At 37.0% G+C, this 72,089-nt stretch overlaps 6 protein-coding genes across 10 annotated transcripts; 3 read left to right on the top strand and 3 right to left on the bottom strand.

Moving 5' to 3' along the window:
* Positions 1 to 21,839: 21,839 nt before the first annotated feature.
* On the bottom strand, positions 21,840 to 29,201 carry LOC135679106 (cullin-3B-like). The gene is made up of 2 exons (XM_065192526.1): positions 28,771 to 29,201; positions 21,840 to 24,033 (listed from the first exon to the last, which is right to left on the bottom strand). Exons 1-2 carry the CDS (start codon positions 28,929 to 28,931, stop codon positions 21,993 to 21,995), a joined length of 2,202 nt encoding a protein of 733 aa, XP_065048598.1. The 5' UTR covers positions 28,932 to 29,201; the 3' UTR covers positions 21,840 to 21,992.
* Positions 29,202 to 31,343: 2,142 nt separating this feature from the next.
* Positions 31,344 to 33,190, top strand: LOC103992127 (transcription factor TCP15). Its single transcript, XM_065193962.1, has one exon. It carries the CDS (start codon positions 31,572 to 31,574, stop codon positions 32,580 to 32,582), a length of 1,011 nt encoding a protein of 336 aa, XP_065050034.1. The 5' UTR covers positions 31,344 to 31,571; the 3' UTR covers positions 32,583 to 33,190.
* A 436-nt stretch (positions 33,191 to 33,626) lies between these two features.
* On the top strand, positions 33,627 to 37,432 carry LOC135679104 (HVA22-like protein a). Its single transcript, XM_065192524.1, has 5 exons — positions 33,627 to 33,755; positions 35,099 to 35,125; positions 35,219 to 35,341; positions 36,101 to 36,344; positions 37,068 to 37,432. The coding sequence occupies exons 1-5, from the start codon at positions 33,700 to 33,702 to the stop codon at positions 37,203 to 37,205; spliced, it is 588 nt and encodes a 195-aa protein (XP_065048596.1). The 5' UTR covers positions 33,627 to 33,699; the 3' UTR covers positions 37,206 to 37,432.
* Positions 37,433 to 39,396: 1,964 nt separating this feature from the next.
* On the bottom strand, positions 39,397 to 40,171 carry LOC135679105 (transcription factor ILI5-like). The gene is made up of 2 exons (XM_065192525.1): positions 39,844 to 40,171; positions 39,397 to 39,762 (listed from the first exon to the last, which is right to left on the bottom strand). Exons 1-2 carry the CDS (start codon positions 39,943 to 39,945, stop codon positions 39,607 to 39,609), a joined length of 258 nt encoding a protein of 85 aa, XP_065048597.1. The 5' UTR covers positions 39,946 to 40,171; the 3' UTR covers positions 39,397 to 39,606.
* Positions 40,172 to 63,050: 22,879 nt separating this feature from the next.
* Positions 63,051 to 64,889, bottom strand: LOC135679103 (tubulin alpha chain-like). Its single transcript, XM_065192523.1, has 4 exons — positions 64,698 to 64,889; positions 64,373 to 64,607; positions 63,916 to 64,286; positions 63,051 to 63,829 (listed from the first exon to the last, which is right to left on the bottom strand). Exons 1-4 carry the CDS (start codon positions 64,788 to 64,790, stop codon positions 63,173 to 63,175), a joined length of 1,356 nt encoding a protein of 451 aa, XP_065048595.1. The 5' UTR covers positions 64,791 to 64,889; the 3' UTR covers positions 63,051 to 63,172.
* Positions 64,890 to 66,426: 1,537 nt separating this feature from the next.
* LOC135679101 (pentatricopeptide repeat-containing protein At4g32450, mitochondrial-like) lies at positions 66,427 to 71,533 on the top strand. Of its 5 annotated transcripts, none has more exons than XM_065192520.1 (2): positions 66,427 to 66,585; positions 66,676 to 69,364. In XM_065192520.1, exons 1-2 carry the CDS (start codon positions 66,529 to 66,531, stop codon positions 69,130 to 69,132), a joined length of 2,514 nt encoding a protein of 837 aa, XP_065048592.1. In that variant the 5' UTR covers positions 66,427 to 66,528; the 3' UTR covers positions 69,133 to 69,364. The 5 variants fall into 5 exon arrangements, with proteins under 5 accessions (XP_065048592.1, XP_065048593.1, XP_065048589.1 ...); XM_065192521.1 differs by having other exon boundaries at positions 66,432 to 66,585; positions 66,697 to 69,364; XM_065192517.1 differs by adding an exon at positions 70,795 to 71,533 and having other exon boundaries at positions 66,436 to 69,141.
* The last annotated feature ends 556 nt before the right edge of the window (positions 71,534 to 72,089 follow it).

Here is a 72,089-nt window from a genome sequence, read left to right as displayed (position 1 = left end):
GAGGAGAATAGGAGGGGCGACCAATAGAAGTTCTAACCTGTGAACTATGAGGTTCCTCATATTTATAGAGATGTAAGTAGCTTAACCCTTAATAGATCATATCCTCATTAGATCTCTATCCAATTATCCAATTAGATCTCTATCTAATTATTCAATTGGATATTATCCAATTATCCAATTGGATCTTATTCATATGATCCAAACTAAGGGCTCCGTGGATATCTCATATTCGCACATCTACTCATCGTAACATTCACCATATATGTATAACCCTCTAGGCCCGATACTGACTTAGAACTCCTTCTACCTCAAAACTCTTTCTGATATAGTGAATTATTATCTCTATAATAATTTACTCGGCTCATCGACTATGGACGTATTAGGCCACTGTGTCATAGTTCCTAGATGGTACAGGTGATCTAATCCATCAAATCTGTTTATCCTCAATTACTGTATATCTATAGTCCTTCATTTATCTAATATCCCAAAGATCATATATTGGGCATGGTTACATCAGGCCCATATGAAATCTTATCCGAGTCTTGCTCTAATCAGATTTTCCCAAAGAATTTCTCTCTTAATCCGAATGACCCTGGTCGGGTATTTTATTCGAGCAAGCACACAAGGAATATTTCTCTCATGATACTACGAGTAGATGATCCTTTGTTGATACTCAATTATCTTTGTAAGATTGGCTACCATTCCCAAGAACTGGTTGTACTAAATCTATAACTTCTAAACTTGTAAGTTTGATATCAAAGAATAGAATACTTATAAAAAATATCTTTGGTATCTTAAGTCTAAGGACCAGACATATAATTGGGACTATAGAATTATTATCTGACATAAGTATCATTAACCATCCAGTATTCCATAAGCGACCAATCAGTGAATCCATTCTCCAATGAGCACCTACACTATATCTTTAGTGTCCCTACATGAGCAACTATGAGACCAGCCACCTCCATCATATGAACGAGTATACAATAACCTATGATTGGGATAATTTAAGATCTATGTTTAAAGGTGAATCGATCTTATTATCGTGATCTCATCATGATCTGATTCTCGTTGCATAGATCTAAGAATATCACAATATATATCCAGATAAAATGTAATAAAATACTAGTGATAATAAGCAAAGACATGGTCGTAGTATGTCACAGGTACCATTACTCACGTGATTGGCTTGTAGGGCACCTATAACTAACAATCTCCTACTTGACCTAAAGTCAATCAGTTATATGTGTGATCCCCATCAGGCCTCTGTGATGCTTAAATACATTTTTAGTTAATAGCTTCGTTAGTGGATCTATAATGTTATCTTCAAATGAAACTATTTCCACTACTACATCTCCATAGGCCATGATCTCTTTAAAAAGCTAGAACCTCCTCAGAATACTTCTGATGAGACCTGAGTTCCTTTGTTTGAGTGACCGCCCTATTTTTGTCGCAATATATGAGAATTGATTCTGTGCTACTCGATACAGACTCCTAAATTCATAGTTAACTTTTTCATCCAAACCTCTTCTTATGCTCCTTCTGTCACAGCAATATATTTTGTTTCTATGGTCGAGTCGGTAGTAGTATTCTGCTTAAAACTCTTCTAGCTCACTGCTGCCCTAATCAGGGTGAACATATACCTTGAATTCGACTTGTAATCATCGATATTGGATAGAAGACTCAAGTCTGTGTAACTCTTAACCTGGAGACTACTTCCTCTGTATATCAGTAAAAGATCCTTAGTCCTTCTCAAGTACTTAAGGACATACTTTACTATTTTCCAATGCTCTAAGCTTGGATCTATTTGACACTTGCTCATGACACTCAGAGCATACGCTATATTAGGCCTAGTACATAGCATAACATACATAATAGACCCTATTATAGAGGTATAGGGTATCTTATTAATGTTTGTCCTTTCTTCAGGAGTTTTTGGGGACATACTTCGATAAAGTAAAATTTCATGTCTCATCGGTATAAGATCTCTCTTGAAATTTCTTATGCCAAACCTTTTGATAATGGTATCTATGTACCTAGACTAGAACAAGCTAAGCATCTTCTTAAATCTATCTCTATAGATCCGAATCCCCAAAATATAGGATGTTTCCCCTAAATCTTTCATGGAGAAGTGTCCAGATAGTCAAGCCTTTACTGTGGAGAGCATTCCTATATCATTCCTTATGATTAGGATGTCATCGACATATAATACCAAGAAGGTGATAGTGCTCCCACTTACCTTCTTGTATACAGAAGGCTCATCTTCATTCTTAACGAAGTCATAAGATATGATCGCCTCATCAAATCTTATGTTCTAACTTTGGAAAGTCTGCATTAGTCTATAAATGGACTTAAGCAACATGCACACCTTATCTGAACTTTGCTTTGACATGAATCCCTCAAGACATATCATATACACCACCGCGAGATTGCCATTGAGGAAAACAGTTTTCATATCCATCTACTAAATCTCATAATCATAATGTGCTACAATAGCCAATAGAATTTGGATAGATTTTAGCATAGCTATTGGTGTGAAGATTTCGTCATAGTCAATACCTTGTCTTTGACGATACCCCTTAGCCACTAGCCTTGCCTTGTAAGTCTCCATCTTTTCATCTACTCCGATCTTCTTCTTGAAGATCTATTTACAGCCGATGGGTGACAAACCTTGTAGTACATGTAGGGAAATCTAGGGGTAACATCACATGCGCAGCGAAAAAATAAAAAATAAAATTCTTAGATTTCCTAAAAAGGTGTTCGTCATCATGCGAAGATTAGTGTGCAAAATCTACAAAATCAAAAACTGTGTATATGGAAGATTATATTACCTAGAGAGATCGTATATCTCTGAATCCCTACAGACCTGTAGGAGAGGATGAAGGAGGTCAAGCGTCCTCCTCTCTAATGATGATCTACATAGTAGGACTATGACGATGCTCCTCTAATCGTTGCTCAAAACTCTACACCTGTTATCTGAGTAGAAGAAGGGGAGACAAGAATAGGAGGTGGCAACCAAAAACCTCTAGCTTATAGGTTTCTAGTTCCCTCCTATTTATAGAGGTCCCCTGTCAACTTAAACCTAATGGATCATGCCTTATTGGGTATTGGATCTCCATCCAACTACCCAAGTCTCTTAGATTAGTGGATCTGTATCCAATAATCTCTCATTGACTCTTATTGGATCTCATCCATATGATCAAATAATTTAAGGGCTTATTGGATATCTAATAAGATAGGGGCTTCGTCGGATATCTCATATCTGAACCTCCACTCGTCGTAATGCCTACCATATGTGTGTGACCCTCTAGGCCCAATATCGAGCTAGCCGTGAGTCATACCTATCAGAACTCCTTCTAGCTCAATGAATTATAATAATTCACTTGACTATTGACTATAGACGTAATAGGCCACTACACCATAGTCCCTAGACGATACAGGGGAATCCAATCTTTCGGACCTGTTTGTCCTAAGTTATCGTGTATCTATAGTCCCTCATCCATCTAATATCCCATGACTGACTATATACCGGAAATGGTGCTATCAGATCCATATGGTTTCTACTCGAGTCTTACCCTTTTTCTCTCAATCTAAATGACCATGGCCAGGGATTTATTTGAGCAAAAACACATGAGATATTTCTCTCCTGACACCGAGAGTAGATAATCCTCTATTGATACTCAATAGTCCTCATAAGATTGGTTGTCACTCCCGATGACCAATTGTGCTAGATTTGGAACTTTCAGGCCTATACACTAGTATCAAAGAGTGGAGTACTCATACGGGATATCCTTGGTGTCTCAAGTTTAAGGACCAAGTGCACTACTGGGATAATAAAATCATTGTCTGATAATGAGATATTATTAACCATCCAGCATTCCATAATCGAATCAATCAATGAACTCATTCTCCAATGAGCACCTATATTGTATCCCTAGTGTCCACACACAAGCAGCTATAATACCAGTTGCCTGTTAGGATCGAGTCAAAACTAAGCAAGGGGGGTGAATTAGTGCTTTCGTTAAAATCATCATTTTAAAACACTTTCATTTGATAAAAAATCATATCGGAAAGATGTTAACTTAAAAGCGTACGGAAGCATAGTGAATAAGCAAGTAAAGCAGTTTGCAATGAAAGTAAAGAGATTAAAGTAAATGTGAATTAGATTTTTATAGTGGTTCGATCGTTGTGGCCTACATCCACTCCCGATTCCTCTTTACTTGAGACCACTAGCTTCCACTATCGATCTTCCTTCAATAGCCGAAGATCAACTACCCTTTTATACTCTTTCTCTTTTAGATAGGCTTAGGAGAGAACCTTTAGAACCTCTCTTTCTTAGACCTCACTTCTCCCGTTAGACGAACTTCTAAATACTAGGAAGAAGTGATCCTAAATCGTGCTCAATTCTTACTACTTCATGCAGGAATAGCTAGGGTACTTATAGACCCTAAATGCTTCAAAATTAGATCCAAAAAAGGTCTCATCCCGGGTTTCCCAAGTCCTGACGGTACCATCACTTGTGCTGGGTGGTACCATCGCCTACAGCATTGACATTGGGCAGTACCACTATCCAATTTGGTGCTACCACCGCTTGACACAGTTTGGGAGATTGTCTAGGCGGTACCACCGTCTAGTCTAGTGGTACTACCACCTGACATAGTCTTGGAGACTGAGCCACTAATGATGCCACCGCTTGGACCAGCGGTGCTACCGCTTGACACAACTTTTGGGCCATTGAATGAGCCTTTCTCTTGGCCCAAAACAGCCTAAATTCGGGTCTAGTTGTCTCCTAATTGAGTTGGCCTAATTATGTTCTAAACTAACCCAATTATAACTAAAACTACTTTGACCTAGACAAATTATTATAAACAACCATAATAAATTGTCCGGCATGTCATTGGTTCATTCGGAACTTCGTCCGACCCTTCGACGCATCGTCCGACCCTTCGACGTATTGCCTAATCAATATGTTGCCTTCTCACGACATCCGATCTCCTTGACGCAATGTCCGATCTTTTTGGCCCGATGCCCGAACTCATGGCACGAATCCTTCTGCCGATACGTCGACCATTCCTCCGGTCTGACATCCAATCTTCTGACATGTTCAATTCCGACCCAACTGTTAGGAAAAGAGTCAGCACTAAGAGGGGGGGGTGAATTAGTGTAGCGGTAAAAATTACGTCGGTTCAAAACTTTGTTACGATTAAATCTGTTTCCGATGAAAAACCATTTCATAAAGGCATTAACTTTGAAAGCGTACGGAAGAGCATAGTGGATATAAAGCAAGTAAAGTAGTTTGCAGTAAAGTAAATTGCACAAGAGAAACACAAACCAGATTTTTATAGTGGTTCGGTCGTCGTGACCTACATCCACTTCGCCGATTCCTCTTCCGTCGAGGACATCGGCATCTACTATCGGTCTTCTTTCAATGGGTGAAAACCAACTACCCTTTTACACCCCTCTTCTCCTTTTCACAGGTTTAGGAGACAAACTTTTACAATCCTCTTTTACAAGGCATCCCTCTCACACCTCCCTTAGAACTCTCTCTAAGCTTTGGGAGGAGGAAACTCAATTTTCTAAGGTTTACAACTTTAGAATCATAGGGTTTTGCTTAATATTTCTTGTTTTTCCATGCAGAAATAGCTGGGGTATTTATAGGCCCCAAATGGATTCAAATTTGTAGCCTAAAATTCAAACCCCCGAAATTTTATGGTACGGGCGGTACCACCTCCTACATTGGGCGATTCTACCACCTGCACTAGGCGGTGCTACTGCCTGCAGCCTGACATTGGGTGGTACCACCACCTAGACTGACGGTACCACTGCCCAGACAATCTTGGAGACTGAGTCTAGGCGGTACCACTGCCCAGACTGGCGGTACCATCGCTTGACATAATCTTGGAGATTGTGACACGACGATTTCACTTATTTGGTCACTGTTTAGGCCTTTCTCTTGGCCCAACACAGCCCAAACTTGGCCCAATTGTCTCCTAATTGGGTTGGCCTAATTCTAATCCCTATTATGTGCTAACTACAAATTTTAAGACATTTACTAAGCTAAACAAAGTCCGTAAGTCTAGGTTTCTTCCAGCGATCTTCCGACGAACTTCCGACGATCTCTCGGTAATGTTCCAACAGACTCCCAGCAAGCTCCTAGACTTCATGATGATCTTCTTAGTGAGTTTCGATGAGCTTCTTTGGCAAGATCTGGGACTTCTCGGTCAATTCCAATAGAACTTCCAACGAACGTCTAGACTTCCGACGAACTCTCGAACTCCCAACGAAATCATGTTCTTGACTCCAAGACTTCATTTTGCTCTATGCCTTGCAATCATAGTTAATCCTACACATGTAAAAAAACACTTTGATCTAGACAATTATTATTAAGCATGAATCATGTTGTCTGGCATGTCATTGGTCCATCGACGCTTCGTCCAATTCTTCAACGTATCATCCTCTCTTTCGGCCTATTACCCAATTGGCCAGTTGACCTCCGCAACTCCAATATCCTTGGTGTAATTTCCGCTCTTCTTAGCCTGATGCTTGAATCCATGGCCCGAAGCCTTCTGTCAATACGTCATCCGATCCTCCGACTAGACGCCCAATCTGTTAGGATCAAGAGCACTAAGGGGGGGGGGGGGGGGGGGGGGGGGGGGGGTGAATTAGTGCAGCGGAAAACCTTCTACGATAAAAACTACGTTCGTTCGTTAAAAGTGATTTCGGTAAGAAAGTCGATTCTAAGATTACTTTAACTTAAGATCAAGCGAGAAGACGTTAAAGTAAATCTATGAAGGCAGTTTACAGTTATGATGGAAATCAGAATATAAGCGCAAACTGAAATACGACGTTTGTACGATAAAAGCGATTTGCGTCTAAATGCCGATTCGGAAAGCACTGAACTTTGAAACACGTTCGTAAAAGCACAGAAGGCAATAAGCTATTGAGGAGGTTTATAGTAAAGATAAGATGCTCAAAGTAAATGCAAACCGAGATTTAGAGTGGTTCAATCAATCTTGACCTACTCCACTTTTGGCTTCCTCCACCGACGAGGTCACCGACGTCAACTAGAGGCCTTCCTTCAATAGGCGAAGGCCAACCACCCTTTTACAGTTTCACTCCTTTTGACGGGCTTAGGAGACAACCCTTACAGAATTTTATCTCCTCTCTTTAAAGCTCAGAACTTGGAAGAAAAGAGGGAGAAGTACTTTTGGCCTTTACAATAATTTTGAGCTCTAAAAATCACAGAACAAGATCAAGATTTCGGTGTTTGTTGAGTGCTCTTTCAGTGATGAATGGGTGGGGTATCTATAGGCCCCAACCCAATTCAAATTTGGAGCTCAAAACTGTCAATTCCCGGAATTCCGGGATCAGGCGGTTGCACCTCCTGACTGGAGCGGTTGCACCGCCTGGCAGAGCTCGAAGACTGAGCCTCTAGGCGGTGCCACCTCCTGTCAGGGGCGGTTGCACCTCCTGCCAAAGCTCGAAGACCGAGCTCAGGCAGTGCAACCTCCTGACTGAGGCGGTTGCACCGCTCAGCAAGTGCTCGGAGACCGAGCCCAAGCGGTGCCACCTCCTGTCAGGGGAGGTTGCACCGCCCAGTCTCGCTCGGAGACTTAGCTCAGGCGGTGCTACCTCCTGGCTTGGGCGGTTGCACCTCCCGCCAGAAATCAGGGTCCGAATGGGTTAATCCATTCGGCCCAATTTGGGTTTTTCAGGGGCCCAATTGCCCCAAGATTAAGTTAATGGGATCACCTCCCATTTCCAACTTAATCAGTGTGCTAACTATGATTTTTCCTAAGATATTTACTGCAACTTGCTCCGGTGCGTCAATCGCTTCTTCCAGCGAGCTTCCGGCGAACTTCCGTCGATCATCCGATGAACCCTCGGTGATGCTCCTGCGGACTTCCGGCAAACTCCTGGACTTGCAACAATCCACTTGGCGAGTTCCGACGAGCTTCTTTGGCAAGCTCATGGACTTCTCGGATTTGTTCCCGTAGAACCTCCGACGACTGTCCGAACTTCCGTCGAACTCTCGAACTCCCAACGTGATCATTGTCTTGACTTCGGCGCAACTCTTGCTGCATATCTTATTTTCATCGTAGTTAATCCTGCACATGTAAAACAAAACTTCGATCGAGATAATTAATCCTAAGCAATTAACCAAGTTGTCCGGCATGTCATTGGTCCCTCAATGCTTCGTCTGATTCTTCGGCGCATCGTCCTCTCATGCGGCCTATTGCCCAATCGGTCAGTTGACTCCGTAACTCCGATATCCTTGGCAGAATACCCGCTCTTATTGGCCCGATGCCCAAGTCCATGGCCCGAAGTCTTCTGTCGATACGTTGATCGATCCACCGGCCCAACGTCCAATCTTCTGACATGTTCCTCCGGCACAACATGATTTTCCTGCTTTAATTGTCTCATCCTGATCGAAGCATCCTGCGTCACTCAAAACGTAGATTAAATCATAAACATATATCAAGTGGTTTCATCATCAAAATACGAGATTCAACAATCTTCTCCTTTTTTATGATGACAATTACTTGATGACGAAGTTAACCTTAACTCCCGGAGTTTAAACAAACTCCCCTATCAATATGCCATATTGATATAAACTCTTGGATTCAAAAGTCCAAGCAACATGTCATCATAAACTTATGCATAAACTTATGCATAACATGTCATGTCATCAACATACTTCTCCCCCTTTGTCATCAACAAAAAGGAGAAGTACCACAATCAAGTGTTTGTGATATTGGTTCAACTCATTGCATGAAAAACATAATATCAAGTTTTATCATCATGCAAGTTTGCTATTATCAAATATCAACATGTAAAATTGCGATGTAAGCTTTTGATATCATAACGCAAACATTTCAAGTGTTCATCAATTGTAGCATTTCATCACATGGTAAGATATCAACGCGTAAAATTACGATACAAGTTCTTGATATCTTAACGCATGATGCAAACATGGCATAACGTAGGTTTGGCAATCATAGCATCAATTCATATATCTCTTGATGATGCAAGCATTGCAAATATGGCAATCATATCAATTCATATATCTCTTGATGATGCAAGCATAGCATTAGTGTTCATAGCATCAATTCATATATTTCTCCCCCTTTGTCATCAACAAAACGGAGAACGATATAAGCAAATTTTAAGCATAAGTGGTTGTAATTATTCATGTCATAACTAGGTTCATGTCATTTTCCAATAGTGAGTTATAGGATATCAATTATACAAACATCTCAAGGAAAACATGACATGGAGATAGCTTTGAAAACTTCTTCCTTTTTTATCTGTTATTATCTTTTTGCATGAAGGAGGAAGACTATTTGTGATACATGCTATTTATGAGTTTACTTCGAGTGAAGTTAGAATCGATGAGAGATTAAATCATGCTCCATTTTTACAAGGATCAAGATATGTATGTGAAACAAATCCTTGCAAGTAAAAACACTTTCATCCATATTCATCAAATCCATTTCTCAAAAAAATATTTTTCACATGATATGTGTATGAGAGATGTATTTGTTAGTTGATTACATATGTCAAAAATCAATAATATGAACTAAACTTGATATGACATATGCTTGTTAAGTTCGGAAGAGAGTAAACTTGATATGTTAGGATCAAGAGAATCCGAAAATGAAATTTGACTCTTTCTTGCATTCGGACAAGGTTTTGCTATAGATATTCAATTACAATCATGAAGGTAAAGCATGCTTGTTATCATGGAAGTTTTGTATTCAAGCACATAATTTCCGATATGTAATTGTGTAAAATCATTATGCCAATCAAGTGATTTGATCATTCAATCAAGAAAGTTCAAAAAATAATTTTAACACGTTCAATCATTAGGACATATTTTTGCCATAGTTTTTCAAATACAATCATGAAGATAAGGCATGCTCATCATCATGGTAGTACGATGGCAAGTTTACAATTTTAAGACACGCAAGCTAGTAATTTTGAGATGTTCAAGAAAGCAACTCTTGCTTCTTGAAATATAAGTTTTGCTACATGTGCAAGTTAACTTTTTGCTTTTGTAAGATATCATTCCTTGGTGATGTTCAATATAGCAAGTTCTACATCATGCAAGCTAGTAAATCTTATAACATTTTAGAACATGCATAATCACCAAAGCATCATAAATTTTAATGATGTGCAAAATTATAAATTTTGCATGTTTGCATTTGTGCGTCTTGAGATTTGTAAGATAGCACTTCTTGGTGATGTTGAAGATAGCAATTCCTTTTCTTTTGAGAAGTGTAATTATTTTCTTTCTCCTTTTTTATTGAATTATATGAGCTAGCAAATTAGCTTTCAAGCATGTTTTGCTCCCCCTTTGTCATTATCAAAAAGAAGGGAAGACCCTTTACGTTAATTTCTAAATTATGACAAAGGTAAATAGCATTAATGAAAATTCAAGTCTTGAATGTCAAAACAATTATTTTATCATGAATATTTCATCATTGCATGCATCATTATCATCATATATATATTTTTAAAACATATAAACTCATTATTATATGATTCCACATCATCATTCCTATTATTTCAATCATTGTTTCAATCATCTTCATAGCTTATCATGCACAATATGTCAAACCATCTAACATGATACAAACATTTATTTTCAAAGTATTTATCACTATTTTCATGTATGATAATAAAGTGTTCATGATACCGAACATTAAATCAATATTTTTTTAAGTATTTATCACTTCATTTTGATCATGATACCAAATATTCATCATTTAGAGCATTCATGACATCAAATCAACATTTATAATACTTCATTTTAGCAACAACTCATAGCATTTTAAATCATGATTCACATCATATGTAATACATCACATCATAATTAAAAAGCTCAAGTATTGCGTGCATCATTGCAAATCATAAATGTTTCATATCATGATGGTATCAATTTTGTTAAATTATATCCTACCATGCATGATTATAACTTTTCATTTGTATATATCAAAATAAATTAATGAATATTTCATGTATTCATATCATCACATAAGGAATATCAAGAAGAAAATAATTGGGTGATGAGATAAACCTTTCATGAATATAAAGAATTGTATAAAAATCATATCATGAATACAAGGAATACAGGTCACAAACATTCAAGAGAAAAATCATCATTCATTTTCAATTCATTCAATTTGACAAATCATGATCATGATTTTGATAAAACTCATTTCAAATTTAAATCATCAAAATCATTTTTATGGCTCACAAAATTTATAATATAAATAGATTCATGATTTCATTAATAATATATTTTTCCCCTTTTTTAAGTGTTTCATCTTAAGTGATCGATTTCATGTTAGCATGCCTTTTCATTTATGTCAAATGAAAACATGCATCAACGTTTAGGATCGTAAAATGAATTTCATCATAAAACCATCAAGACCAATAAGTCACAAAAATCATCATGTATAACTTTAAAATCTCATGCATAAAATCATAAATCATGGTATCCAAACATTTAGTGTTTTTATTACATCATTATGCATCATTGAGTATACAATCGTCAAGCATGACACTTACACTATTTCATATAATCATGCCTATTTCATTTATGTCAAACATGCATCAGTTTTTAAAGCCATTGTTATTATCATGAAAATCGATAATCCATAATTATCAAGATTCATCATACATAATTTCAAAAATATATACTCATTAATCATAACTTCAATTTAAACATGATTTAATATACTCAAAATCGAGAAATAACAATGGACATCACCATGATACACATTATTACTTCTTAACCATGATTTCATATTTTCAATCAAAATCATTTTGTTTGTTTATCATAAAATATGCAATATTATCATTTTCAAAATTAATAGCATGATCATAATTTTTTTTTAAAACATTAATTCTAAACTAAAAAAGAAAATACATCATGAGAGCATCAAGTAATTTCAAAATAATTCAAGAGAGTTGAGTTACTTACCTTGTAGTCGAAGCCCGTCAAAGCCCAATTCGCCGTTTCACCTTTGGAAGTTCTTGATTCATCCTTGGTTGCCTTCCTCTTCTTTGGCCTCTTCCTTCGTTCAAGTTCATTATCTATTTTAGATTTTTGTTTAATAAACTTATTAAGATTTAGTGTTCGAAGTTCAAGTTCATCATTGTCCTCATCACTTGAGTCATCGCTCAAGTGGTATTCATTTGTCCGGAGTTCCAAATCCTTCCTGTTCTTTGGAAGGTGACTTTGTTCATCATGTTCATCATGTGCATTGTGCACTATTTCATATGTCATCAACGAACCAATTAGTTCTTCAAGTGGTAAGTTGTTTAGGTTTTTAGCTTCTTGTATTGCAGTTACTTTTGAATCCCACTTCTTAGAAAGAGAACGCAAAATCTTGTTTACGAGTTCAAAATCTGAAAAACACTTTCCAAGAGCTCTTAAACTATTGACGACATCCGTGAAACGGGTGTACATGTTGCCTATAGTCTCGCTTGGTTGCATTCGAAAAATCTCAAAATCATGCAATAAAATGTTAACTTTCGAGTCTTTAACTCTACTAGTTCCCTCGTGCGTGATTTCAAGTGTTCGCCAAATGTCAAAAGCCGTTTTGCACGTAGAAATCCGATTGAACTCATTTTTGTCCAAAGCGCAAAATAAGGCATTCATAGCCTTTTCGTTTAAAGAAAAATACTTCTTCTCCAAATCCGACCATTCGTTCATCGGTTTAGAGGGAAGTTGAAAATCATTTTCAACGATATTCCATAAATCCAAATTCATAGAAATCAAGAAAACTCTCATTCGAGTTTTCCAATAAGTGTAGTCCAATCCGTTAAACAACGGTGGACGAAAAACCGATAAGGCCTCTTGAAAGCCATGAAGAGCCATTTCTCTCGGGTGTAAATCCGAAATGAGAAATACCGGGCTCTGATACCAATTGTTAGGATCAAGAGCACTAAGAGGGGGGGGTGAATTAGTGCAGCGGAAAACCTTCTACGATAAAAACTGCGTTCGTTCGTTAAAAGTGATTTCGGTAAGAAAGTCGATTCTAATATTACTTTAACTTAAGATCAAGCGAGAAGACGTTAAAGTAAATCTATGAAGGTAGTTTGCAGTTATGATGGAAATCAGAATATAAGTGCAAACTGAAATACGACGTTCGTACGATAAAAGCGATTTGCGTCTAAACGCCGATTCGGAAAGCACTGAACTTTGAAACACGTTCGTAAAAGCACAGAAGATAGTAAGCTATTGAGGAGGTTTGCAGTAAAGATAAGATCCTCAAAGTAAATGCAAACCGAGATTTAGAGTGATTCGGTCAATCTTGACCTACTCCACTTTTGGCTTCCTCTACTGATGAAGTCACCGACGTCAACTAAAGGCCTTCCTTCAATAGGCGAAGGCCGACCACCCTTTTACAGTTTCACTCATTTTGACGGGCTTAGGAGACAACCCTTACAGAATTTTCTCTCCTCTCTTTAAAGCTCAAAACTTGGAAGAAAAGATGGAGAAGAACTTTTGGCCTTTACAACAATTTTGAGCTCTAAAAATCACAGAACAAGATCAAGATTTCGGTGTTTGTTGAGTGCTCTTTCAGTGCTGAATGGGTAGGGTATTTATAGGCCCCAACCCAGTTCAAATTTGGAGCTCAAAACTGTCAATTCCTGGAATTCCGGGATCAGGCGGTTGCACCTCCTGATTGGAGCGGTTGCACCGCCTAGCAGAGCTCGAAGACTGAGCCTCTAGGCGGTGCCACCTCCTGTCAGGGGCGGTTGCACCTCCTGCCAGAGCTCGAAGACCGAGCTCAGGCGGTGCAACCTCCTGACTGAGGCGGTGCCACCTCCTGTTAGGGGAGGTTGCACCGCCCAATCTCGCTCGGAGACTGAGCCCAAGCGGTGCCACCTCCTGGCTGGGGCAGTTGCACCACCCAGTCTCGCTCGGAGACTTAGCCTAGGCGGTGCTACCTCCTGGCTTGGGCGGTTGCACCTCCCGCTAGAAATCAGGGTCCGAATGGGTTGATCCATTCGGCCCAATTTGGGTTTTTCAGGAGTCCAATTACCCCAAGATTAATTTAATGGGATCACCTCCCATTTCCAACTTAATCATTGTGCTAACTATGATTTTTCCTAAGATATTTACTACAACTTGCTCCGGTGCGTCAATCGCTTCTTCCAGCGAGCTTCCGGGGAACTTCCGTTGATCATCCGATGAACCCTCGGTGATGCTCCTGCGGACTTCCGGCAAACTCCTAGACTTGCAATAATCCACTTGGCGAGTTTCTACGAGCTTCTTTGGCAAGCTCATGGACTTCTCGGATTTGTTCCCGTAGAACCTCCGACGACTGTCCGAACTTCCGTCGAACTCTCGAACTCCCAACGTGATCATTGTCTTGACTTCGGCGCAACTCCTACTGCATATCTTATTTTCATCGTAGTTAATCCTGCAATGTAAAACAAAACTTTGATCGAGATAATTAATCCTAAGTAATTAACCAAGTTGTCCGGCATGTCGTTGGTCCCTCAACGCTTCGTCCGATTCTTCAGCGCATCGTCCTCTCCTACGGCCTATTGCCCAATCGGCCAGTTGACTCTACAACTCCGATATCCTTGGCACAATACTCGCTCTTATTGGCCCGATGCTTGAGTCCACGGCCCGAAGTCTTCTGTCGATACGTCGACCGATCCACCGGCCCGACGTCCAATCTTCTGACATGTTCCTCCGGCACAACATGATTTTCCTGCTTTAATTGTCTCATCCTGATCGAAGCATCCTGCGTCACTCAAAACACAAATTAAATCATAAACATATATCAAGTGGTTTCATCATCAAAATACGAGATTCAACATAATCTTCTGACATGTTCCACTGGCCCAACATGATTCTTCCTACTTTAATTGTCTCATCCTGATCGAAGCATCCTTCATCACTCAAAATGCAGATCAATTCATAAACACTTATCAATTGGTTTCATCATCAAAATCTGTGATTCAATAATCTCCTCATTTTTTATAATGACAACTAATTGATGACGGAGTTTAAACAAACTCCCCCTATCAATATGTCATATTGATAGAGACTCTTGGATTCAAAAATCCAAGCAACATGTTATCATAAACTTATATATAACATCATACTTCTCCCCCTTTATCATCAATAAAAAGAAGAAGTGCAACTAGTAAGTGTTTTTATACATCCAAGTTCAAATTATTACATAAAAAATCTCAAGTTTTATCATCATTGCAAGCTAGCAAAAATTTTTAGTTTTACATCATGTAAGCTAGCAATATTTAAGATGTTCAAGAAGGCAACTTTTGCTTCTTAAAATATGCAAGTTAGCAATCTTTGCTTCTCTTTTCAGATGAGCAAGCTAACATGTTTTTGCATCTTCTTGACTTGTGCAAGCTAACAAGTTTGTCTCTTTTCATGATGTGTACGTTAGAAATTCTTTCTCCCCCTTTGTCATTGGCAAAAAGAGAGGAATAACAAAATAATGGTGCAATTCATCAATTTTCAAATTATGATAAAAATAAAGTGTCAATCTTATTTCAATATGTCATAATTAAGATAAATCTTGAATTTAAATTTAATTCAAGTCAATGCAATTTTCATCATGATTCTCATACATGATATTCAATACATCAAATACATCATCATAATAAAATCATAAGTTTTACATGTATCATTTTTTAATAAGCTAGCAACTTTGCTTCCTAGAAAGTTTTTCTCCTTGCAATTTGCGAGTTAGCAAATTTTACATATGAAAGTTGGCAAAAATTTTTACATCTTTTGGGATGAGCAAGCTTTTTACTTCTTCTTGAAGTATGCAAGCTAGCAAAATTTCTCCCTCTTTATCATTGTCCAAAAAGAAGAGAAGAAAATAATATTATAATTCTTTTTCCCTTTACAATAATTTTTAAATTATGACAAAAGTAAATAACAAAGATGAAAAATCAAGTCATGAATATCAAAACAATTTTTTTATCATGAATATTTCATCATTGCATGCATCAATATCATAAGTTGAAGTATTGCATGCATAATATCAAATCACCATTCATAATTACATCAATATTCTAGCCATTATTTCAATCATCAAAAAATCAAATCATGAATGTCAAAATCATAGTATTGTATACATTCATATCATCACATGAAGAATATCAAGAAGAACTTGGTGATAAGATATACTTCATGAATACAAGGAATTTTACATAATAACATTCAAGTCATAAACCTTAAAAGATGTCAAGTAGCATATCATGGTTTATTAGAATAAGTCTTCTTTTTGGTGAATAGCAAAAAGAATAGTAGAAGAACAAGATCTCAATTCATGCATATCAATAGATATGATTCACTTTGACAAATCTCATTTTTAGTAAATAACAAAAAAGAAACATGAGAGTTCAAAAATAAGATCTTGATTCATAGAAAATTTCAAGTATCAATATCGAGAATTCAAGATCATGATATAGATGAAGACATTCTTATTGCAAAAAGATGTCACGAGAGAACACATAAACAATCTCGATTCATATATAATATCTCTCAATTCATTATGAATAATAAAAATTATAATTCAGAAAAATCATAATTCATTTAAAAAATCTCCTCTTAAGAAAATACCAAGTAGCTTGATTCATAATAAATCTTAATTTATAAATATCAAGAAATCGAGATCATGATTTGGATAAAAAAAATTTATTCAAATTTAAATCATCAAATCATCAAAATCACTTTCATAGTTCAATAGATTCAAAATAATATAAATATATATTTCAATCTCTTATTCAAAACTTGATAAGATAGAGATGTTTCATTTTAAGTTGTTAGTTTCATACAAGTATGCCATTATCTTTTTATTCCAAATAAGAAAATGCATCAATCATTTAGGATCAAAAAATAAATTTTGTCATAAAAACCATCAATATCAATAAACTAAAAAAAAATTATATTTCATCACAACAAGGATCAACAAGCCATATATCACAAAAATCATCATACATAATTTCGAAATATAAACTCATTAAGCATGATCATTTTGCATCATTACTTTGGGCATGAAACTGAAACATAGTTTCAAGTTTTCAAGGTATAACATACACAATTTTAAACTATAAACTCATTAAGCATGATATCAAATCTCTTAATATTTTCATTAAGACATTAAGTATGGCTTCATTGAACATAATATTGAATGATTCTTAAAGATGTATAATCTTCTTTAGTTTCAATTTGTATGATTGACTTTATATTAGCATGGCAAAATATTTGTTCTTATATCAAAACTATGCTTCACGTTTAAAATCGAAAACCAAGGAAAAGATTCATCACAAAAATCATCAAGCCTTCCATACAAAAGCTATCATATATAACTTCAAAATCTCATGCATAGAATAAAGTCATCAAGCATTGTACCAAAACTTTTATTAAAAACAACAAGCATGATTTCATTGAGTGTTTTCAATCAAAGTTGGAAATCAATACGGAAATCAATATGATGCACATTATTGTTTCTTTAGACAAAAGATTTAATTTATCATTTGATTTTTTTTATGTGTTTCATTTTATGTGATTGATTTTATATAAGTATGCTCAATTTTTTCATATGAAAACCATCCAACAAAACTTGAAAAGCAATACAAAATCATCACAATATACATAATTGTTTATACCATACAAGAAATTAATCACTAGATTTAATTCTAACATTTTATTGTATTTTCATAAAACATGCAATTGTCATTATCATTTTCAAAATTACTAGAAAGATAAGCATGATCCTAAAACTTTGAACAATTTCATGAAAAAAAATTATATAATTTTTCTAATCTAAATTAAAAATAACTTATAAAAAGCATCATGTAATTTCGAAATAAATTAAAGGAGTTTCGTTTGAGTTGTTTACCTCATTGTCGAAAACTGTTAAAGTATAGTTTGTCATATCGCCTTTGTTGGATTATCCTTCATCTTCGGATGAGCTCGTTTCGTCCAAGATTGCTTCCTTCTTCTTACGTTCATAGCAAATAGTTATGCTCTTTTTAAGTTTATTTTTGTTCTTCAAGTTTTGTTTCATGAACTTTTTAAATTTCATAGCGAGGAGTTCAAGTTCACCATCACTTGAGCTTATGCTCGAGTGGTCTTCGATTGTTCTAAGTCTGAAATCCTTCTTGTTCTTTGGAATGTGGTTCTCAAGTTCTTCACATGCATTGCACATCATTTCATAGGTCATCAAAGACCCTATAAGTTCTTCAATTGGTAAATGGTTCAAGTTTTTTTATTCTTAAATAGCCATTACTTTTGAATCCCAACTCTTATTAAGAGAACGTAAAATTTTATTTACAAGTTCAAAATCCGAAAAAATTCTACCAAGTGCTTTTAAACTATTGACAACATCTGTAAAAACGGGTGTACATGTCAACAACGGTTTCACTTGGCTTCATTCGAAAATGTTCATAATCATGCATTAAAAAGTTGGTTTTCGAATCTTTTTGCTAGTGCCTTCATGTGTGATTTCGAGAGTGTGCCATATATTGAAAGTCATTTCGCAAGTAGAAACCCGATTAAACTCAGTTTTATCCAAAGCGCAAAATAGAGTGTTTATAGCTTTAGCATTTAAGGAAAAAGTCTTCTTCTCCAAATCATTCCAATGGTTCATTGGAAGAGAAGACTTTCGAAAACCGTTTTCGATAATATTCCATTAGTTCAAATACAAAGAAAGTAAGAAAACTCTCATTCGAGTTTTCCAATATATGTAGTTCATCCCATTAAATAAGGGAGGACGAATGAGAGAGTGACCATCTTAAAAGCCAAAAAGAGTTATTTCTCTTAGGTGTTAAACCAAATAAGAAATGCGAGGCTCTGATACCAATTGTTAGGAAAAGAATTGGCACTAAGAGGGGGGGGGTGAATTAGTGCAGCAGTAAAAATTACGTCAGTTCAAACTTTGAAGACTATGCCACGACGGTTTCACCTGTTTGGTCACTGTTTGGGTCTTTCTCTTGACCCAACATAGCCTAAAATTGGCCCAACTATCCCCTAATTGGGTTGGCCCAATTCTAATCCTATATGTGCTAACTATGAATTTTAAGACATTTACTAAGCTAAATAAAGTCCATAAGTCTAGGTTTCTTCCGGCGAGCTTCCGGCGAACTTCCAACGATCTCTCAGCAATGTTCCAGCGGACTCCCAAAAAGCTCCTGGACTTCATGATGATCTTCTTGGCGAGTTCCAACAAGCTTCTTTGGCAAGCTCTGGGACTTCTTGGTTAATTTTGACAGAACTTCTGATGAATGTCCAGACTTCCAATAAACTCTCGAACTCCCAACGAAATCACGTTCTTGACTCTGGGACTTCATTTTGCTTTATGCCTTGCTATCATAGTTAATCCTGCATATGTAAAAACATACTTCGATCAAGACAATTATTACTAAGTATGAATCATGTTGTCCAGCATGTCAATGGTCCATCGATGCTTCATCCTATTCTTCGACGCATCGTCCTCTCTTATGGCCTATTGCCCAATCGGCCAGTTGACCTCCATAACTCCGATATCCTTGGCGTAATTTCCACTCTTCTTAGCCCGATGCCCGAATCCATGACCCGAAGCATTCTGTTGATACATCATCCGATCCTCCGGCTAGACGTCCAATCTTCTGACATATTCCATCTGCCCAACATGATTCTTCTTGCTTTAATTGTCTTATACTGATCGAAGCATCCTGCATCACTCAAAACGCAGATCAATTCATAAACACTTATCAATTGGTTTCATCATCAAAATCCGAGATTCAACACCAACTTCTTATTCTTCCTGCTTCAATTAATTTGCCTCTCCTGATTGAAGCTACTCCTACGTCGCACAAAATGTAGATTAGATCATAACATTATCAATTAGTTTCATCATCAAAATCCAAGATTCCACTATCTCCCCCTTTTTGATGATGATAACCAATTGATGACGGGGTTAACTTTAATTCCCCCTATCAAGATGCCATACTTGAGAAAAGATACTCTTGAATTCAAAGCCTTTAAATTCAAGCATCAAACCGATAAGTTACATTCATTTAAATTTATCAATATGCACATCATGATACCAATCATGATTTACTATCTCAAAATATGATAACCCAAAATATGACCTACTTAGATAACCCAAGTCATGCAAGCTAGGTAAGTATTAAACATCCCTTTACTTTTACATGACACACGTGTCGAGATAGTCCATGGTTATATTTTCAAACCTTTCTCGAAGAGCTCCCAAAATGCACTTTTGGAGGGGATAAATGATAGATGAAATTTTATTGACTAATTATTATTTTACACAAGGCTGATAGTCAAGTTAGCATAGGGGAGACAAAATGTGACCTCCCTAGATAACCCAACTCATGCAAGCTAGTTATGCATTGAACATCCCTCTACTTTTACATGATACACGTGTCGAGATGGTCCATTGTTACATTTTCAAACCTCTCCAGGAGAAGTTGATATGGTGCACTCAGGTGCTCCATCAATGACCTAGACTAAGGTCGGGAGTGGATTTTTTTGACTCAATCCCTTTGATGTCCCGAGCTAAGGTGAAGTGAGGTGGAAATGGCAAAAATGTGACAAAAATGTGACTAACCTCGATTCCTATATCCCTATATCTAAGATAGATTAATATACCATATAAAAATAAAAATGGGATAGAACATTCTATGAAATATTGTATGAAGGGTTAGCCTCTAACAACCTCTAATTGCCTCCGTTGAAATCTTGTCCATGTAGATAACAAAAAAAGAGGGAGATAACCTATAACTACATACAATGTGACCTCCCTAGATTATTGGAAAGATAAAAATTAATATGAAATTTTCTTAAAATAAACTGATTTAATTTAAAAAATAGAACCGGATATAATCCACTAAAACCTTATCAAAATCTATAATTGGAAAGAATATAGTTATCCATTCATTAAAAAAAATTAAGTGTCCTTTGATAAATTTTAATGGAGAGGTGTTATTCGGTAAAAATGAATAAATATGGGTTTTTCTTGAGTAGATTATTCTATATTTTAATAGATTATTTTTTATCACATATTTTGATCTGGTTGTAATTATAATTGATTATGAATGAATTCTATTATGGTAGCCGATATGGCTCCTATAACTTCATTTCCGAAAGGGATATTTTTATATCATCCAAAAATAAAAGATGATTGATTTTTGTAAAATAATTAATGAGCTTTGATAAAATGATTTCATGAGATTCAGTTAGCTGTCTTAATATAATGTCATTGAAAAAGAGGAATTGTCTTAATAGAATATCATTGACAAATAAGAATCTATGTTACGAAAGGTTTTCTTTTAAGGCTTTAGTTAACTTAATTAATAAAAAATCTTTAATCATTCTCATTAAAAGGATTTTTCTTTTTGAAGATGCTGACTAACTTAATTAATAAAGACCTTTGATCATTCTCATTGCTAATACTAAATAATTTAGCTAGTTGGGATCAAATTATATCTTAACCACTTACTCTTGATATTGTTTATCCACTAAACAAGAATTTTGGTCTTTGATAATTATCATGATTATCCAATATAAAGGATTATCCACTAAACAAGATGTGGATCAGTCGTAGAAATTTCAACAGAGAGAAAAGGGAAGTGAAAGTGACTTGCGCATTGCAAAGTAGTAGTAAAAGTGGATCTAAATTTCAACAAACGAAATTAGTCGAGAAGCAATATCAACCTCCTCTCCACCACATCACACACGTACACGGGTGCAAATATAAAGTAGAAGCAATAGAAGGATCCAGCAAAAGTAAGCCTAATAATCTTAGGAAGAACGTAGGAGAAGAAACTAGAATTCAGAAACTTTCGCAATAGATCAGAAGCATAGATAAACAACATGAGAAGAAGCATTCATAGGAACACACAAGCAGGAATTTGCAGATCAATTACATGCAAATCAGAGAGTAAGGCCTCCTCCATCCACAGGAGACATCAAATAGCACTCAAGCAAGATATCGATATAGTTTCCTGTCGGTTTTATCCCTTTCTAAAAACTCCCGCTCGATGAGAGACTCTATTCTCTTTTTAATGACAACTGGATTTGGCAGGAAGCGTGATTGCAATTGGGACGTGACCTCTGTTACAATGGTGTTATGATCTAATACCCTTCTGGATTTCATAATCCTCACGATGGCAGCTTCAATCTGAGGTTTTCTGTCTTCTTCTACTCTCTGGCGAGTCTCCTGCTTCTCTGGCTCGGACTCCTTTTGTGCTGCCACAGTCCCTATCTTCACCTTGATGAATTTGCTTGTAAATTTGTCATTGAAATAGAAGGCATCATCTTCAGCAATGTCCTTGCTCATTGGCTCCTTGCGCAGGACATTTTTACCCTTGACACAAGCAAGAGACTGAAGACAACGCTTCAGATCTGGAGCTGGGATTTCTGTTGCCTGTTCTATTTCTCTGTATGTCAACTGATCTGCAGAATTGAACAGCATCAGAATGCACATTTGGTAAGTCGAAACATTCAGCTCGTGCTTCTGACCCTTGCCAAAGGTTGCCTTGATATCAGCCGTGCCCATATTTGTTTGCCATGTCAATCTACGTCCGGTATGAGTTCCAAGATAATATGTTCGAAACTTGTCGCATATTCCTAGAATTTCAGCTGGAAGGTTGCAAGTTGCACTAGGCTGTGTTGGCCATGAACCGGTTGTGAGAACTTGCACAGCAAGGGTCGGACCATCTCCAGTCTCAGAATACTGATTAGCATAGAATCCTTGCATAGTGTCTACAGAGGTTTTCATGTCCGTAAACATACCTTCCAATTTGGAAGTGAACTGATACCCACATTCTGTCTTGAGCTTAACAATCATACTTCTCTCTGCATCATCAGAAGCAGTTTTTCCTGAAAGAAGCCGCTTTGCCAGGTGTTGTTTGTAGTATTTCTCAAATACATCCTTCTCCTGCAAATACCGGAACAGCATCATCACTTTGTCAAGGACTACCTCTACATCCTCTTCACTTACTCCCTTGAGCCCTTTCCGAAGCTTATCATCAACGTAGAGGGATATGAACTCAGGAGACCTGTTGTTTAGGTTAATGAAGTACTCAAATGAAGAGTTTAAAGCATTTTGGAACGACTTGTCGTTGTTGAATGCTTTGCTGATTATCTTATCATACTTATCCTTCTCATCCAAAAGATGTTGTACAAAGTCTACTGGGTCCTTCAATCTCTCAGGGTCACTTACCAACTGCTTTCCGGTTTCTCTTAGGTGGGAAGTCATCACGTCTCTAACAGTTAACAGCCCATCAGGGACTCGACGGAACAAGTTGTACATTCTGCTCAAGTCTTCGTATCTGTCATCTACAAGCATATTCACAAGACCAGAATTCTCCATGTGGACCAGTCTCTGCATGTGGTTAGCAATCATCTCTCCTTCCACCACACTGGTTATTTTCACTTCACTTTTGACATCTAAGTAGTGAGAGACCCTCTCCGTCTCTTCAGTAAGACGTCTCTCAGCTTTCCTGAGGTACTCACCACAATCACAGCACTCAATGAGTTGCTGGGACTCGCCACTGTAAAAGCTAGCTGAAACCTCTAAAAATGGTTTCTCAAAATCTTCTTGATACACTGAAGATCCAAGATCCATTAGCATTTTTGTTATATTCCTCATCAAACTTCTATTTATTACCTCACCTGTTCTCTCCCTATGTATGAGATCAAGGAGTGTATCCAGCAACCTAGTTTGGATTTTGCCGGAACGTATAATGTTATCCCTCCAGAGATTGAGTCCAAGCTCATGAACAGGTGTCTTGTGATTACCGGGAACAAATGTCCTATCCATGTACATCAGTATGTCTCGGATCATCTGCAATGCCTTGTTGTGGTCTCCCCATTTTCTGTCAAGCTCCTCTAAAAACAAACCACCCTGAGAATCTTCTATTGATTTTGCAATTTCTTTTAGATGCCCTGACATGGTGGTTACAAGTCCAGAATAGAGCTTTTCCCCATACTTGTGCAGAACCATATTGTAAGCATTCCTGAAAAAAAGAGAAACTAAAATATCAAAAACTTGGGTTTGAACACAGAAGAATCATGATAAGAACAACTTTAACTATCTGGCATACTAGCAAATGAAATACATTATATCTTAGCCAGCAAGAAAAACAGAAAATTTAAGAAAGCAAATGAGGCTAAAAATAGGGTCTTTTGCTAATTGTGGTTCAAGAAATAAAAAAAATCGCTCTGGAGCAGAAGAAAATAAGCTAATGTAAGAGAGAGAACTTTCAAGATTTCTCGGAAGGAAATGAAATATCCACTTTAATCATGGATCGAAACACCCACAGATTTAAATGACCACTAAAACAATGACTGCCAAACTCAGTCAGTCAGACAATTAGATGATTTTGGAAAGATAAATCATCGTCAAATACCCTACAATATACTAGCATCCAGGTTCATGATGCCTTGAAATGTAGACGTACCACAAATTCAACATATTCAAGGTGAAGTTAAAATTTCAGCTGGTGGGCAACTTAAGGGTGTGAATAGGTCTATTGGCCTAAGTTTTAGCAGTCAATCGGCATGTACTGAAGGAACATAAAAGAAGAAAAACAGAAGTCCAGTGCACTGTAGTTATAAAAACAAAACAAACATTAAAAACTCAGACCCGTACGACCTATCATCTGCAATATGGTACAGTATTAGTATTGTACTATACCATATGGCAGTACGGCCAGGTTCCAGACAATACCAGTTCCTGACCCAATAAATTCTTATGTATTTTTAGTTTTTTAAAATTAATAATACAATGGTTTTGAGATTTATATTTAGGTCAGGGCAGATGTTACACCACAGCATGTTACACCACCAGTGACAGCTTCACTCCTATACAGAGATATGGGCTAGCTTAGTATTACTACAGCAGCAACAGCAACTTTGCTCCAGCAACAGTAGTTTTTCTACAATATAGAAGTATTTGTGAACTTCATACTGCCAATGCAGCAAACAACATTACTTCAGCAGCAGCAGCAACCTCGCTCTTGTACAGAGTTATTTGCTAGTATTGTAGTACTGTATTAACATAAATAAACATACCTGTAAGCCTAAGAGATAACTAAATTTAATTTAATTATCTTTATTTAATCACCCTTGTTCGCTTGGGTGTAATACTCCCCCTCGAAAAAAAAGTAGATCTCTAATAGGAGACCCATCTTAACAAAACATAAAATATGCTGATGGCTTCAATTGAATGCAGTTTATGTCTCCACTGGATTAGTTCGCTTTCTAAAAGAATATTACTGAATAAGTTCTAGGACTACTTGGTTCAAAGAAAGTCAAGTGATTGCTAAATCAATTAGACTCTTGTTGTAAGTTATAAAAGGATATAAATGCAGCAAATTTGAGTGTTTGACCATTACTAACAGTAAACAAAAATTGTGAATATTCTGTCTAAATTAGTAAAACTTCACCAAAACCTGATATGACTCTAACCTATATCTAATCTAAAAATTTTTTGAATGAGTGACTCAAACTGACCAAATCATCCTGAACATAAACCCTGGCTGCATTTACTGCATAGATCTTGTCAGATTACTCCCTATGAACACATCACAAATTCACTGCAGTATGGCTCTTTATTGTTTGACCAATGAAAAACATTAACACCATAATTATAACATCTCTTAATGAGCAATGCTAAAGCAACTTCTGACATCTTTTGCCAACTTCTGAGAATGCTTTGGCAATTATATGTATAAGATCAGAAGCAATGATATTTTCTGGGCAAAGCTTCTCCAGTCTTTTACTTATGCTACAAGTCTATTTCATCATTCTTCCTAGATAGTTTATTTGATTGCTGGAGTTTGTTCCACATCTACTTTTTAGAGATTCATCAACAATCAACCCTGCATTTGATATGATCATCTAGAAATTATTTTCATTTCCTGACTTGCTTTCAGTCCTCATGTATATTCTAAAAGGATTCTTGCATAGATGTGAAGGCACCCGAAAGTTCATGTCCTAACAATCACATTAATCAGAAACTGAATATAATTCAACTTCTTTTGTTGTTTCATCATTCTTCCTAGATAGATTATTTGATTCCTGGAGTTTGTTCCACATCTACTTTGTTAGAGATTCATCAACAATCAACCCTGCATTTGATATGATCATCTAGAAATTGTTTTGATTTCCTGACTTGTTTTCAGTCCTCATCTATATTCTAAAAGGATTATTGCATAGATGTGAAGGCACCCCAAAGTTCATGTCCTAACAATCACATTAATCAGAAACTGAATATAATTCAACTTCTTTTGTTGTTTCATCATTCTTCCTAGATAGATTATTTGATTGCTGGAGTTTGTTCCACATCTACTTTGTTAGAGATTCATCAACAATCAACCCTGCATTTGATATGATCATCTAGAAATTGTTTTGATTTCCTGACTTGTTTTCAGTCCTCATCTATATTCTAAAAGGATTATTGCATAGATGTGAAGGCACCCCAAAGTTCATGTCCTAACAATCACATTAATCAGAAACTGAATATAATTCAACTTCTTTTGTCATCTCATGCATGTTCCACTCTTATATATGTAAGTAATTTGGCAGACAGGAAGTAGATCACTACAAATAAATGCAACAACTAGTGTGGCTAAAACAACTAGTAGTGGTTGCTTGACTGTTTACTAAACAACTGCTGCAAGATTTCTGTAGGTTATCAGTAAACATATGAAGACAAAAGGGATCAAGAACTAACAATGTAACACCCCTAATTAGTCCCACATCGGAAGTGAGCAAAGATTAAGATTGGCTTATAAAGGTTTGATGAGTGTACTAGGATAATTTCAGCTTAAGTATTTTGGTCAGTGGTTTGGATCAAACAAAGTTATAGGCCAGTTGGTGATAAACAAAGTGAAAGAGACATTGGTATAACATTCAAGCAAAACAGATAGATACATAAATAAGGGAAACAAAATAAACAAGGTAACAGAAAACACTAACCGAAAGGAAACAAGAAGAGGACCTATCTGCTTCATGAACTCAAAAACCCACTTTTATGAAAACTTAATGGACCAAAATTATATGTTAACAAAGACATAAATCTGAGGATATAGGCCCATGGTCCCCTTTCCTAAAACAACTAATTAGGACCAGTCTCCCAAACTTATCAAAGGAAGTTGACTCACAACCAACTGAACTCCAATATTTAAGTTGAAGAATATCCAAAATTAAATGCATTTGACCTCTTTTACAATGTTAATATGAAAATCCATTATAAGTACCTTCCAAAATGGTAAAATTAGATTAGGACCAGGACCTAAGATGATTTTAACATATACCATAACAAGGCTTTCTCCACTTAAAATAAGTTTCAAACTGACTTAGGGTGCATTTGGGAATACATTTGTATGTTTAATATGCATTTGGAAAAAAGGGTTTTGAGTGAATGTGCAGTTCTGGCATGCTTTGAGTGTTTGATAAACAATAGATGAAAACTGTATTTTAAATATACATTAACATAAATGTTGTCTGGTAAAATTATATTTCAATAGTCCATTGAATTAATATGTCAAAAATTTACCCTACTTACATTTTTAAATTTTTTCCAAAAGTGAATACATTTTTTATTTAAATTAATATGTTAATAAATAAATGAACGTAATTTAAAAAAAAAAATTCGTATGCTCCAGATATATAATAAACAAATAAATAAATAATCATATAAATGAAAATTTTCACCCTATATAATACATAAATCATGTTGGTTTTTGAGAGAAGAGGAGAAAAAAATAAGGATAAGGATTTCTATTATATAGTGGTAATCTTGTGATTTTAGAGAATATTACAGAGTACTTTGAGAAATTAAAAAAAAAAAAAAGCATCCCACAAATACTGAAATGCTAATATTATATTTGAGCATTTGCAATGCTACATCCAAGCCAAATATGATTTTAAAAAAAATTATCAAACACCAATTTATATTTGAAATGTGCATTGGACCCTCAATTCGCATTTCAAATGTTTTCCCAAATGCACCTTTAACTCTGATTTAAATGCATAGATGCATTAAAAATCAAGCAGGAACCAAAATCAGTTAACCATAATCAAAGCTAACATGCAAAAGCATACCACACAAGAAAGTATACTTTTTTCCTCTTGAACAATCTGCAGTTCTTTCTGTAGAAACTAAAGAGGCTAAGATTTTGTAGTGCAGAGTACAGATTCTAAGTTTTGTTGCCTAACTCGAAATTTTACCGGCTGAGTCAGTCATCTAACATGAACTAATATGCCCATGTAATGACTTAATCAACAAATAACACCCCAGTCAATGATAACACCCCGGCCAATTTCAGGATATGGCTACACATAATTCACCTCCGTGGTCTGAACTTGAGCACAGAAAGAACAGTTGCTTATATTCTAGCACAGGTTTCCAAGCTCACCGTATACCTTTATGGTTAAGGAATACAAAGAGTAATTATATAGAAATAAGACAGAAACATCCATCTCGCCTTTAATCATCCTCAAAACTAAAACTCCAAACTAGTATATACTTGAGAAACCTCGAGCTTCCATTCTTTGGCAAAAGAGAGGAAAGCATAACAGAATTAAATTACCAGGAAATTAGAGATTTAAATCATATCTACAGAACAAAAGACTATGGTTTCAATCTAATTCTATATAAGCTAAAGGATCCAATTTACACACAAAAAGACGATTCAGTAACAAAGAGAGACGGGGATGAATCAGAGAGCAAGGAGATCGTTGTCGACCTATAGAGCTCCTCGAAGCTGAGGCCGCTAGCGTTGTGGTTGTAAATCTCGTGGATCGCATGCTCCAACACCTTCCATGTTCGCTCAGCGTACTTGGGATCGAGCTCCACCCGGTGCTTGAACGCCTCGATCTTAAAGGTCCGCTTCTTCTGGGCGCTCATCCTCGCCACAGCGGCAAACCACGAGTACCGACCCTTTTTCGCCCCCACAAATCGCGCGGCAAAGACCGCCTCCGGTGGCGCCGGAACCGATACCTTGAGCCGATCGACCGACCGCCGGTGGCGAACGAAACGATGCGTCTCTCGATCGCAGGTTAGGGTTTCAGTCGGGAAATGCAGAGGGCTCGAAGACGAGCGAGCAAGAGAGCAACACGAAGTGAATCAATCGCTATTTGTTATAGGTTTCGGCATTGTTTCGCAATCCACCGTCGCTGATATGGTGATCGACTCCAATGGAATCAAGAAATGGTCCATAGAACGGGCTTAAGCAGACAGATAGTTGGGCCGGCCCAATTAACTGTAGATTGCTAAATCTCATCAATTAAATTAGTGACTCAAAATTCTAATTGCACTTTCAGACTTAAAATGTATTGTGTTCTAAATAATGTAACAAAAAATATATATGAACCTTGACTTAGTCAAAATAAAATTAAAATTTGCACACACTATTGTTTGTGAAATTACGATACAAACACATTTATATTAAAATCACCCTACGTCATTCTATGTTTTCAAAATTAATTATGCCTTGTTGGCGACAATTGTGTCACTAGTAGGATTACAATTGGACATAAGTTATTAGTTTTAAGCTAAACATGAAAGGTAAGAGTTAGTTTAGCTAGTAAAGATCTTGATAGTTTATGGCAAAGTCTTTAACTTAAATACTGTCATGTCACTTATCCTTTCAAAAAATAAAAAATAAATATATGATGATGTTATAATATTCTTCAATATTAACTTTTCAAATGGGTACTATCAAATTATACTCCGAATATATCTCATCATCTTTGATACCATATGAATAAAACTAATGTGGAACTTCTGAGCTGCTCTAGCTGGCTAATTGACCAGCTGAAATTTTTGCTTGTAGAACTGGGGAATTCACCTTTCTGTCATACAGGGCAGAAGGTGAAGTTTCTGTTTCTATCCAGCCTACAAAACTTGCCTACCAAATCCACTCTTACATATGAGATAAGGTATTTGCTTAACTATCCAGCTTTTCGTGTCAGTGTCCTTTATTCTTATCCAACCTTCTTCACATCTTGGAACATTTTGTGGGGAAGTGCAACTATAGATTATCTTATTATCAATCATATAATTGTTTTACATGTCCAATGAAATCCTGTTTGTTCTTCACTTTGTTATTGAATTTGTCTGTGTGATATTTTTTTTTATATGGGCCAAATTAGCTGATGGTTTTGACTTTGAAAAAGCCTTTCCTTCTTCCTTTACTTTGCCCACCATCCCTGCTCAGCCATGAATTCTGGTTCATGCCCCCCCTGAAGAGCTCCTCCAAATGCCTTAACCCTTCAAAGAAGGCACAGCAAGAATCTATCTATAGTTTAACTTGTCTTAAAAGCTATAAAAAATACATTGCCCTCTCGTTCATTCCCCCCTTCCTTCTGTCCTTTTGAAGCCTTTGTAATGATTCCAAATCACACCTTTATTTTCCAGTGACATGCACTTTAAACAAAGAGAACCTGATGATTACATAGCCCAGTTTTCTGCAGTCTTATACATTACCACCCTTGCTGGCTTTGATTCCATTGCTTGGTGAACATTGTCAACCACCAGAATCAAGTACACAAATGCTGCAGGTCTACAAGTTTTTCTTTGATTGGGTAAGTTTTTTTTGCATGGATTCATGCCCACCTCAATCAGTCTCTTCACCAGGTGAGTGATGAACACATCATGCATTCAGTCACCAACACTCACCCTATAATGCCAAATGCTGTTTCTCCATAACATGCACTTGTCTCCTATTATTTGGCACAAGAAAGGTACCACCATGGACATTGAGTGCATGTTGATGCTTTAATTATTAGATGTACGTCATGGAACTATTTCACCCAGCTCTAGTTACAGAAAAATCATTAGGAGAGAGGATGAGGAGCAAAAGGTTTAGCTCAAAAGCAGTACAAAGCAAGCGAAGCTATGCCCTAAAATTTTGAGCAAGAGACTAGCCATGAAAGAGGAGCTCGGCAACACTACAAGGGAGAGGATTCGGAGGACACATCCGGGGATCCAACCATGATAGTTAGTGAAAGGAGAGTGGTTTGTGCAGGAGAGAGAGGACCGACACAATCATCTTTCCTTTGCAGTCCCAGCTGGGTTTTTAACCTGGAGGATTGAATGATAAAGAGAACTGCATGTGGAGTAACAAAAGTCGAAGGGATGATAGTGAAATGAGGAGGTAGAAAAAGTTAAAGAGAGAACAAAAGCATGCATGCATGCTGAAGCGGTCCCTCAATTGCACTGCATTCCACCATGTAATGTTCACTCATTCCATTTGTTGCTTGAAGTTTTCTCCCTTATTCTCACCACTCTCTCCTGTGCATAACATGACATGAACCCTATCGCCCGTTTCATCCATCAATTTCTCTGTTCTCGTCACTGCCCGAGTTAAGTTGAGTCTCTCAGCTGCTCCTTTAGATCCACCATCTGTCACTTTGAACAATCAGAGCCTTTATATTTCTTTGTTCTTGGAGTTATTCCAAAGACACTAGTCGTTCGGACTGTTCTCGTTCCCACCACTCATAAAGCCTCAGAGTCCATATTCCACTGCCATGGTTTGATCCAAACATGGAGGGCGATGCAGGCGGACCTCGACGGCCAAACTTCCCTCTCCAGCTTCTCGAAAAGAAGGAAGCGAACTCGTACTCCACCTCGGGCTACGCCTCGTTCGCTATCTCCCCCAACCCCGCTGCGGGAGGCAGCGGCCATGAGCTCGTCGCTGATCTCCCGAGAAAGCCGGCGCCTAAGCGGAGCTCCACCAAGGACCAGCACACCAAAGTCGATGGCCGCGGCCGCCGCATCAGGATGCCCACCCTCTGCGCGGCGCGCGTGTTCCAGCTGACGCGCGAACTCGGCCACAAGTCGGACGGCCAGACCATCGAGTGGCTCCTACAGCAGGCCGAGCCGGCTGTCATCGCCGCCACCGGCAGTGGCACCATCCCTGCCAATTTCACATCCCTCGGCATCTCCCTACGACGCTCTGGCTCGAGCATCTCCACTCCTCCTGACTTCAACACCACGACCACTCCACTCACTGACCAGCGCATATGGGACTACGTCGGCAGCTCGGACTTCTCCTCCGACTGGCGGTCGTCGTCGTCATCATCATCATCATCATCCGTTCTCCTAAACTTCAATTCCGGTAGCGTTGGGCTCCACGCGTCATCAGATGCCAACAACGGAAACATTACCAAGCGCTGGTGGGAATCGGAGTTTCACCATCAACAGCAGCATCAGATGGAAGAACATAACCAGGCAAGCCACGGTCGGATCCCAGGAACTGTGTGGATGGTGACAAACCCTAACACACAAGGTATGGTAGGTGGTGGGGGAAGCGATGGCGAGCCAATCTGGGCATTCCCTCAGGTGGGCAGCAGCACCATGTTTAGAGGACCTGGATCCAGTGGGCTACATTTCATGAAGGCACCTACTTCCATGGCTCTTCTGCCAAGCCGGGAGCTGGGTCTCCATCCCGGTGGTAGTGGCGGTGGTGAGGGGCACATAGGGATCATGGCAGCCCCAGACAGCACTTCTCGGCCACCGAACACCTCCCAAGCGATGCGGTCGGGGCCACAATAAGCACTCGGACGTCGAGCAGGCCCGGCGCGTAGATCTCGATCGGTCCTCCAACCTTGCATGCATTCATGTCTTACGTTTGTCTCCTTTTCGATCCTTTGATTTTAATTTCTCTCATACAAATGCAAGCCATGTTCTGTGTGTGAATTCAGGATGACGTTTTCGTAGCTTTGTCAATGTGCTATAATGCAATCACCATTTCTTTCTTGTTTTATGAGTACCTTTGCTTCTTGTCCCTTATCTTCGCTTCCATGCGTCTGGAGACAAGTTCACTAGTTTTATGCAGGTCTTCAGATCTAATGGGGAAGACGACCGATCGCACACTAGCAGGCTCACACAGATTGAGGAGGCAAAACTCATTTGACCGTGATGGAATTGATCCTCGATGATCGATGATGAAGATCCTCGAGGCCGAACCACTCTTCAACGCCTTCTTTTCTGCAACAAAATCTTTGTCGGAAGCACCTCTCGATAGGTCCCTGCAAGATGGATTTATATAGTAGTGAGATTTATTGACAAGCCTTTTTTAGATGGGGAAATCCTAATCCCTTCTGTTTCGATTGCTGTCATCGTGAGTTCGTTCCATTGTCATTTGTCCTCTTCTACCAAGCTGCCAGTCACATGTCTTGGAGATGAATGTGTCTCCTATCTCTTCAAATATTTTCAGTATTTTAAATTTGGTCCTTAGAAATTAGTTTTGTGCCTAATCCCATTTCATCTTGCGGTTAAAATTGGTGAATTCCGGTTCGATCGATATGCCATGGTCCGACCCGATGTCCGATGGGTTCGGATCGGACCGAGCTGGTGGGTTCGCTGACCAACTCCAGAAAACGACTCTCGTACGTCGACGTGACAACGAATCGGTCACATTAAATTAAATTTCATAGTTGAAGCGGAAACACAGCATGTAATTATAATGCCAAAACGGACGACGGTGGGGAAGGAACGCTTAAATAAGTTATAATCAACGGTAGATCCTTTGGTCGCATAAAAGTGTCTATGCGTGCCATTGAATAGAGGAGAGAGAAGAAGGTAAAGGACCTCCGTGGCTCTGGAATAAACAGAGAGATAGAAGAGGCGCGAGCGAGATAGAGGAGGGGGTTTTGGATCGAAGAGGAGAATGGGATCGGGTGCTTTCCTCAAGGTGGTGTTCAAAAACTTCGATGTTCTTGCCGGGTAGGATTTCCCCGCACCAAATCGATGCTTTTCTTGTTGGAATATCATCGCTTGAAGCATGCGATACGATCTTTAGGGCGATTCATGGTTCTGTTGGTTTTCTCCTTGTTCTTGATTTCAACCAATTCGAAGACCTCTTTCTTAGATTTCAGTCATCTGCCACCCTTTTGCCTAATTAGATTATTCTTTGTTTAGCTGTGAAGAACTCGTGGGGTCTGTTATTCTTCTGTAATAATTTTCTTTGTGACACAATTGCTGTAGAATTCTCATATTGTAATTTACGTCCGGGCACTTTTGCGTGCCGTCTCTTATCTAAACCCTTCTTCCCGTTGCCTCTTCCTTTTTCTTATGAAATTGTTGTTTTTAAAATTAGAACCGTTCCATTTTTTTTTTCTTGTAGAATTTGTACATCAGTTGGAAAATATTGTATGTAATCTCCTTCTAATCTTTTGGGAAATTCCCATCTGAGATTACCCGATGTGTTTTTTGTTCTACCGTATTAAGCTTTGATGTTCTCTATTTTAACTTGATTTGGATAATTAGTTTCTTGTAATTTTTCAATTCCATTTTCCTTGTTACCCTTGATTTAGTAGGCTTTTATTTATTTGTCACTTCAATTTGACTTACAAGGTGGGTAGATCAAACCATTCATGTGTACATCATATATCTCACAAACTTCTGTTGATGTCCGCTAGCTAATAAAGACTTTGACAATTTATCGCAGGATCCTAGGCTCCCAACTTCTGTTGTATGTATGTGTGTGTGTGTGTGTGTGTGTGTGTGTGTATGTATATATGTATATATATACATATATATATATATATATATATATACATATATATATATATGTATATATATACACACACACACATACATACATACATACATACATATGTATATATATTTATATATGTATATATGTATATATATATATATATATATATATATATATATATATATATATATATATATATAGTCCTAGAATTGTGATGGATTTATGTTAGATTATAGCACAATAGTGGATTATCACAACTTTTTATAATGCATCATTTGCTATCACCGCAAATCTTAAAATCCTTATAGAAGACAATATCATCTTCTACCCATTTCTTTCTACCTTCAAATTCACTCCTGGTCTTCTACATGTTTCAGCTTACATATAGCATTATAGGTCTTCTGGTTAAAGAATATATCTGTTGACCTGTTGTGTTGAGACAATGACTATTTCTTCTTTAAACAAATATTAACTTGTTCTAAGCATTTCTCATTTGACATGGTTACATTCTGGTTGTATTCCTGTTTTCTATGCATTGTTAAGCACCTTATCTGGTTTTGATTTGCAGGCCAGTCGTAACTCTTGTATATCCACTGTAAGTGGCAATTTTGACTTGATCCTTACACTTATATGAACTTTTTTCTTTTATAGTTTTCAATCAGAATTCAGCTCTGCTAGATCTTGACAGGTATGCATCAGTCAAAGCAATAGAAACCAAATCTCCTGTTGATGACCAACAATGGCTCACTTATTGGGTGTTGTACTCATTTATCACACTGTTTGAGCTTACTTTTGCAAAAGTACTAGAATGGTTAGTCATGATCTTTTTTCCTTCTTAGCTGATACCAGATGATTATTCATTCTTTGTGCTTTTTTATTGGGCATCTATTCTTGGTTCTCCATTGTTCATGCACTTTCAATCTGATGAAGTATTACTTGCATGTTGATTCATTTGAACCTTTTTATTCAGAGACTAATGCCATAGTATCTTACTCTAAAAATGTGACAATTCTATTACTAACGAAACATCTGTAATGCATCAGAAGGCTGCTTTTGGATTGTAGAAAATTTAACTTTCCACATAATGGCTAAAATATTAATCTTTTCAGGATTCCTTTGCTTGTGATGAAGATTAATTGACATTCAATATAGCAAATAGTAAACCAAGTTTACTATTTTAACCAAGCATGAAAACTATGCAACAACTAGCACATCATCAATATGCTTTGTAGGCACCTGACATTAATTAGTGCATGATGTGGTCTTTTTTGCACCGTTTTGCTTTTATATGGTCACGTTGCCAGATTCTCCTTAACTTTGTGAAATGCCTTTTCTTATTGCTGTCAGTCAATTGATTTTGTCCTAGTCTTACTTCTCATCATGCTGATTATTACAGTGCTGTCCTTACAGCACGGACTGTGACTCACTGAGTGGCATCACTCATACCCTTAGTATGGGTTTTGATCATATAAAATCCAAGCAGTGTTATCATTTCTATCCTGCATAAATTTGTTTCACACAAGGCATCAACTTATATTTCTATCTCTGTTGCAATTCACATGTGGGGTAGGATTCCCTTTTGGTCATACGCAAAATTGATGTTGAGCTGCTGGTTGGTCTTGCCCTACTTCAATGGTGCCGCTTATGTTTATCAACATTTTGTGAGGCCATTATTTGTGAACCATCAGACAGTAAACGTGTGGTATGTCCCCGGAAAGAAGGACACTTTCGACAAACCAGATGATTTGTTATCAGCTGCTGAGAGATACATCGAAGAGAATGGACCAGAAGCATTTGAAAAGCTAATAAGCAAGGTATGCTTGATTGATAACCTTTTTAGTTGTTGTTTTTCCTTGCTTCCAATGATAAAGTTATTGATCCCCCCTAAATCTTGCATGGCAGTAGCTTTGCGCGCTGGTTCACCCCTTTTGGCTTTTTCTTGTTTTTCTGATGCAGTGATTGCAATTTTTCATAATTCTCTAATCTGAATTTGTTTTTTTGGCTGTGTCAATGCTTAAAAACGTTGTTTAATGTAGGACCTATCGTAGAAACTTAAGTGTGTTTTACTATTTCAACTTAAACAAGACTATTGCTTTAGCAAATTTCTGTTTTCGTGACTAGAACAAATTGAACCATACATACTTTTTGTCATCATCAATTGATTTCACCTCTAGTCGAATAGTTTTCCGATAAGACTTGAATGTAAAGTTATCAACCTCTGATGTGCTTCAGGATGCAGTTCATAGTAACTTCCTCTAGTTTTAATGTGATAAATTCTTCATCTTGCTTCAGAAGGCAGACAATACTGTTAGTCAGTATCACATTCTTTATGTTTCTCGATTTCTGATGTTTAACAATCGATCGAGATTTCTTTTGGCGGCTGTAATGTCTTCTGGACGTTCTTATCTCACTTCATTGACATTTTACTCGGACCCGAATACCATCTTCCTTCTAGGTAACCTTTTTAGTTTTCCTTTATCTTGAGAAAGTACAATAAGTAATACATTTTCCTTGTCTAACACAATCTTTATTTGCAGTCTGAAAGAGCATCTAAATCTAGGAGCAAGCGTACCATTTTGGAGGAGGCGCAAACCGTGGGAGTGTCTCATGCTGAAAGAGAATCTAAATCCTGGAGCGAAAACTACCCGATCTTTGATCAAGATTATAGATACTGAATCCTGAAACGTGTTTATTGTCGCTAGTAGGTGCGCCGACCACGTCTTCTCGTGCTTACCATCTTTTCTTGTTTCCCATAAGTTCAGCAAAAGTATACGACCATCTACTTTTTTCAGTTTGTTCACGTGTTCTTGCAATGAGTAGTAGGCTGGTGGATTAAACTGAGACGGGCCTTACGTTGTCTGGCTTTGTGCGAGTAATCTACTCTTGTTGCATTTTCTGTTTATTTTCTGGTGGGGAGAGATAACGCCATTGTTTTCATATTTGGTTTTGATTGATGCTTCAGTATTGAGCTTCATTGTTCATCAAACTGAGTCGTAGATCTGATGATTCCACGACATCTTCCATGATCTGATGATTCCACGACATCTTCGAATTCAACAACCTTGACTGCCGTTTCGGCCACCGCAATCATGGAGCAATCAAGCAACCAAAAAAGTTGAGCCACGTCATATCACGTGACCACGTACGTCGCACGTGAAAGCTCGATGATGACTCCTCGGTCGCCGACCGCGGTAATCCAACAACTCAGACTAAAACGTGGCACCACAATTGCCTCCACGTGTCGCTCTCCGAACGACTACCACCTTTCACTCGTGGATTCAATATCTGTTCTCCACGTGGCCCGCCCGAGCCATCTCCGTTCTTCACATTTCACGCCTTTCAAATATCATACCCGCCCGGGTCGCGTGCCGTAAACGCAGCTGCAAACCTCCGCGCCTATCTCTCGTCCCTTTTACGCCCCCAGGAGTCCCCACTTTCTCGAAGTGAGACCCTTGCGGGAGAGAGACTTCATACGGCGGCGATCTCGATGGGCGTGGGTGGAGTGGAGGAGAAAGCGCCGCCGGACGTGGATGGGAGTATCCGATCCCGGCCGTTGGCCCACATCCAGGTGCGGAAGATCCGGGAGGAGGACCTCAGGATCGGCGACGGCGCCGGCGAGGGATTGAGCGCGAGGGACCACCGGTTCCCCGCCCTCCCTCATGACGCCACCGGTGCTGTTCTCTGCTCCAGATCCGCGCGGCCGTCCTCCCCGCTCGGGAACCGCAAGGCCGCGATCGGATCAGCTTAGGTTAGTTCTGTTCCCTTTCTGCATCTTTACTTTTAATGTTCTTTCCCAAATCGATCTGATCTCGTTTCCATCACTCGTCTCTATGATCCACCGTTCGCTTTCTCTCTTAGCTAGATCACTTCGATCGGACGGCAGTCGTTAAACGATGCTTTAATGCCCATTTTTCTTGCTACGGTCTTTTTTTTTTAAGATTTGTTATTGTCATGTGCAGGTCGCGCGGACCAGACTTCCTGTGCGTGAGAACGGGCGAATAATTTTCCTTTTTTTCTTTTTCTTGGGTTTGTTTTCCTCCTCGTCACTCTCTGGTGTACAAAGTTAGTTCAATTTTATTTTTGGCTATGTTAGGACTGGTCATACGCATACATATATGGATATAGAACAGTAGCTTTTCTCCATTTAAAGGAGATGTGCCGTTCGATTTCTGCCGGTTTTCTATTTGATCGAGGTAAGTTCTCGAGTCTGTCAAAGGGGGAGAAAACGCGTGAGAGAGGAAGAGGGAGGCGGAGGGTAGGTTCATTCGATTGCCCCGATCTGAAGCCAAGCGGTGGGCCCTCCACCCACTGGGCCTCCCGACGTCCTTACTCCTGAAGATCCATCGGACGGTGGATTCCGTAGCCGCCTGCACCAACGGCAGAGTTCGTAGCCTGAACTCTGCCTCGGTCGAAGTGAGTCATCCCTGTCATCACTTGTTTTCTTTTTGGATAAGAAAATTTTATTTGGAAGCCGATTAATGGTCGAGACACCCATAAAAGACACTTCCTACCCTACTCTTCCGTGTCCTCAAAAAATAATTAGTAGTTGCTGATCCAGGAAGTTCTATTATTAGTAGTTTCGAACAAGGACATCAAAAAATGATTCAACAAAAGGAAATGGATGCAATGCATTTCAAGTTGACCATCTACAGTTGGATTTCAGAATTCACGGAAGCCAACATGCCTCGTGCCATTGATCTCATGCGAGCACATGGATATATATATATATATATATATATATATATATATATATATATATATATACACACTATGACCGTGACATTTAACAAGACGCCCCCCTCTCGCTTGCGTGTGGATAGAGCTACAGATGAGAAGCAGACATAAAATATAGGAGACAGAAGCAAGTAGAACTCGGATTGCATGAATATTTTTTGTTTTAAGCAGCTGTCGGTCGCTTGTCTGCAGAAGAAACAACTCGAGGCAGAACTCCAAAGTTAGGGAAAGATGTACAGGAAACTCGACGGAAACAGGTAAGTAAAATGGCACATTATATATGTGGATATGTTGGTGTTGACCTCCCTGACTAGAGATGAAGCAAAGTGAGGATAACTATGCTCAGGACCGGAGGAGGCTCCGGACGATCTCCGCCTCGGCGCTGTTGTTGTCCATGGTCTCCATGAGCGCCGACAGGCGGTCGCTAAGGTCGTCGACCTCCCGCCTGAGGCTCCTGATGTAGTTGCATGTCTCCTGCAGCAGCTTTGCTGATGAAGCCTACACATCAGAAAACAGGCGCAGGTCAGACTACCACCTGGGGAGCCGAGTTGAGTAACTTGGTAGGATGCGTTTGCTTACCCTGCCGGCCCCTCGTCGGCGGGTCTCCGGTAGCAGAGATTGTAGCTTGGAGATGAGCTCATTGATCTCCTCCTCTGAGATCCTGGACCTCCTACTGGACATCCTTTGGGAAGGCTGAAGTGATTTAGGAGGGAGAAGGGAAAGTGGTGCGAGAGAGCAGAGACAAAAAGGGAGGGAGGGAGAGAACTTTTATAGGGGACTTGGAGAGGGGAAACGAAGGGGGGTAGAGAGGTCTGGGGAAGTAGACTCGATGGAGCCTGAGAGCCCGGTAAAATAGGCCGAGGAGGATGAACCCTGTATCGGGAAAGCGTGGAGGCCCACATGTTCCCTACTGTCTCTTACCATGGTCCCATCGGGTTATCAAGCTCTCCGCCAATCATCTCCGGCCACTCCTCTCCCTCTCTGCCGTCAACCCTGTGTTAATATCTCCTGACGCTCAACCCGAGCAGTAGCCTGTGTGGCCTTGTCTCCCTCGTCTCAGCCTGAAACCTTGAGGATACTGCGCCTTGTCGTTTCCTCTGGGGAACTCATACATTAGAATACAAGTCCGAGATCTGGCGGCAATTAACTACAAGAATCGGATTCTGCCCATGTGAGGTGGTGTGGTCAGGCCGCAGCTCGTAGGCCAATCCATTGGCCCATCGTATCTCGCTGTTCCGAGTGCAATCAGGTCCCCAAACAGAGCCAGGGTGAGCCCTGTGCCTTAACATGAGGTGAATCCCACTTACACACAGCCACATGGGGCAGCTGCGCTCCTGTTCCACAGGAGTGGAAAGGCGCCCAACTCAGGGGAAGAGGGCAGGAAAGGTTGCCTTTTGGAGTGGGCATAAGTCACATGCGAGCAAGAGAGACAAGACAGTCAGCAACAGAATGTGGACATGGAGGGCAGGACAGTCCCCTCGTTCGAACCTACACCACAAGGGCTGCCCACAGATGCAGAAATCGCCATGTGAGTTGCCGCGCCAACATATACCCACAGTAAAAGAAGAGGGCCGAGGGACGGAGTCAGTAGAAGAGTGGTTGACACGGGTGGGGGGGGGAGGGGGGAGGGGGGAGGGGGGAGCAAGGCACTTCACGTCCCTCTCCGACGTGATTGCATGGGTTAGGGACGGGGGAGGGTGCAGGATTTCGTGGGATGCTCCCTGCGCGTGGGGACCCACACGTGGCCATGTCTCACGGAACGCGTTTAGGTGCAGTAGTAGTAGGGTGGAGGGAAGAGGAAAGGACGAAGTGAGGTGGCGGTGGTGCGTGTCGGCTCCAAGTTTGTTTCTGTACCACAACCGTAAGCAAACGCCTCCCAACTGCCATGTGCGGTTGGTTTGGTCAGGTTAGATTACCAGTTAAGCTTACCATGACGTCAGGATGACGAGCGACTCCCCCCTCTTAACCCTTTTCTCAAGCATCAGTTATCTCAATTTTGGGTTCGATTCTATCGAACTCGATGATTTGATCCAATCTAACCCGTTAATAGTAGCCGAATATCTAAGATAATTGATTTGTCCATCACTAGATTGGATTGTCAAAGTTTGGGACGGCACTGATTAATTAGGCACGAATGTTTGATATCCGTAGGTATAAATCGACAGAATGTTGAGCTGAGGCTTCTTTTTATTGAGTGCCATATGTTGGGATAATCGGATTAAGCGTGCCAGTTTACACAACGGTACGTCAGGAGATGATGATGATGATGATGATTGTTGTGTAAAAAGTTGCAAGCAATTCCTTCTTGCTATCAAATAATTGAGATGTCTTAAACTTGTTAAGTGTCCAACATATATATGAGCCAATTCTTCTTGATTATTGCAGTATCATTGCAATAATACTGAGAAAATTTTAGACTTGTATTATTGCAGTGTTACAACCTCTTCAATTTTGCAGCCAAAGCATCTTGCAACCCACTCCAAATAGTCATATTTAGCCTATGCTTCCACGCATTCCCATTGTCAATTCCAAAATAGTGTTTCTTAATGCTATTTCATACTCGAGTGATCGGAGATATATATATATATATATATATATATATATATATATATATATATATATATATATATATAACCGAGGCTTCACACGTGGTATTTTATAATAAAATAAGATAATTTTTTTTTGATAAAATATTTTTTCTGACCATAAGTTTTTGAGAGGATAAGTTATAAAAGTTAAAATAAGATATAATTATAGAAGTCTAACTCTTTTTTCTCTCGTCTTTACTTTCGGAAGTTTAATCATTAAAGGAATCAAATTGAGAATCCCTCTTAACATTAGTCTTAGCGTAGATCGATTCTATATCAAACATTTCGAAACACACCGAGCGAGTCTAGAAACTCCTAACACAAGTCATGTTGATCAACAACTTCATGTCTATTATCGAGACAATTGATTATAACTCATAAAATAATTTTTTATTGTTAGATAAATATTAGACTCCTAACGTAAATCATATTCAAGCTAGTCATCGAAATAATATATTATATCCAGTGAAATAATTTCTTATAAAACGAGTTCTTAGATTAAGAAAATAATAAATCCCTATCTCTCCTCCGTCATCTCTGTCTCATCCTCTTAAATGCATACGTCTGTCAAGTCCCTTATCGCTTGTAGCGTTTCAAGCGGTAGATCTTTTCATGCAATCGGAGTGTATCTCCAAGTTGTTCTTCGACGTTGACAACTACAGCGACAGGCGACCAACCACTTTAATGGCGATACTTAGGATCTCTCATGGAGTGCAAATGTGGCTTTAAAAGGACGTTGCTGTGCAAGTCCTGCTAATCATGGAGTGCAAATTGCATTACAGTTCTCTGCACCTTTTTTGTGGTAAACTAAGCATGAATTCTTAAGTAAAGTGTGTAGTCTAATCATTGAGCTTTCCAAAACTCTGTTTAATAACATTCATTTAAGTATCATTGGAATGTAGATGTCTCGATTTTTAGAGACAAGCTATTATTTTCAAGATTGCAATGGATTCCACTTGCAAGATAACATGGTGTTAAATATACCTGAAACACTCTCCAAACAAAAAGAAAGCTAATTTATCCTGAACTTATACACCATTTTCCACATCACAAAAGCAAGTTAATGGTTTAAAGAGAAGATAAAGATCAATAAATAAAGAACTTGTAAGAAAGTTGATATAAGATTTATAGTACTTATATCTATAGAGAAAATTAATTTTTTATTATATAAAAATTAATATAAGAAATATCTATTTTAAGTTTAGCCAAATCCAAGCCCTACTAAAGTTCTTACATTCCCTTCCACTTAAACCTTTAATAACCTTTGATGTTTTCTTCTACATCCCTCTCTCTTATCAAATTCGAGAGCTCTTTTTCCTTACTAAATCCATAATCCTAATTATGACCCTAAAAAAAATAGAATCTTATCAGAAGTAATTTAAATCTGATTTCTAAATATAATTAAAATTTGTAAGTAACATACTTATCAACATAGCACAGTAGAGAGACAGGACTCGAGTGCTATCAAAATCATCCAGTTGTGCATCCACCAACAAATATCGACAGCTCATTGAAAGCTAAAAGGGAAAAGGAAAGTGCAGTGCAGTGCAGTGCAGTGCAGTGTGCTGCTCTCATGACCTTAAAGCAAGCTGAGCAACCTCAGAAGAATCTGTCCTATCTGAGAAGATAAAGTTGAACTGTGTCAGCTATAGAGCGATGCAACAGATGCATAGGCCCAGCGAGGAAGATGCTCACCACAAGGGAGACGAGTGTTGACCCCACTCAACTGTGACGACGTCGGTCTTGGCGGACCACTTGATCTGGTGGTCCTCGTCCTGATGAGATGTGATGGAAAAAGCTTCAACTGGAATAGGAGCGATTGCAGAGGGCGGCATGCATTACCATCAGCTTTTTTCAGGGTTCATCTTCAACTCAATGTCTACTTTGGTCAATGACTTCGTACCTCGAGTACGATCATGGCTTATAATAATACACCATAGAGTGGTCGATGGATCGACCGACCGACTACTTTCGGTTGGCCCGTTGAAATATTGAGATACGATTTGATGTGTAACAATATAAATATATATCTTACGTTAGATTTTGTGCACTAACATGGATGGGGACTACAGTGGTAAGCTACGATGTTCGAATTATTCTCACGATCAACTCAACATCAATAATAATAATAATAATAATCTCTCCTGTTCACATGATAAATAATAAATATCGAGATCCGATTAAACTTGAAATATTGGTCATGTCATAAACTCATCTAATTTATCGAATAAACTCAACACACATTATAAAACAACGTTAGAAAATATGATTGTTCATCTAAGATGCATTCTCAAAAATCATCAAAAGAAAGTAGGATAAACATTCAAAGCAAATGGAAACATCTATCACAGTCACTAGAATCTAAAGGAATGGACGGAATAGAAGGGATAGAATCTGATGTAGAAATAATTTTGTGACCAAATCCTCTAAAACACACACACACACACACAAATCTTTCCCGACACCGAAATATAGGAATTATTGGTTCTTTGACCGTCTCCCACCCATCAATACTACTCGAGTCATTAGTGATCGATGTTCACAAAATAATAATAAAAAGAGATGGAATGAATGAGAAAGTTTGCTGGTAGAGATGAATATGATGGTACTTTGAATACTAAGGAGATTATAGAGACACTTCTCAGATAAAATAAGAAAAAAATTATAAATCTGAAATGGAAAAATTATGCATACCATTACAAGAATGATCAACTCAATTTGATACTTTAGGATCAAAAAGTTAAAACCACCGATTTGAACATGTTAATGTAGATTCTAATTATTCGATGTATTGCGTCATAAAGACAAAATTGGTTTATTTTTGGATATCTCGTAAGTCTCGTGTTAGAAGACATTTGGATTCGATAAGAGTCTTATAGAACTGTATTGAGAACATATTTGATAAATGCACTTTTGATTGCTAGATTAGTATAAAAAACCAAGTGTTGAATATGCTCTCTATTGAGTAAAGTAGCACATTCGAGGTTTTCTTATAAAGGGTCTCAGTAACCATAGGGATTAAGTGAGAGTTAAATTCACGAGAATAATTATATGAAATGATCGGATGTTACTCGAACGCAAAGTCTAATATGTCGTTAGATGTTGCAATTAATACCATTGTACATGATACGCTTGAGTGATGCGAGACACTAAAATATATAGTGATGTGATGTTTAAATATCCCCATATTAAATATTTTATTAGATTCAAGTAGATTTTATGTTAGAATAAAAAATTCTTTAAATAGAACGTATGAGGAGTGAAATATAAAAAAAATAATTTAGATTGACAATTGGTAGTGTCAATTAAAAATTGAACTGATAAAATGAAATCAATTAGACAAGAACTTGGCCAAACGACTGCATTATTCGGATCAGATACCGCTAGGTCAGAATCATGCAATAATAGAAGAATGGTGATGCTTGTGAACAAAGAGTATAGAGATGAAGGAATGTTAGCCCAAGAAACACATAAATTGTAGACCGAAGGTCATAGGTCTCACCCTAAAAGAGCCAAACAGAAACATGAGATGACTTCGTAAGATATTGTGTAATGATAGATTGAATCATCATAGACAAATAACATTGTGGTGACCCAACTAAACTAATCCAAAATTCAAAATGATCACAATACTATGTGATAATCAATAAGAGAAGTAAAAGAAATAAAAATAAAAAGAAGGATGAGCCTAGTGAAGAAAAAAAAGAGAGAACCGTTAGGCACAAAAATTGAAATACTCAAAATCAATGACACAATTATTATTTTTATTTGTCTTGATAATAAATTACTTCCAATGCTCACCCAAATCAAAATATATTTTATGAGAGAAATCATATTAAATTTTAGTTCTCTAATTCTACTAAAGTCTTATAGAAGACCAGGAGTTAGATCCCATTATGGTGTCACTTAATAATGTAGTATATATTGATGCAAGTTCTTTAAGCCACAATAGATTATCATTTCAGGCTCTATACTTATTAGTATTTATTGGTGCAAAGTACTTGGACAATAATAAAAAAACATATAATAACATCATTAAATTTAATTTTTTAGGATTTTTTTAAAAAAATCTTAATAATGAATTTGGATCGGCCTATTTAAAGTCAGATTCATAGGTCAATTTGGTCTGATCTTGTAATATCTGAGTTTTACATATATTGAATTATAACCAGTATGTTAATGAAAGTATAAATAATATGTATATGTTACCCTCATTTTATGGTATCATTTGTGATGTATATAGTTCAAAAGTATGATAAATGATATATTTATATTTTTTTACTTTTAATATCAAAGTACATGCTTTTAAAAAACATCATTCTTAGTATTCTATAAAATATTAGTTGAGCATACATAAACTTTAGTGTTTTTGTTAAGAATAGTGCAAGAAGTCAAAGTGTATTAGAGGACTTGAATATAAGGTTAAATTATGATAATAAGCATACATATATTGACTAGAAATGATAAATGAATTATAATCGACTTAAGTGAATCTTAAGACTTGAATAAATTTGAACATAATTAAAATAAATAATTTAAGTTTTAAACCTTATGTATATAGATGATTATAAACTTCTTAGTCATGGATAAAGTAAAAAAAAATTAAATAGAGATACAAATCAAATAAGAGTATTGCACTGAATATTGAGATACTTAAGTGAGATTAAATGATGAATTTAGATATAAATGTACCCTTAGTTTTATATGTTACCTAGTTTTCTATAAAATTTTATGATGGTTCAAGATCGTTTGGTCAGTTAGAATAGTGAAATAAAATATCTCTAAAAAATTTTACGATGGTTTGATTGATGCTAGCTAGTTCATTTGATTATAGAGTGAATTATTATAAAATTTAGTGATGAAATCTAAATAAAATTTTAGGTTAAGTATAATTTATTTTATGAGAGATCTTATCAAGTTTTTCTATGAATTATTGTAATAAATTCAAAAGGTAGAGTTTATAATTAAGGCATCTTATGACCCTCTACTCCCAATTTGATATGTATATCGCTTGTTAGCACGCTAGATCAATAAGAAATATAGTCTTTCATTGGCATCTTTATTTTTGAATTCAATCAAATAAGTATAAGTTTAATTTACTATAAAATAGTGATTATATAAATTATCATATGCATAAAGTATTTTGAAAAGTTTATTTCTACGAATATAATCGTGATGAGCTAAATATAAATATATATATTTTGTAAAAAAAAATATAAATTATGATAAAAAAATTATTAGATTATATAACCCTATCTAATTGATAAGATCTATTATATGTCTAATTGGATTCTGATAAAGGTTATTGGCTAATAAAAAGAAAGTTTAATTATGATAAGATTCCTTAGGAGATGGTACTGATAAGAGAAACTCTTCTAATTACTTATCCTAGGCCCTTTACTCTTACTTATATATGTTGAATCTCGGATTTTGATGATGAAGTCAATTGTCATTTGTTATCTAATCTATGTGTTGAGATAAGTGTGCAGGATTAACTACGATGAGAGTAAGACAAGCAGCAGGTGTTGCGCCGGAGTCAAGATCATGATCACGTTGGGAGTTCGAGAGTTCGACGGAAGTTCGGACGGTCGTCGGAGGTTCAGCGAGAACAGATCCAAGAAGTCCAGAAGCTTGCCAAGCGAAGCTCGTCGGAACTCACCAAGTGGATCGTCGCAAAGTCCAGGAGTATGCCGGATGTCCGCAGAAGGATCACCGAGGGTTTATCGGATGATCGACGGAAGTTCGCCGGAAACTCGCCAGAAGAAGCGATTGACGCATCGGAGCAAAGCTGCAGAAGTTGTCTTAGAGTTAATCGTAGTTAGCACGATGATTAAGCTTGAAAATGGGAGGTGATCCCATTAGCTTAATCTTGGGGCAATTGGGCCCCTGAAAAGATTCAAATTGGGCCGAATGGAGCGAACCATTCGGACCCTGATTGCACTAGGCGGTGCAACCGCCCTAGCCAGGAGGTGCAACCGCCCAGAGCTCAGTCTTCGAGCTAGACTAGGCGGTGCAACCTCCTATGTCAAGAGGTAGCACCGCCAGAGCTCAAGTTTCGAGCTCTGCCAGGCGGTGCAACCACCGAGCTCAGTCTTCGAGCTCTGGCAGAGAGGTGCATCAGCCTTAGCTCAGTTTCGAGCTCTGCCAGGTGGTGCAACCACCGAGCTCAGTCTTCGAGCTCTAGCAGAGAGGTGCATCAGCCTGAGCTCAGTTTCGAGCTCTGCCAGGTGATGCAACCACCGAGCTCAGATTTCGAGCTCTGCCAGGCGGTGCAACCACTGAGCTCAGTCTTCGAGCTCTACCAGGTGATGCAACCATCGAGCTCAGTCTTCGAGCTCTGGCAGAGAGGAGCAATCGCCTGAGCTCAGTCTTCGAGCTCTGCCAGGCGGTGCCACCTCTCCAGTCAAGAGGTGCAACCGCCTGATCCCAGAATTCTGGGATTTGATCGATTTGATCGTTTTGAGCTCCAAATTTGAACTGGGTTGGGGCCTATAAATACCCCACCCATTCAGCACTGAAAAGACACAGATCCACACCGAATTCTTGATCTTTTCAGTGATTCTAAGAGCTCAAATTTGTGTAAAGTCCTAAAGTTCTCCTCCTTCTGTTCTTCAAGTCTTGAGTTGTAAAGAGAGGAGAGAAAGGATCTGTAAAGGTTGTCTCCTGAGCCTGTCAAAAGGAGAGAAACTATAAAAGGGCAGTTAGCCTTCGCCCATTGAAGGAAGGCAGCTAGTTGACGTCGGTGACCTCGTCGGAGGAGGAAGCCAAAAGTGGAGTAGGTCAAGACTGACCGAACCACTCTAAATCTCTGGTTTGCTTTTACTTTGAGCACTTTATCATTACTGCAAACCTCCTACATTGCTACTGCCCTCTGCGCCTTTACGAACAAGTTTCTAAGCTCTGATCTTTCAGAATCTGCATTCAAACGTAAATCGTGTTTTCGTATGATCTTCACATTGCAGCTTACGCTTACATTCGGATTCCATTTATAACTGCAAATTGCTTTCTACGTAAAACGCTTTTCAAGATTCAAAACTGCTTTTAGACGCAAAACTACATTTAGACGTAAAATTACGTTTAGACGTAAAACTACGTTTAGACGCAAAACTGCGTTTAGACGTAAAGCTGCGTTTAGACGTAAAACTGCGTTTAGACGCAAAACTGCGTTTAGACGTAAAACTACGTTTAGACGTAAAACTGCGTTTAGACGCAAAACTGCGTTTAGACGTAAAACTGCGTTTAGACGCAAACTGCGCTTAGACGCAAACTGCGCTTAGACGCAAACTGCATTGTGATTCTGCTTTTATATCGAAATCGTTTTTTATCGGATGAACGCAGCTTTCGTTTTTAAATTGCTATAAGATTTCCGCTGCACTAATTCACCCCCCCCCTCTTAGTGCTCTCGATCCTAACAATATATAGACAGGACATTCTAGGGACTAAATACATATGAGAAGATGAAGATACAAATACGAGATATGAATACATGACAATCATTGAGAGATTATAATCGACATCACTATGGTTTTTTGCTAGTCATAGGTGCCCAGCAAGCCAATCACGTGAGTGATGGCACGTGTGACTTGATACAGAATCTTTTTGCTTATTATATTTTGACGTATATCGCTTTATAACTATTGCATAAATGCATATATATATTGTGATGTCCTTGGATTTGTGCAATGGGAATCGGATCGTGATGAGATCACGATAATGAGATCGATTCACCTTCAAACACATATCCTAAATAATCCCGGTCATAGGTTACTCGAGAGGGACATCGTGATAACCGGATAAACTGGTGTGTTGTATACCCGTCCATATGATGGATGCAGCTGGTCTCATAGTTGCTCGTGTAGGGACACTAGGGATACAGTACAGGTGCTCATTGGAGAATGAGTTCACTGATTGATCCGCTTACGGAATGCTGGATGGTTGATGATGCCTTATTGTCAGACAGCGATTCCGTAGTCCTAGTGGTGTATCTGGTCCTTAGACTTGAGACACCAAGGATGTCCTGTATGAGTGCTCCACTCTTTGATACCAGACTTATAGGTTTGGCTGTCCCAGATCTAGTACAGCTGGTCATTGAGAGTGGTAGTCGACCTTACGAGGGCTATTGAGTGTCGACAGAGGATCATCCACTCTCGGCGTCATGAGAGGAATATCCCATGTGTTCTTGCTCAGACAAATCCCTGGCCAGGGTCATTCGGGTTGAGAGAGAAAGAGTTCTCCGGGAGAATCCGATTAAAGCGAGACTTGAGTAGAAACCGTATGGGTCTGACAGCACCATGCTTGATATACGGTCTCTGGGATATTAGATGGATAAGGGACTATAGGTACATGGTAACTGAGGACAGACAGGTCCAATGGATTGGATTCCCCTGTATCGTTTGGGGACTACGGCGTAGTGGCCTAGTACGTCCGTAGTCGATGAGTCGAGTGAATTATTACAGAGATAATAATTCACTAAGTTAGAAGGAGTTCTGACAGGTATGACTCACGGCCAGCTCGATATTGGGCCTAGAGGGTCACACACATATGGTAGGCATTGCGATGAGTAGAGGTTCGGATATGAGATATCCGACGGAGCCCTTGTCTTATTGGATGCAGATCCAATACCCACTAGGGAAGGACCCATTAGGGTTTGACACGGGATCTCTATAAATAGGAGGGATTCACAGCCTCATTGGCTAGAGTCTTTGCTTGCCTTTCCTATTCTCCTCTCCCTCTCCACCTCAGAGTAGGCCTGGAGTTTTGAGGAGGGTCGTCGCAACCCTGCTGTGTGGATCACCGCTAGAGAGGAGGACGCTTGACCTCCTTCACCCTCTCCTAAGGATCTGCAAGGAAACAGGGATATACGATCTCCCTAGGTAACACAATCTCTATACGCAGTTTTGTGTTTTGCGGATTTTTGCGCACCAATCTTCGCACGACGACGAACATCTTTTTGGGAATCGGGGATTTTTGTTTTCTTGTTCTTCCGCTGCACATATGATGTCGCCCCCATGATTTCCCAACATTTTTCGGATCTGAAGATGGTGCATCTACAAATCAGATAAAAATCTTTCTAGATGGTATCAAAAGATATACATCATAAATATGATCCATTATTATTTGATTTTAATCTTAGCATTAAAGTTTCTTTGTATAATTTATAGCATATTATGGTTTTTATGCTTACAAAAATGTCTTGCATGCATGCACATATGATGACGTGTGGTGTGGGAGTATACTTATTTTCTATAATATACAGTGTAGGAGTGCACAAATATGTTATAATATATAATGTAAGTATATGTTATGATGTGTGGTGTAAGAGTACATGTATGTATTATAACATGCATGTAGGAGTGTACATTGTATTATGTTTTGTAGTGTGGGAATGCATGTATGCATTATTGCATACGATGTGAAAGTGCATGTATATTTTATGACATGCCGTGTGACAGTGCATATATTTATTATAATGTATAGTATGGGAGTATACGTATATATTATAAAGACGTACAATATAGGAGCACACATATATATATATTATTATATGGTGCGTAGAAGTTCATAAATTTATTATATTTCCTATATATGCATATAAGCATTCTGAATTATTTCAACATCAAATTTTATGTCCTTATTATGTATAGACTGTGTGCAGGATTATGCTTACTAAATAAATCATAAGATGTGGTATTTTTTTAATTATCTTATAATAATAATTTTAAATTATGGTATACATGATATGATGCATACTTACATCAATAAAACTACAAAGGCTTATACTTACTGAATGATTACTTATTATTAATCTTATTTTATAAGTAAGTTTACTAGTAGGCATTTTATGTGTATAAATTTTGGACTTGTTATATTTATGTTTTTCTTTAGTTAGATGGTATAATTTTGTACGAGTGTCAAAAATACTATGTATAAGGGAAATCCTATTATTTTATTTAGTAATTAACATATTTTAATTTTAAAATTATTTACTTTCCACTACAACCCGATTGGTAGCAGTAATAAAAATTTAAAATATGACATTCTACTTTAGTTATGCATGCAAGGTATAAGTAGAACTAGGATTAGGGTGGTACAGGTTTGGGCGTCAAAATTTGGGTTAGGTCGATTTAGCTCAGATTGCTTCAAATTGGGTTGGGTCTGGTCATAACAGATTGAGTCGAACTTTATTGAATCTACGAACTAATATAACCTATGTAATGTAATTATTAACTCGAGCATAACAAAAGTATTTTTATCAAATCAATTAAAACTTCTTAAAACTACTAGCATATGATTCTATAATATTTAATATTATTTTATTTTTTTTATAATTTTAATGTGAATAAATTTTTAAATATAATATTTTTGAGTTAAATCGGTGATTGAGTGTAACTCGTTGAATTTTTATCAAATCTATCCAAACTTCTCCAAAACTATTAAGGTGAGATGATAATATATTTAACATCACTTTTCTATTTTATATAAATTTAAAATAATTAATATTTAAAATAAAATAATTTTAGGTTGAACTTATACTTTAGCATAACTTGAGAATAATATTAATATGATTTAAATATAATGCGAGTGTAACTCGAGTATAATTCTTTGAATCTTTACCAAACCTATCCAAACTTCTTAAGAACTATTATAGTGAGGTGCTAATATATTTATTATTATTATTTATTTTTATTTAAATTTAGGGTGATTATTTTTTAAATAAAATATTTTTATGTGAATTTGTGATCGAGTATAACTCGAATATAATTTAAGTTAATTTTTAACAAATCAATCTAAGCTTCTCCAAAACTATTAGCACATATTCTAAGATATATAGCATTATTTTTCTTAATTTTTGTGAGTTTATAATGATTAAGTTTTAAAATAAGATATTTTTGGGTTGAATATACATAATTGAGTGTAATTCAAGAAACCAATCATAATTGAGTGTAAAATAACATAATTGAGTGTAATTCAAGTTAAGTTTTAACAAACCAATCTAAACTTCTTCGAACTACTAATATATTATTATAAGATTTTTAGCATTACTTTTTTTATTTTTTATAAATTTAGAATAATTAAAATTTTTAAATAATGTATTACCCCTTAGTAATCCCACTATAAGTCTAGACGATACCATCGCTCTTGAGTAGTATACTACTAGATGTATGAACTGTAGTATTGCTTGATGAGTAGTACCATCGTATGTTTAAGAAATTATTTTTGTTAAATATATGATCAAGTGTAACTAAGTTAATTTTTATTTAAACCAATCTAAACTTCTCTACAACTACTAGGACATGTTTTTAATTTATGATGGATTAAAGATAATTTTATATAAAATATATATTTTTAATATATTCTATGAATGAGTATAATCCAAGTGTAATAATTTTTTAATAATTTAAGATAAATTTAAAAAATAATATATTTTTTAGTTTTATTATAAATATATGATAGAAATTAATATATTTTTAATATATTCTATGAATGGGTATAATTCAAGGGCAACAATTAATCTAATCTGCAATGAACTATAAGAAGGAGGAGGATGAGGGAGGGGAGGAAGGGAGGGAGGGAGTAGTATAGGAGTAGAAGGAAAAAAGAAGAGGTGGAGGAGAAGGTGAGAAAGGTAGAGAAGGGAGAGAGGGAGGAGGAAATCACCACGAAGGGGGAGCAGACGAACTAAGGAGGAGCAGGTGATAGTGGAGGTGGATGAGAAGGGGGAGGAGGCCAAAGCCCAATGTAGAGGGTAAGGAATAAGATAAAGGGTAGGGAGAGAAGGTAACGATTTGGGAGAAGTTAGGGTAGAGACAAAGAGACAAATTTATTCAATTTAGTCCAATTCATTCGGTTCTAAAAATCCAATTAAACATTTGAAAAACAATTATCATTTTTGGTCAAAACCCAATAAAATGATGCTTGGGGATAAAAAATCCGTAGGGGCTCCACAAAACTCATTATTAGATGTTTCTTTCTTTAAATTTCTAAGGTGGGAGAGGCCTTTGGATTTTATATCTTATTTATAAATCTTTTTTTAAATTTCTAAGTTCTTTATTAGTGCGTAGCATGCATATGTTTTATCTTTAGTATAAGTGCTTTGTGTTTAAAATTAATATGTATTGTAGGATTATTTATTGATGACATGATCCGCAATGCAAATTATGTATCGTAGGATTATTTACACATTTGTATGATCATGTTCTATTTTAGTTGTTGTTGATTTTATATATTACTATCGTAGTATATGGTTTTGTCTGTCGAAGGATGACGAATTAAAAGTATTGAGTGTTAGATTATGTAGCCCTTTATAATCGGATAAAATGGTATAAAAAATATATGTATCATAAAATCGATCTAATATTATTTGATTTCAATCCTAGTATAAAAGTTTTTTCGCATTACATATAGCATATAATAGTTTTTATATTTACAATTTATATCATAGCCTAGGTTCTTGAAATCAAATACCTTACGTTTATTATTTTTTTATTTATGATGTTTGAATAATCTATGTATTATTGATATGTCTTCTGATCTATCTCTGAGATTCTTTATATCATCGTCTTCTAGATATCGAAGTAGCAATGGTCGTTGTGTAGCATCGCTACTTGTGTACAACCAACAGATTTGTTGACGGCAACAATTACACTAGGCAGCATGCGCACCACACCAGCATCAACAACTGCGGGCGACCACGTATTGCAGCAGCCACACTAGCGACGATCGCGGGCTGAGCGTTGGACTGATCGTGTAGGCGGTGGCCGAGCATGGGTAGCAGTCACGCACAAGCGTGTAGGCAGCCACACGGGCGACAACACACATATGCAACAGTCGCATGGGGCTAGAACCTACGTATAGGTGGCGACCGCACGAGGGCTGCAGTCATGCCCAGGCGACAACTGCTTCTAAGCGGCAGATGTGCGTGGGCAAGCCATGCCCATGCAGTAGTCGCGGGTCGAGTTAGTGCTGTAGGGCGGTCGTATAGTCGACAGCTAGCCGCAGGCAGCAATGCCACGGTGGCAGTAGCCATGCAAAGGCGATGGTCACACCGGCGGTAGTCGCACAGGCAGTGGTGACGCAGGTAGCAGGTTTTTGGAAAAATTACCATTTTTCCCTAGAGTTGCCTTTTGGTCAAATCACAGCTTTGCACTTTTGTATTTTATTAATGACTTTTAGTATTTTAATAGTTCTACTCTTTAGAAATATCATAATTATACCTTATATCATTTCAATAAAATTATAGTTTTGCCCTTATAAAATTAAGAATTTCTAATTTATATCCTTAATTATAAAATTGATTTATTATAATTATGATTGAATTTGATCATGATTATATTTTGATTATTTGATTGAATTTAGGTTTAGATTATAAAAAAATATAAATTATGATTTTCTTCTATAGTTTTCTTACATTTTACATGTGGTAAATAAAATCTAATTATTATTCTTAGATAACTTTTTTTAGTCATTTATATGTATATATTTGAAATTATGAAATAATATTTATCTTTCACATGAAGGCGTGATTTATGTGTTATAATAAGTATGATTATTATATAAGTTTTTCTTTTGTTAATTAATGTTCAATAATTATTATAGTTGTTATTCTATTATTAAACTACTTAGCGTAAATTAACTTAAAGAAATTTGATGAATATTATTTGTAACTTATCTCCCTAAGTTTTATTTGACTTGTAGCTGTTAAACTAGCCTTGGATGATAGGTTTTATGGGATATAAATTATAATAAAAGTTTTCTTATTTATAGAACATTTTAAACTATATTTTATATTATTATATTGGTCTTATAGCTGCCAAAGTAACCTAGATCAATAACTTATAAAATTACATTAAGGAATTAGTCCTAAATGATATTAAGAAAATAATATTCATAATAATTAGAAGATTTAGATAATCCCAAAGGAAAATCTACTTTAAATAATTATGTGATGGGATATGATGATATTGTTTTGGATATCTTTATAATTTAATATTGTATACCTAAAGGTAGTAACTCTATTCCACGTACTAGTCCTCCGTAGATGATCTTAAATATATATCAATATTTCACCTAAAAGTGAAATATAGATTATATCAATAGTTTATCATATTTTGAAAAACTTAAAGAATTAATGTTATTTTATATTTTGCAGTGGTACTTCCATCCATACATTATTATGCTTTTAATATCTCTATACTCTCTGGATCAAATTATTCAAAATGGTTAGAATATATGTAATTCACACTAAGTGTATTAGATCTTAACTTAGCATTGCTTGTTGAAAAGCTCACAGACTTGATTGATGAAAGTACTATAGAACAAGTTAATGAAATGAAGGCTTGGGAAAGATATGATAGGTTTAGTTTAATGTTCGTAAGAATGAATTTTACAAATAATATAAAAACTTCATTACCGATTACAACTAGCGCACAGGAATATTTAAAGGTTATTGAAGACAGATTTAAATATGATGATAAGTTATTGGCTAGCACACTAATGAAAGAACTAACTATAGCTTAATATGATGGCACTCGAGGAATTCAAGATCACATTCTCAATATGGTTGATAAAGTTACAAAACTTAAAGCATTAGGCATGATTGTTGATGAGTTTTTCCTCGTCCATTTCATTACTCTCTTCCTTCTCAGTTTAGCTCATTCAAGATTCACTACAATATAAATAAGGATAAGTGAGACTTAAATAAGTTAACTAGTACGTGTATTTAGGAAGAATTAAGATTAAGGTAGGAAAGTTCATATAATGTCATGATTACTACTCAAAGAGTTAATAGGAAAAAAAATTTGAAACATCATCCATTAAAGAAATTTATCAAGTCTAAAAATGTTAAACAAACTAATGAATAGAAAGCTTTTACATTAAAGTGTTTATTTTATGGCGAGAAAAGATATGTGAAGAAGGACCGCATTAAATGTAAGACTTGGTTTGAAAAAAAAGATATAAACTCGATCTTTGTATGTTTCGAATCAAACATTACATAAGTTCTTTCTAATACTTAATGTATTGATTCTAGTGCTCTTATGTTACCAATAATATGTAGAGATTTTTTTAATCTAAAAATCAAAAGAATATGAAAGATTCATCGTTATAGGAAATTGTTTCAAAGCAAAAGTGGTGTCAGTAGGGACTTATCGTCTACGCCTAGAGACGGGTCATCTAATGGATCTTGTTGACACATGTTATATTTCTATTATTTCTAAAAATTTAGTTTCTTTATCTAAAATTAATGAGTTAGGATATTATCTTTTTTTTTATAATGGTAAACTCAGTATATTTTATGATTCAATAAAGGTTGGATCTGGAATTCTGTATGATTATTTGTACAGGATTAATTTGAATCTTAAGTTTGCAAAGACATTATTGACTATACAATCAAGTGTTGGATTGAAATATAGTTTCAATAATTAAAGATGTTCTATATTATGATATAAACAATTAAAGAATATATCTAAGGAAATAATTAAAAGATTAGTGAGGATAACATTTTAGAATATTTAGACTTCACTAATTTTGATGTTTGTATATATTGCATTAAGGAAAATCAAACTAAACATACAAAAAAAAAATGCCACAAGAAATAAAGAACTCCTTGAGATTATTCATACTAATATATGCATACCACTCTATATTTCATATTTTAGTGGAAAAATATATTTCATCACATTTATAGATGACCTATCCAGATATGACTATGTTTATCTAATACATAAAAAGTCTCATGTCGTTTATACTATTGAAGTATATATAAAAAAAATCGAGAAACAATTATATAGAAAAGTTAAAATTATCAGTTCCGGCAAGGGTGGTCAATTTTATGGCAGATATGATGAATCCGATTAAAATGTTAGTCATTTTACTAGATTTATAGAACAATAGGGTATTTGTGCTCAGTATGCATTACTAGATATACCACAACAGAATGATATTATTGAAAGGTGAAATTGTATTCTTATGAATATGTTTAGGAGCATGATAAGTTATTTTTGAGTCAATGTGAGGTGAAGCTCTTAGGATAGCTATGTACATTTTGAACAGAGTTCTTAATAAGTTGGTTTCATTAACTCTATTTGAGTAATGGACTAGTAAAAAGCCCGATATTTATATATTTGAGAGTGTCATGTAGAGATAAAAGTATTTAATCCACATAAAAAGAAAGTCGATCCAAGAACTATTTCTAGATATTTTATTGGTTATCCAAAAAAATCCAAGAAATACATATTTTATTATTCTAATCATAGTACGAGGATTAGAATCTAATAATACAAGATTCCTAGAAAATAAAAAAAATTAATGGGGGTGAAAAATCTTGAATGATCAATTTTGATATTGAGAAGATTTAGGTTAATTCTCCCGTATCATCTCCTATTCGAAAAATTATTATTCCTCGAATCATTGACAAAATTGATGAGAGTAAATAATAAAATAACATCAATAAACTTTAACACGACATTGATGTCGTAGCTGATGATCTTGTAAAATAATCACAATTGACGATTTTGAAAAGATCTCAAAGGAAAAGGAAACATACCATTTCTGATGATTATCTAGTATATTTGCAAGAATCATATTATTATATATGAATAAAAGAGACCTCTTATCACGGGCCATAGAAAGTAACGATTTTAAAAAATGGTATAATGCAATGAAAAAAAGTTAAAATCAATGGTCTAGAATGGTGTTTGGGAACTCATTGAATTGTCCAATAATTGTAAAATAGTCGATTGTAAATGAAATTTTAAGGTAAAATGTGACTTAGTAGATAATATCGAATAATATAAAGTCAAACTTGTGATCAAAGGTTTTTCTCATAAAGAATGCATCGACTACAATGAAACTTTTTCTCTAGTTTCTAGAAAAGACTCGTTGAGAATTATTATAGCATTAGTAGTTCACTATGATCTTGAGTTACACCAGATGGATGTGAAAATAGTATTTCTGAATGGGGATCTAGGTAAGAAAATCCATATAGAATAACTTGAAGGATTCATAGAAAAGGAAAAAGAAAGTTGAGCTTGTAAACATAAGAAATCCATTTATGGCCTTAAACAAGCTTCCAGACAATGATATATAAAGTTTTATGATATCATTACTTCCTTCGGATTTAAGGAAAATACTATTGATCAGTGCATATATATATGAAAGTCAATGGGATTATTATATTAGTCTTCTATGTGGATGATATTTTACTTGCTAGTAGTGATCTTGGTTTATTGCATGAAACCAAGATATTTCTTAGCAAGAACTTTAAGATAGTTGATATGAATAAGGTAAACTATGTTATTGGCATTGAGATATTCAGAGATAGATCTCAAGAATTATTATGATTGTCTTAAAAAGAATATATTAATCATTAAGAGATTTAATATGCAGTTTTACTTAGTTAATGATATACCTATTACTAGAGATAAAAAATTTAACCAAAATCAATGCCTGAAAAATGACTTACAAAGGAATCAAATGAAGAATATTTTTTATGGGTGTATAATTGGAAGTCTATTATATGCTCAAACATGTACAAGATCATATATTAATTTTGTAGTTACAATGTTGGAGATTAAATTAGCTTGAAGTGATGGGATATTCAGATGTTGATTTTGTAAATTACCTTGATAGTAGGAAGTTCACTTCAGGATTTGTATTCATATTAGTTGGTGGGATAATTTATTAAAAAAGTACAAAGTAATCGCTTATTACATCATCAATAATGGAGGCTGAATTTGTGGCATGCTTTGAGGCCACAAATCAATCTTTATGACTGCGAAATTTCATCTCAAGATTTGGTGTGGTCGACTCAATTGTTAGGCCATTAAAGATATTTTGTGATAAGATCGTAACAATATTCTTCTCTAAAAATGATAAGTGCTCTAGTGATTCCAAGCACATCAAGATAAAATACTTGGTGGTTTGAGAAAGAGTCCAGAAACAATAAGTGTTAATTGAGAACCTGAGCACCACTATGATGATTGTTGATCCATTTACCAAAGTTTTACAGTGTAAAATATTTAAAGAATATATTCATAGAATGAGATTTATGAGCAAGCCATAAAAGATATAATGATATATGTTTAGGTGGATGCTATTATTGATATTTATTTTGCATGATTAAAGTTATTTATTTATGTTATCCTCTTACATTTATGTTTACGCATATTATAATTTAATGTAATAATAGGATTGTCTTGACAAGACAAATTACATGGGTCATTATGGACTATATTAGGAAAGACTAATAATGTTATGGTATATAGAAGTGAGTATGATATTGATTATATATAATTGCTATGACTCGTAGTAATAGTTGGACTTAATATAATATTATTATATTTATTGGACTTATTGACTTATTTTTTAAAATTCATGGTTGTATATAAAATGCTTTTCAATTTTTTTTGAATCTAATTAGGTAAAATTATTTTTAAATAAATTTTATTTTATTTATTTTGATTTTGAATATCTTTTATATTTTATCAATTATTCGGCCAAGTAGGAGAATGTTAGATTATGTAACCTTGTATAATTGGATAAGACATATAATAGAACTAATTGGATTTGGATAACAGATATTGTCTAATAGAAAAGAAGATTATATTAAAGTATGATTCCTTAGGGGATGCCCTTGATGGGAGGAACTCTCCTAATAACTTATCTTAGACCCTTTGCTCTCGCTTATAAATAAACATGACCTCTAGGAGCTGTAGGAAAGTATATATGCGATATCACATATGCAGCAAAAGAACATAAAATTAAAATCTCAAATTTTCGTAAAAAGGTTTCATCGTCGTGCGAAGATTGGTGCGTAAAAACCTACGAAACTAAAAAACACATGTGAGATAGTTGTGTTACTTAGGGAGATCGTATATCCCTAAATTTCTATAGATATATGAGAGAGGATGAAGGAGAGAGGAGAATAAGAGGTGACAACTAAGAAGCCTAGCCTATGGCCATTTGATTTTCTCCTATTTATGAAAGCCCCTTGTCAATTTAACTCTAATGGATCATGCCTTATTGGGTATTGAATCTTTATCCAATTACTATAGCCTCTTAGATTAGTGGTCTTATTCTTTTTATTGAATATCATATATAAGATCTAATAATTCATGGGTTTATTGGATATCCAATAAGATAGAGGCTCTAGCGGATATTTCATATATGAACCTCTACTCATCGCAACACCTGTCATATGTGTGTGACCCTTTAGGCCTAATATCAAGCTAGTCATGAGTCATATATGTTAGAACTCTTTTTGGCTCAATAAATTATTATCTTCATAATAATAGTAAATCATTATCTTCATAATAATAGTAAATCATTATCTTCATAATAATTCACTCGACTCATCGACTACGGACATATTATGCCACTACGTTGTAGTTCCTAAACGATACAGGGGGGAATCTAATCCTTTGGACATATCTATCCTCAGTTACCGTATACTTATAGTCTCTTATATATCTAATATCCCAAAGACCGTATATTGAGCATAGTGCTGTCAAACTCATACAATTTTTCTCGAGTCTCACTCTAATCGGATTCTCTCGGAGAACTATTTTTCTCTTAATCCAAATGACCTTGACTAAGGATTTGTTTGAGCAAGAATATATGAGATATTCCTCTCATGATATTGAGAGCAGATGATCCTCTATCGACACTCAATAACCCTCATAAAGTTGACTGTCACTTTTGATGATCGATGATAATAGATCTAGAACTTTCAAATATATAAGTCTAGTATCAAAGAGTAGAGTATACAGGATAGCCTTAATGTCTCAAGTCTAAGGACTAGCTACACCACTAGGATGACGGAATTGTTGTTTGACAATGAGGTATCATTAACCATCAAGCGTTCCGTGATTGGATCAATCAATGAAACTTATAAGTCTGGTATCAAAGAGTGGAGTACTTATACAGGAAAACCTTGGTATCTCAAGTCTAAGGACTAGCTACACCACTAGGATGACGAAATCGCTGTTTGACAATGAGGTATCATTGCTCTGTAGCCATAATGTCCCCACACGAGTAACTATGAGACAAGCCGCCTCTATCACATTGACATGTATACAGCACACCAGTCTATCTGGTTATCTCGATATCTTTCTTAAATAATATATGATTATGATTATTTAGGGTCTATGTTTAAATGTGAATCGGTCTCATTATCGTGATCTCATCATGATCCGATTCTTATTGCACAGATCCATTGACGTCATAATATATTTATGTATCAAGCAATATAAAGTAAAAAATATAATAATAATAATAATAAGCAAAAAGACTACATGTCATATCACAAGTGTCATCACTCACATGATTGACTTACAGGGTACCTATGACTAATAGAGACTATATGATTGAGATATTATAATTTTTCTCTTAACTTTCCTAAATCATCAATCTCATAACAATGGTTTTAGATCTAAAGACAATACTTTTATATTACAAAAATCATTTTCAGATGATATCAAGAGGTATGTATAGTAAAATCGATCAAATGTTATTTGATTTCAATCCTAACATAAAAATTTTTCTACATTACATGTTATATAACAGCCTTTGTGTTCCAATGACACAATCTGTAATGGTTCCTTGTATTTTAAATTATTAAGTATTATAAGATATCTAGTGATGTCATGATCACTAATGCAAATTACACTCTCAAACCGGTGTTCCTTTTAGTTGTTGATGGCACATGAAGATCATTTTCAGACGATATCAAGAGGTAAGTACCGTAGAATCGATCTAATATTATTTGATTTTAATCCTAAAATAATCTTTTCACATTATATAACAGTCTTTGTGTTCCAATAACACGATCTGTCATGGTTCCTCGTATTTTAAATTATTAAGTATTATTAATATGATTTCATGATCCGCAATGCAAATTACACTCTCAAAACGGTGTTCCTTTTAGTTGTTGTTGATGCCATTTGTTACAGTTGTCGCAAGTATGTGGTTTTGGCAATTCTACTGAAGACGAATTACAAGTGTGATAGGATCCGCAATAGTGCCTTGCGTTTTAAATTATTATGTATTGTAGAATTATTTAGTGATGAGATATTCACAATGCAAATTAAACATTGGCAAGACGATGTTCTCTTTTAGTTGTTGTTGATGACGTATGTTACTGTGGCAGTTATATTGAAGACATGATGACGAATTAAGGGTGATGACAAATTACACATTGGCAAGACTAATTCGTCATCATGTCTTATATCAACAACTAAAAAGACAACACCGGCTGGCTGCAGCACACAGACCATACGTCTATTGGTGTTGCAAGAAGCTGCCTTCCATTTGAGATCGACTGCTTAATACTCGTCTGCCTCGTCGTATTCCTCACCTTCTGCCGACTCCGCCCCCACCTCCTCGTAGTCCTTCTCCAGCGCCGCCAGGTCCTCCCTTGCCTCCGAGAACTCCCCCTCCTCCATCCCCTCCCCCACGTACCAGTGCACGAACGCTCTCTTGGCGTACATCAGGTCGAACTTGTGGTCGATTCTCGAGAACACATCCGCCACGCTGGTGGAGTTGGAGATCATGCACACGGCTCGCTGCACCTTGGCCAGGTCCCCGCCCGGCACCACCGTCGGCGGCTGGTAGTTGATGCCGCACTTGAACCCCGTGGGGCACCAGTCCACGAATTGGATGGTGCGCTTCGTCTTGATGGTGGCCACCGCCGCGTTCACGTCCTTGGGGACTACGTCACCCCGGTACATGAGGCAACAGGCCATGTACTTGCCGTGCCGCGGGTCGCACTTGGCCATCATCGACGACGGCTCGAATGCGCTGTTCGTGATCTCCGCCACCGACAGCTGCTCGTGGTAGGCCTTCTCCGCCGATATTACCGGCGCGTAGGACGACAGCATGAAGTGGATCCTCGGGTACGGCACCAGGTTCGTCTGGAACTCCGTCACGTCCACGTTAAGCGCTCCGTCGAAGCGCAGCGAAGCCGTCAAAGACGAGATCACCTGTTTCGATTGCCAACTCAAATCATTAACAACCACAGGGTTATGAAACTCGAAACGGGCAGCGCGAGGGTTGTTTGTTAAATTGCCTGAGAGACGAGGCGATTGAGATTGGTGTAGGTGGGGCGCTCGATGTCAAGAGAGCGGCGGCAGATGTCATAGATCGCCTCGTTGTCGAGGAGCACTGCGACATCAGTGTGCTCAAGGAGGGAGTGAGTTGAGAGGACGCTGTTGTAGGGCTCGACGACAGAAGTGGAAACCTGAGGCGAAGGATAGACGGTGAATCCCAGCTTCGACTTCTTGCCGTAATCGACCGAGAGCCGCTCGAGAAGCAGGGATCCCAGTCCAGACCCTGTGCCGCCACCAACCGCATGGAAGACCAAGAAGCCCTGGAGGCCGGTACAGTTGTCTGCCAGCTTCCGGATGCGGTCCAAGCACAGATCCACGATCTCCTTCCCAACTGTACCACAGCAGTCATCATCACCAACTCATCAAAGAAAGAATGGATTCATGATTCGGTGGGCAACGAAAGATGGTGGTAATTACTGGTGTAGTGGCCGCGGGCGAAGTTGTTGGCCGCGTCCTCCTTTCCGCTGATGAGCTGCTCAGGGTGGAAGAGCTGGCGGTAGGAGCCAGTGCGGACCTCATCGATCACGGTGGGTTCGAGGTCGACGAACACGGCGCGGGGGACATGCTTCCCGGCCCCGGTCTCGCTGAAGAAGGTGTTGAAGGCATCGTCTCCTCCGCCAACCGTCTTGCCGCCCGGCATCTGGCCATCCGGCTGCAACCGAGAAATCGACATCATGATTTGCAGAGGAACAACAAAAGGAGAAGCAGAAGGGACGATGGGGGAGAGGGAGAGCAGCGAGACCTGAATGCCGTGCTCCAGGCAGTAGAGCTCCCAGCAGGCGTTGCCGACCTGGATACCGGCCTGGCCGATGTGGATGGAGATGCACTCTCTCATGTCTGATGGCTGCCTTGTGAGATGTGGAACGAGAGACTATAATGGAAGGCTTTCTGGTTTTCACAGGGGCAACAGGGCTTATATAGCAGAAGAGAGGGAGGGGGCTGTTGGAAACGGGCGGTGGAATTCATTCATGACCGTTTTTCTGACCGTTTTAGTGTTTGAAATTTGAAATTTGTGTTTGGGATTTAGTGTCCATTGTTTGTTTTTATAGCGAGCTCATCATATACTGCAACAGTACGCCATCAATATGATTCGGATTCGGAGTGTGTAACAGATTTGGGCCACGCAAGTCACTTACCTAGCATAATATTAATAAAATAATAATAACTATATTAAATTTATTTTTCAGCATAGTATTCTTAATTTTGATTATTATTATTATTGGTAAAAAAAACTCTTTTTTTGAATTTACCTCAAGAGGTATTTTTTTTTATATTTTTCTAAAGGATGGTCCCTATTTATCATAATTCATGAAATATTTTTTTGATAAAATAACTAAATCAATACTTGATTATCTTATACATCCGTTCATAGAGTGAATGGTCGAACCCCTCAATTACAGTGTTTTTAAAATAACCTATTTAAAAATACTATAATTAACTTAAAGATCTTTTTATTTATTTTTATTCATAAATTAATAAAAAAATATTTTATTTAAAATTTATTTTTATTTGAATTAGTTTAAGCTGGGTTTTTAGTACATTTGTTATATTTTTTGGTAGATGTGTCAAAAATACTATACATGATTTTATAAATCTTATACAAAGGATCGGACATATTCATAACATAATGGCAACTAAGTTCACCTTGTGCATCCATCTATAATGTACTTATTTTAGTTATCGAGGATATTTTCAAAATTATTATAAATAAGCATCATTTGATAAATATGAAAAGGTGCATCTTGAAAAAAAAAAGAAGCTTTTTTAATATCCATATTTAGTTTGATTCTTTTTATGGAACTAAACTTATAGGTAGTAAAATTAGTTCAATCGACGAGAAGAAGTGGGCTACAATTTTATCTCTTTTTTTTTTTTTTTTTTTGTGCTTTCGTCGCTTTTGTTCTATGGTAAAAGTAAGATAATCACGAGTGAATTTGACGAGATAGAAGAAAAAGAAATTAGGATGAGATTTGAGAATGATAAAAGCACTGGGACCACGAGGATTTGAGAAGACAGAGACACTACAAGGAGGCCAAGGCAATAATAAGTCTAGTGGAGATAGGAGTAAAAATAATATTTTATATAAAAAATACTTGTGTGAGAATTTTAAAAGTTAAAATACTATACAAAATTTCATAAGACTAGAAATCTTTTTAAAAATTCATCTTAAATAACATAATATATTTTTTTAAAAAATATATATTTATATACTGAACTCAAGACCTATCATTTTTATAATAATACACTAACAGATATTTTCAAAAATATACTATTGATTACTAAACATCAGCTGAAAGCTAATAATAATAAGTTTAGAGATCGAGTCGTGTGCCAGAAAAGTGATCCAAATTAGTGCTAAACATTTTATTCATTCACGCCACTCGAGTCTTGACAGGGAACCCGAGCGAGTCAGACCGAATCGGTTCAACCCGACACTGAAGTCGTATATTTTAGGAAGCCGTGGGATCGGATTTCCGCCGACTACTAGGGTTCTTGCGGACGTTGTCTCGGCTCGGGAAGCTTTCGAGAGCAGGGCGGAGGGAGAGTGGGTTGAGAGAACGCGAGCGAGATCGATGTACAAGAAGAAGGCGTCCGTTCTTACCATCCGTTCACTCTCCGTTCTCTTCAAGGTCAGTTCCCGCTCACATCCCCCTTTTCCCCCTCTTTTCCCCTCCTTCCCTTTTGGGACTTCTTACGAGAACCTCGCGCGTGCCACAAAGGCGCCGCCTTTGATCTGGCAGTGGCGGTGGCTAAGCACAGCCGCGCAACGAAACGACTTCCCGCCTGACTCTCATGACGGTCGTGAGGCTACCGGTGAGCCTTGCTCCAATCTTGGTCGGTCTTCCCCCTCTGGTCGCTATCAGAGTTCCAACTGGTGCCACGGAGGAGAGCCGGGAGGAGTTCGGCTGCAAAATCCAGAGTGGTTGAAGGTGCAGAATGGAAATGGTTTCTCCGGGGTGGTCGAGCATCAAAGGTCGAATCTTGGGGATACTTGTGGCGGAAAACCATACGGTTCTTACAGGGACAACCAGATGACTGGAAATGGTAGTGATAGATCAGTTGCTTGTGGCAGTGAATGGAGAACCAATGGAGAATCGTTTCACAACCCCAATAGTCCCTCCCAGGGGAACTATTCTGGAGCTTTTGATCATAATTCAAATGATTTCAGTAGACACCACACAGTCGGCAGCAGCAAACCATGTCGAAGTTGGAATAGCCAGATTAGGAATGGGGAATTCTGCCAAAATCCTAATAGTCATAATGGAAAGGTCCATCAAGAGGATCTTTTCCAGAGTCCAAACATTGCTAGTGACTACAAGCCTGTAGTAAATGCTGAATCATATCAAAATGTGAATGACTGGAGTAGAAGTGGGAAATTTTATCAGGACCCTAATCGACAGTATGATGGGAACTGTCAAGTGACCTTTGGAAATAATTTAAATGTTGCTACAGGACACCATATGATGGGAAATGGTAAACCATATGCAATTGAGGATGATAGGAATACAAAGAGAGAGCCTCATCAAAATTTTAATGACCAGTACAGAGGGAATTATCAAGGTGGTTTTGGGCAAAACCCAAATGTTGCTGCTGTTAATCACACAGTTGGAGGTGGTGAGCTATATTACAGACCAGACGGAGGATTTCAGCAGCAGCCTGATGCACATTATGGATATAATCCAGGGAATATTCATCATCATCCCAATTCTTATAGTACAGAGAATCCAGAAGGTGATTTTTCAAGTAACCAAGAAGGAATTTATTCAGGTAGAGCAGCAGATATTCGTCAGATACCTAATGTTTTTTATAAGGAAAGGCCAGTCGACATTCAGCATGACCCATTTGGAAATCAAAGAGAGGATTCTCCAGTGCTTCATCAAGGTTCTTCTTTCTCTCTGAATGCTGCAGGATATGATCAATCATTAAAATGTTTGCAATCTACTATTGGATCAGCTTCTGAAGGATCTCCTGAAACTGGTAGTTCTAGTACATACAAGGGTACAATTGAAGAGCTGGATGATTTTTGCAGAGAGAAAAAAGTAACAGATGCTGTGAAAGTGCTGGCTTTGCTTGAGGAGAATGTTGTTATGGTGGATCTCCCAAGGTACTTAAAGTTGATGCAAGCATGTGATAGTGATAAGTTTCTTGAAGAAGCAAGACAAGTACATAATTGCATTTCACGAAGATTTGTCAATGTTGAGGTTGGAGTTCATAACAAGATTTTGGATATGTACTTCAGATGTGGTTCGTCAACCAATGCTTTCCAGCTTTTTGATAATATGCCCCAGAGGAATTTGACAACATGGGATACTATGATAATGGGTCTTGCAAATAACGGGCTTGGAGAGGATGCAATCGATCTGTTCACTCAGTTTAAACAGAAGGGATTGAAGCCAGATGGAGGTTTGTTCGTCTCCATTTTTTCTGCTTGTGGTTCTTTAGGAGCTGTTGATGAGGGGTTGTTGCACTTCGAATCAATGAAGAAGGACTTCAGCATTGTTCCTAGCATGGAACATTATGTTAGCATTGTAGATATGCTTGGAAGAACTGGATATTTGGATGAAGCTCTTGAATTCATTGAGCAGATGCCTGTTGAGCCAAGTGTTGATGTTTGGGAAACATTAATGACTCTTTCTAGACTTAATGGAAATTTGGAGCTTGGGGACCAATGTGCGCAGATTGTTGAGCGCTTAGATCCATCTAGGCTAAATGAACAGTCTCGTAAGGGTCTTCTGCTTGTTAAAGATTCAGACTTGGCAAAAGAGAAAGAAAAGAAAAAGACTCTTGAAATTAGGAGCAGGGTTCATGAATACAGGGCAGGAGACACATCTCATCCTGAAAATGACAAGATTTACGCACAGCTAAGGTGTTTGCAACGTCAAATGAAAGAGGCTGGATATGTACCAGATACACGATTTGTTCTGCATGATGTTGATCCAGAATCCAAGGAGGAAGCTTTGCTCGCTCACAGTGAGAGACTGGCTCTTTCTTATGGCCTTATGACTACCCCAGCTCGGACAAATATTAGGATCATGAAAAATCTTCGTGTTTGTGGAGATTGCCATAATGCTCTGAAGATCATATCAAAACTCGTTGGCCGTCTAATCATTGCACGAGATGCTAAGAGATTTCATCATTTTGAGAAAGGAGTCTGCTCTTGCAAAGATTATTGGTGATCAGGACATGTATGTTTCTGTCAGAAACTGAGCTATTTTATAATATTTTACTTTTAAATATGTGACAAATCTAGCAAGTGGTAAATGTGGGAAGATTTTTTTGGTTCCTTGTGTCATTTACAAGAAGTTCTCAATACATCACAACTATAGATTCTTCTTTTGATAAAGATCCCACATGTACATGATTAGTTGTCTTATCTTTTATGAGATATTTCTGGTTAGTTTGGTCTAATTTGTTTTAGTGATGTCTCTGTGGATTAGCCATATAAACATAGATGTTCTTTTGGTATATTCACATGACTATTTGGACCAACCATAGCATTTATTATGAGTTCTCTTACCCTGCTTTACATTATTTTCACAAGCTGTTTTTCAGTATCCTACTTTGGCTGTTTATATTATTTAAATTGCACTTGAAGATTGATGTTACAAAATAGCATGCCACCAATGAATGTTTGAACTTGGAAGTTTGTCCAATTGTACCCATCTCAACTTAGACTTGCCAATTTGCTTAATGAGTCTCATTTGGTTGGCATATGCCAGAAGCTTATCAGAATTGATTAATTTTTGGCCAAGTATCATAACTAGTGAAGAAGATAAATATTAGCAATAGCTGACTTCCATCAATAGTCTTGAAGAAGGTGGTGAAAAATGAGAGAGAAGTGACTCAACTGCTGCTACTACATCATTGCCATAGAGAGGGTCATAGAGCCAGAGTATCATAGGAACCTATGATCAACTCTTTTGGTTTCTAAGAGAGGGGAGTGGATAGAAGAGATGAGTACTAGAAATATAAAATTGATATAAGCTTCAAAATAATTTTAGGAGTGAAGTTTATAGTATAAAATATACAATAGCATTACGATCTAAAATACTCAGAGATATATAATCGTGTATATAACTTTTCTAGACTCTACATTAGATTCTTATACACCCTATTTTAAGCTTGAATCCTTTTAGGCTTTATTCCTGTATTTTGGGATATGATGTTGACCATAGTAGGTACCAAAAATCTATCAGATTAATGAATTATAGACTTTGCCACGGAACAAAGTGGACAAGGAGATTGTTGGGATATATATATATATATATATATATATATATATATATATAATTCTTAATTGATAATAAAGTATTTCGTTGATAAATTTGGTTAAAAAGTTTGTCCAATTCAAAAATAATTTCCTATCTAAAATATTTTTTTTGAAAATAAAAAGTTTTATATAAAATTAATAATTGGTTGCTTTGTGGGTCCATACATATATATATTTTTTCTTTTTACATATCATGCGAGAATAAAAAAATGCTTGGATCACTTCTAATATATTTTCTTCAATATATTTTGAGAGACTGGTAGAATATTTTTTAGGATTTGTGGTAGAGAATATGTATTAAAAGACTTTGGAATCAGATCATGGTTAGCTTGAGCAGTTTATATTTCTTGTAACATGATTTTTCTCATACAATGAAAATTTTGATTCGCTCTCTGTGGACACATGAACAAAGGGAAAACCTCAAGTATCATCTTTTATATATATGTTTGATTTGTTATTTAATTATTTTGATCATTTATTTGGAACCAGAGCATATATATTGATCAGAGTTTTCTTCCCTGTCAAGAAGCTACCTCGGTCTAACATACTGATTTAATGCGGGCAACAGTGTGTACAGTCTAAGCACCACTTGTCAAAGCGTCTCAACAAGTATCATCTCCCTTGAAGAGGGGAAATCCTGCTACTCTCAAAGTGCAAGTTTGTCGGACCTCACATTTAACAAGCCTTAGGTCGTTGTCCTCTGCCTCTTCTTCTCAACTCTGCCTGCAGTGCACAATCCCCAGAGAAGTGCTTGCTAGGATTTGAGAAGGTTTTCTTGGGGTTTAAGATTGATGCTTGTGAGGAGAGTGTTTGTGGATGAGCTGTGAACTAAAAGGTCATATGTGGACTTGAAACACTCAATGAGCTTGAAGTGCCATGAGCGCAGTTCTGCGTTTCAATGCTTCCTGTGGGAATAGCCGGCACCCAATTTTTAATCATTCTGATTTCCGCTATACAAAATCGTAACTTGGAATTCATGATCATTCCCTTTACTATGATGGAGTAGATTGCTCTGGTTTTATAGGTGTTTATGGTGTATGTCGATGATGCAAAGTGGCCAAGCATAAATTTGGAAGTAATCATCGCTCCATTGCAGTATATACGGAACTGAGTAGCTCTTTGTATTCCATCATGGTTTCCCCCATGTTAGAAAATGGTTGTGGTCATTGAATTTTAGTATATCGATCCAAGCTCAAAACGTGGGCCACATGTAATCTTGTATACAAGTTGATGTGGTGACATACTATACATTTTTATATTAAGTATATTCGAAGGGATAATTATAGATTATCTCTCACAATTAATTATGATTAATATTTTGATTCTTATACTTTAAAAAATAATATTGGGATCTCGAAAGTGAAATATTTAATTTAAATTTTTTTCATGTTGTTAATTTGGTGGGAAAAATCGTACATGTCATGTGCAAAACATATATGAATAAAAAAAATAAAAAAATGATTTTATTTTTTTAAATTATTTATTTTATATAAACTTCTCGTTTGCAATGTGGAGGCTTTTAACAAAAATCGCTTTCCTTTCTTCCGGCGACGGCAATCTAGCAACGGTACTGGTGGCGCACGAGGCCAATAGCATTCTAGAGGAGATTTGAGCATTGCCCATGACCGTGATCGATTTTTTTCCTCCTCTCTTTCGAACCTGTTTGCCCGTCGTCCCTCTGTTGATCTTGTTCGCTTGCCACACCTGTTTACTTGCTACCCCTCCTCATTTGTCGCACCTGCTCTTCCGTTGGAGACAATCGTGCTCGTCCACTAGAGACGATTGCCTACCACATGTGCTCGCCCATCGTACCTGCTTGTCCCTCTATCGATCCTGCTTGCTCGTTAGAGATGGTTCCGGAAG

The sequence above is a fragment of the Musa acuminata genome, chromosome BXJ1-7 (genome assembly GCF_036884655.1).
Source record: "Musa acuminata AAA Group cultivar baxijiao chromosome BXJ1-7, Cavendish_Baxijiao_AAA, whole genome shotgun sequence".
Taxonomy (NCBI): domain Eukaryota; kingdom Viridiplantae; phylum Streptophyta; class Magnoliopsida; order Zingiberales; family Musaceae; genus Musa; species Musa acuminata.
Note: the sequence above shows the minus strand (reverse complement) of the source record. Positions and strands in the feature narration are given on the sequence as shown.

Excerpts from the sequence above, each read along its gene's own strand:
- LOC135679106 (XM_065192526.1), bottom strand. The coding sequence starts at position 28,931 with ATGAGCGCCCAGAAGAAGCGGACCTTTAAGATCGAGGCGTTCAAGCAC. Across the intron at positions 24,034-28,770 it reads AGCTTCGAGGAGCTCTATAG|GAATGCTTACAATATGGTTC; the intron begins GTCGACAACGAT and ends TCTTTTTTTCAG.
- LOC103992127 (XM_065193962.1), top strand. The coding sequence starts at position 31,572 with ATGGAGGGCGATGCAGGCGGACCTCGACGGCCAAACTTCCCTCTCCAG.
- LOC135679104 (XM_065192524.1), top strand. The coding sequence starts at position 33,700 with ATGGGATCGGGTGCTTTCCTCAAGGTGGTGTTCAAAAACTTCGATGTT. Across the intron at positions 35,342-36,100 it reads TTTGCAAAAGTACTAGAATG|GATTCCCTTTTGGTCATACG; the intron begins GTTAGTCATGAT and ends CATGTGGGGTAG. Across the intron at positions 36,345-37,067 it reads TTGAAAAGCTAATAAGCAAG|TCTGAAAGAGCATCTAAATC; the intron begins GTATGCTTGATT and ends CTTTATTTGCAG.
- LOC135679105 (XM_065192525.1), bottom strand. The coding sequence starts at position 39,945 with ATGTCCAGTAGGAGGTCCAGGATCTCAGAGGAGGAGATCAATGAGCTC. Across the intron at positions 39,763-39,843 it reads GCCGACGAGGGGCCGGCAGG|GCTTCATCAGCAAAGCTGCT; the intron begins GTAAGCAAACGC and ends TCTGATGTGTAG.
- LOC135679103 (XM_065192523.1), bottom strand. The coding sequence starts at position 64,790 with ATGAGAGAGTGCATCTCCATCCACATCGGCCAGGCCGGTATCCAGGTC. Across the intron at positions 64,287-64,372 it reads CGCCCGCGGCCACTACACCA|TTGGGAAGGAGATCGTGGAT; the intron begins GTAATTACCACC and ends GCTGTGGTACAG. Across the intron at positions 63,830-63,915 it reads TCAATCGCCTCGTCTCTCAG|GTGATCTCGTCTTTGACGGC; the intron begins GCAATTTAACAA and ends CAATCGAAACAG.
- LOC135679101 (XM_065192517.1), top strand. The coding sequence starts at position 66,529 with ATGTACAAGAAGAAGGCGTCCGTTCTTACCATCCGTTCACTCTCCGTT.